This window comes from Heptranchias perlo, unplaced genomic scaffold (assembly GCF_035084215.1).
Source record: "Heptranchias perlo isolate sHepPer1 unplaced genomic scaffold, sHepPer1.hap1 HAP1_SCAFFOLD_288, whole genome shotgun sequence".
Classification (NCBI taxonomy): Eukaryota; Metazoa; Chordata; class Chondrichthyes; order Hexanchiformes; family Hexanchidae; genus Heptranchias; species Heptranchias perlo.
The window spans coordinates 85,677-157,765 of record NW_027139300.1 but is presented as its reverse complement, the minus strand read 5'-3'; positions in this window follow the sequence as shown (position 1 = coordinate 157,765).

The following is a 72,089-nucleotide window of genomic DNA, read 5'->3' as shown; positions in this document are numbered from 1 at the left end:
GTGCCCATTTCAATCCATTTCACAGCAGATGGCAGTGTGTCCATTTCACTCCATTTCACAGCTGATGGCAGTGTGTCCATTTCAATCCATTTCACAGCTGATGGCAGTGTGTCCATTTCAATCCATTTCACAGCTGAAGGCAGTGTGTCCATTTCAATCCATTTCACAGCTGATGGCAGTGTGTCCATTTCAATCCATTTCACAGCTGATGGCAGTGTGTCCATTTCAATCCATTTCACAGCAGATGGCAGTGTGTCCATTTCAATCCATTTCACAGCTGATGGCAGTGTGTCCATTTCAATCATTTTCACAGCTGATGGCAGTGTGTCCATTTCAATCCATTTCACAGCTGATGGCAGTGTGTCCATTTCAATCCATTTCACAGCTGATGGCAGTGTGTCCATTTCAATCCATTTCACAGCTGATGGCAGTGTGTCCATTTCAATCCATTTCACAGCTGATGGCAGTGTGCCCATTTCAATCCATTTCACAGCTGATGGCAGTGTGTCCATTTCAATCCATTTCACAGCTGATGGCAGTGTGTCCATTTCAATCCATTTCACAGCTGATGGCAGTGTGTCCATTTCAATCCATTTCACAGCTGATGGCAGTGTGTCCATTTCAATCCATTTCACAGCTGATGGCAGTGTGTCCATTTCAATCCATTTCACAGCAGATGGCAGTGTGTCCATTTCAATCCATTTCACTGCTGATGGCAGTGTGTCCATTTCAATCCATTTCACAGCTGATGGCAGTGTGTCCATTTCAATCCATTTCACAGCAAATGGCAGTGTGTCCATTTCAATCCATTTCACAGCTGAAGGCAGTGTGTCCATTTCAATCCATTTCACAGCAGATGGCAGTGTGTCCATTTCACTCCATTTCACAGCTGATGGCAGTGTGTCCATTTCAATCCATTTCACAGCTGATGGCAGTGTGTCCATTTCAATCCATTTCACAGCAGATGGCAGTGTGTCCATTTCAATCCATTTCACAGCTGATGGCAGTGTGTCCATTTCAATCCATTTCACAGCTGAAGGCAGTGTGTCCATTTCAATCCATTTCACAGCAGATGGCAGTGTTTCCATTTCACTCCATTTCACAGCTGATGGCAGTGTGTCCATTTCAATCCATTTCACAGCTGATGGCAGTGTGTCCATTTCAATCCATTTCACAGCAGATGGCAGTGTGTCCATTTCACTCCATTTCACAGCTGATGGCAGTGTGTCCATTTCACTCCATTTCACAGCTGATGGCAGTGTGTCCATTTCACTCCATTTCACAGCTGATGGCAGTGTGTCCATTTCAATCCATTTCACAGCTGATGGCAGTGTGTCCATTTCAATCCATTTCACAGCAGATGGCAGTGTGTCCATTTCAATCCATTTCACAGCAGATGGCAGTGTGTCCATTTCAATCCATTTCACAGCAGATGGCAGTGTGTCCATTTCAATCCATTTCACTGCTGATGGCAGTGTGTCCATTTCAATCCATTTCACAGCTGATGGCAGTGTGTCCATTTCAATCCATTTCACAGCAAATGGCAGTGTGTCCATTTCAATCCATTTCACAGCTGAAGGCAGTGTGTCCATTTCAATCCATTTCACAGCAGATGGCAGTGTGTCCATTTCACTCCATTTCACAGCTGATGGCAGTGTGTCCATTTCAATCCATTTCACAGCTGATGGCAGTGTGTCCATTTCAATCCATTTCACAGCTGATGGCAGTGTGTCCATTTCAATCCATTTCACAGCTGATGGCAGTATGTCCATTTCAATCCATTTCACAGCTGATGGCAGTGTGTCCATTTCAATCCATTTCACAGCTGATGGCAGTGTGTCCATTTCAATCCATTTCACAGCTGATGGCAGTGTGTCCATTTCAATCCATTTCACAGCTGAAGGCAGTGTGTCCATTTCAATCCATTTCACAGCTGATGGCAGTGTGTCCATTTCAATCCATTTCACAGCTGATGGCAGTGTGTCCATTTCAATCCATTTCACAGCGGATGGCAGTGTGTCCATTTCAATCCATTTCACAGCTGATGGCAGTGTGTCCATTTCAATCCATTTCACAGCTGATGGCAGTGTGTCCATTTCAATCCATTTCACAGCTGATGGCAGTGTGTCCATTTCAATCCATTTCACAGCTGATGGCAGTGTGTCCATTTCAATCCATTTCACAGCTGATGGCAGTGTGTCCATTTCAATCCATTTCACAGCTGAAGGCAGTGTGTCCATTTCAATCCATTTCACAGCTGATGGCAGTGTGTCCATTTCAATCCATTTCACAGCAAATGGCAGTGTGTCCATTTCAATCCATTTCACAGCAGATGGCAGTGTGTCCATTTCAATCCATTTCACAGCTGATGGCAGTGTGTCCATTTCAATCCATTTCACAGCAGATGGCAGTGTGTCCATTTCACTCCATTTCACAGCTGATGGCAGTGTGTCCATTTCAATCCATTTCACAGCTGATGGCAGTGTGTCCATTTCAATCCATTTCACAGCAGATGGCAGATTATCCATTTCAATCCATTTCACAGCAGATGGCAGTGTGTCCATTTCAATCCATTTCACAACAAATGGCAGTGTGTCCATTTCAATCCATTTCACAGCAGATGGCAGTGTGTCCATTTCAATCCATTTCACAGCAGATGGCAGTGTGTCCATTTCAATCCATTTCACAGCTGATGGCAGTGTGTCCATTTCAATCCATTTCACAGCTGATGGCAGTGTGTCCATTTCAATCCATTTCACAGCAAATGGCAGTGTGTCCATTTCAATCCATTTCACAGCAGATGGCAGTGTGTCCATTTCAATCCATTTCACAGCTGATGGCAGTTTGTCCATTTCAATCCATTTCACAGCAGATGGCAGTGTGTCCATTTCAATCCATTTCACAGCTGATGGCAGTGTGTCCATTTCAATCCATTTCACAGCTGATGGCAGTGTGTCCATTTCAATCCATTTCATAGCTGAAGGCAGTGTGTCCATTTCAATCCATTTCACAGCTGATGGCAGTGTGTCCATTTCAATCCATTTCACAGCTGATGGCAGTGTGTCCATTTCAATCCATTTCACAGCAGATGGCAGTGTGTCCATTTCAATCCATTTCACAGCTGATGGCAGTGTGTCCATTTCAATCCATTTCACAGCTGATGGCAGTGTGTCCATTTCAATCCATTTCACAGCTGATGGCAGTGTGTCCATTTCAATCCATTTCACAGCTGATGGCAGTGTGTCCATTTCAATCCATTTCACAGCTGATGGCAGTGTGTCCATTTCAATCCATTTCACAGCTGATGGCAGTGTGTCCATTTCAATCCATTTCACAGCTGAAGGCAGTGTGTCCATTTCAATCCATTTCACAGCAGATGGCAGTGTGTCCATTTCAATCCATTTCACAGCAAATGGCAGTGTGTCCATTTCAATCCATTTCACAGCAAATGGCAGTGTGTCCATTTCAATCCATTTCACACCTGATGGCAGTGTGTCCATTTCAATCCATTTCACAGCAGATGGCAGTGTGTCCATTTCAATCCATTTCACAGCAGATGGCAGTGTGTCCATTTCAATCCATTTCACAGCAGATGGCAGTGTGTCCATTTCAATCCATTTCACAGCTGATGGCAGTGTGTCCATTTCAATCCATTTCACAGCTGATGGCAGTGTGTCCATTTCAATCCATTTCACAGCTGATGGCAGTTTGTCCATTTCAATCCATTTCACAGCTGATGGCAGTGTGTCCATTTCAATCCATTTCACAGCTGATGGCAGTGTGTCCATTTCAATCCATTTCACAGCTGATGGCAGTGTGTCCATTTCAATCCATTTCACAGCTGAAGGCAGTGTGTCCATTTCAATCCATTTCACAGCAGATGGCAGTGTGTCCATTTCAATCCATTTCACAGCAGATGGCAGTGTGTCCATTTCAATCCATTTCACAGCAGATGGCAGTGTGTCCATTTCAATCCATTTCACAGCAGATGGCAGTGTGTCCATTTCACTCCATTACACAGCAGATGGCATATTATCCATTTCGCTCCATGACACAGCAGATGGCAGTGTGTCCATTTCACTCCATTACACAGCAGATGGCATATTATCCATTTAACACCATTACACAGAAGATGGCAGAGTGTCCATTTCAGCCCATTACACAGCAGAGTGCAGTGTGTCCATTTCAGTGCATTACACAGCTGATGGCAGTGTGTCCATTTCACTCCATTTCACAGCTGATGGAAGTGTGTCCATTTCAATCCATTTCACAGCTGATGGAAGTGTGTCCATTTCACTCCATTTCACAGCAGATGGAAGTGTGTCCATTTCACTCCATTTCACAGCTGATGGCAGTGTGTCCATTTCAATCCATTTCACAGCTGATGGCAGTGTGTCCATTTCAATCCATTTCACAGCTGATGGCAGAGTGTCCATTTCAATCCATTTCACAGCTGATGGCAGTGTGTCCATTTCACTCCATTTCACAGCAGATGGCAGAGTGTCCATTTCACCCCATTGCACAGCAGATTGCAGTGTGCACATTTAACTCCACATCAGATCAGAATGCAGTGTCTCCATTTCACTCCATTACACAGCTGATGGCAGTGCGTACATTTCACTACATTACACAGCGTAAGGCCATTTGTCCATTTCAATCCATTTCACAGCTGAAGGCAGTGTGTCCATTTCAATCCATTTCACAGCTGATGGCAGTGTGTCCATTTCAATCCATTTCACAGCTGATGGCAGTGTGTCCATTTCAATCCATTTCACAGCTGATGGCAGTGTGTCCATTTCAATCCATTTCACAGCTGAAGGCAGTGTGTCCATTTCAATCCATTTCACAGCTGATGGCAGTGTGTCCATTTCAATCCATTTCACAGCAAATGGCAGTGTGTCCATTTCAATCCATTTCACAGCAGATGGCAGTGTGTCCATTTCACTCCATTTCACAGCTGATGGCAGTGTGTCCATTTCAATCCATTTCACAGCTGATGGCAGTGTGTCCATTTCAATCCATTTCACAGCTGATGGCAGTGTGTCCATTTCAATCCATTTCACAGCTGATGGCAGTGTGTCCATTTCAATCCATTTCACAGCTGATGGCAGTGTGTCCATTTCAATCCATTTCACAGCTGATGGCAGTGTGTCCATTTCAATCCATTTCACAGCTGATGGCAGTGTGTCCATTTCAATCCATTTCACAGCAAATGGCAGTGTGTCCATTTCAATCCATTTCACAGCAGATGGCAGTTTGTCCATTTCAATCCATTTCACAGCTGATGGCAGTGTGTCCATTTCAATCCATTTCACAGCAGATGGCAGTGTGTCCATTTCAATCCATTTCACAGCTGATGGCAGTGTGTCCATTTCAATCCATTTCACAGCTGATGGCAGTGTGTCCATTTCAATCCATTTCACAGCTGATGGCAGTGTGTCCATTTCAATCCATTTCACAGCTGATGGCAGTGTGTCCATTTCACTCAAATTCACAGCTGATGGCAGTGTGTCCATTTCAATCCATTTCACAGCTGATGGCAGTGTGTCCATTTCAATCCATTTCACAGCTGATGGCAGTGTGTCCATTTCAATCCATTTCACAGCAAATGGCAGTGTGTCCATTTCAATCCATTTCACAGCAGATGGCAGTTTGTCCATTTCAATCCATTTCACAGCTGATGGCAGTGTGTCCATTTCAATCCATTTCACAGCAGATGGCAGTGTGTCCATTTCAATCCATTTCACAGCTGATGGCAGTGTGTCCATTTCAATCCATTTCACAGCTGATGGCAGTGTGTCCATTTCACTCAAATTCACAGCTGATGGCAGTGTGTCCATTTCAATCCATTTCACAGCTGATGGCAGTGTGTCCATTTCAATCCATTTCACAGCTGATGGCAGTGTGTCCATTTCAATCCATTTCACAGCTGATGGCAGTGTGTCCATTTCAATCCATTTCACAGCTGATGGCAGTGTGTCCATTTCAATCCATTTCACAGCTGATGGCAGTGTGTCCATTTCAATCCATTTCACAGCTGATGGCAGTGTGTCCATTTCAATCCATTTCACAGCAAATGGCAGTGTGTCCATTTCAATCCATTTCACAGCAGATGGCAGTTTGTCCATTTCAATCCATTTCACAGCTGATGGCAGTGTGTCCATTTCAATCCATTTCACAGCAGATGGCAGTGTGTCCATTTCAATCCATTTCACAGCTGATGGCAGTGTGTCCATTTCAATCCATTTCACAGCTGATGGCAGTGTGTCCATTTCACTCAAATTCACAGCTGATGGCAGTGTGTCCATTTCAATCCATTTCACAGCTGATGGCAGTGTGTCCATTTCAATCCATTTCACAGCTGATGGCAGTGTGTCCATTTCAATCCATTTCACAGCTGATGGCAGTGTGTCCATTTCAATCCATTTCACAGCTGATGGCAGTGTGTCCATTTCAATCCATTTCACAGCTGATGGCAGTGTGTCCATTTCAATCCATTTCACAGCTGAAGGCAGTGTGTCCATTTCAATCCATTTCACAGCTGATGGCAGTGTGTCCATTTCAATCCATTTCACAGCAAATGGCAGTGTGTCCATTTCAATCCATTTCACAGCAGATGGCAGTGTGTCCATTTCACTCCATTTCACAGCTGATGGCAGTGTGTCCATTTCACTCCATTTCACAGCTGATGGCAGTGTGTCCATTTCAATCCATTTCACAGCTGATGGCAGTGTGTCCGTTTCAATCCATTTCACAGCAGATGGCAGTGTGTCCATTTCAATCCATTTCACAGCTGATGGCAGTGTGTCCATTTCAATCCATTTCACAGCAGATGGCAGTGTGTCCATTTCAATCCATTTCACAGCAAATGGCAGTGTGTCCATTTCAATCCATTTCACAGCAGATGGCAGTGTGTCCATTTCAATCCATTTCACAGCAAATGGCAGTGTGTCCATTTCAATCCATTTCACAGCTGATGGCAGTGTGTCCATTTCAATCCATTTCACAGCTGATGGCAGTGTGTCCATTTCAATCCATTTCACAGCTGATGGCAGTGTGTCCATTTCAATCCATTTCACAGCAAATGGCAGTGTGTCCATTTCAATCCAATTCACAGCTGATGGCAGTGTGTCCATTTCAATCCATTTCACAGCTGATGGCAGTGTGTCCATTTCAATCCATTTCACAGCAAATGGCAGTGTGTCCATTTCAATCCATTTCACAGCAAATGGCAGTGTGTCCATTTCAATCCATTTCACAGCAGATGGCAGTTTGTCCATTTCAATCCATTTCACAGCTGATGGCAGTGTGTCCATTTCACTCCATTTCACAGCAGATGGCAGTGTGTCCATTTCAATCCATTTCACAGCTGATGGCAGTGTGTCCATTTCAATCCATTTCACAGCTGAAGGCAGTGTGTCCATTTCAATCCATTTCACAGCAGATGGCAGTTTGTCCATTTCAATCCATTTCACAGCTGATGGCAGTGTGTCCATTTCAATCCATTTCACAGCTGAAGGCAGTGTGTCCATTTCAATCCATTTCACAGCTGAAGGCAGTGTGTCCATTTCAATCCATTTCACAGCAGATGGCAGTGTGTCCATTTCAATCCATTTCACAGCTGATGGCAGTGTGTCCATTTCAATCCATTTCACAGCTGATGGCAGTGTGTCCATTTCACTCAAATTCACAGCTGATGGCAGTGTGTCCATTTCAATCCATTTCACAGCTGATGGCAGTGTGTCCATTTCAATCCATTTCACAGCTGATGGCAGTGTGTCCATTTCAATCCATTTCACAGCTGATGGCAGTGTGTCCATTTCAATCCATTTCACAGCTGATGGCAGTGTGTCCATTTCAATCCATTTCACAGCTGATGGCAGTGTGTCCATTTCAATCCATTTCACAGCTGATGGCAGTGTGTCCATTTCAATCCATTTCACAGCTGATGGCAGTGTGTCAATTTCAATCCATTTCACAGCTGATGGCAGTGTGTCCATTTCAATCCATTTCACAGCTGATGGCAGTGTGTCCATTTCAATCCATTTCACAGCAGATGGCAGTGTGTCCATTTCAATCCATTTCACAGCTGAAGGCAGTGTGTCCATTTCAATCCATTTCACAGCAGATGGCAGTGTGTCCATTTCAATCCATTTCACAGCAGATGGCAGTGTGTCCATTTCAACCCATTTCACAGCAGATGGCAGTGTGTCTATTTCAATCCATTTCACAGCTGATGGCAGTGTGTCCATTTCAATCCATTTCACAGCAGATGGCAGTGTGTCCATTTCAATCCATTTCACAGCTGATGGCAGTGTGTCCATTTCAATCCATTTCACAGCTGATGGCAGTGTGTCCATTTCACTCAAATTCACAGCTGATGGCAGTGTGTCCATTTCAATCCATTTCACAGCTGATGGCAGTGTGTCCATTTCAATCCATTTCACAGCAGATGGCAGTGTGTCCATTTCAATCCATTTCACAGCTGATGGCAGTGTGTCCATTTCAATCCATTTCACAGCTGATGGCAGTGTGTCCATTTCAATCCATTTCACAGCTGATGGCAGTGTGTCCATTTCAATCCATTTCACAGCTGATGGCAGTGTGTCCATTTCAATCCATTTCACAGCAAATGGCAGTGTGTCCATTTCAATCCATTTCACAGCAGATGGCAGTTTGTCCATTTCAATCCATTTCACAGCTGATGGCAGTGTGTCCATTTCAATCCATTTCACAGCAGATGGCAGTGTGTCCATTTCAATCCATTTCACAGCTGATGGCAGTGTGTCCATTTCAATCCATTTCACAGCTGATCGCAGTGTGTCCATTTCACTCAAATTCACAGCTGATGGCAGTGTGTCCATTTCAATCCATTTCACAGCTGATGGCAGTGTGTCCATTTCAATCCATTTCACAGCTGATGGCAGTGTGTCCATTTCAATCCATTTCACAGCTGATGGCAGTGTGTCCATTTCAATCCATTTCACAGCTGATGGCAGTGTGTCCATTTCAATCCATTTCACAGCTGATGGCAGTGTGTCCATTTCAATCCATTTCACAGCTGATGGCAGTGTGACCATTTCAATCCATTTCACAGCTGATGGCAGTGTGTCCATTTCAATCCATTTCACAGCTGATGGCAGTGTGTCCATTTCAATCCATTTCACAGCTGATGGCAGTGTGTCCATTTCAATCCATTTCACAGCTGAAGGCAGTGTGTCCATTTCAATCCATTTCACAGCTGATGGCAGTGTGTCCATTTCAATCCATTTCACAGCAAATGGCAGTGTGTCCATTTCAATCCATTTCACAGCAGATGGCAGTGTGTCCATTTCACTCCATTTCACAGCTGATGGCAGTGTGTCCATTTCACTCCATTTCACAGCTGATGGCAGTGTGTCCATTTCAATCCATTTCACAGCTGATGGCAGTGTGTCCATTTCAATCCATTTCACAGCAGATGGCAGTGTGTCCATTTCAATCCATTTCACAGCTGATGGCAGTGTGTCCATTTCAATCCATTTCACAGCAGATGGCAGTGTGTCCATTTCAATCCATTTCACAGCAAATGGCAGTGTGTCCATTTCAATCCATTTCACAGCAGATGGCAGTGTGTCCATTTCAATCCATTTCACAGCAAATGGCAGTGTGTCCATTTCAATCCATTTCACAGCTGATGGCAGTGTGTCCATTTCAATCCATTTCACAGCTGATGGCAGTGTGTCCATTTCAATCCATTTCACAGCTGATGGCAGTGTGTCCATTTCAATCCATTTCACAGCAAATGGCAGTGTGTCCATTTCAATCCAATTCACAGCTGATGGCAGTGTGTCCATTTCAATCCATTTCACAGCTGATGGCAGTGTGTCCATTTCAATCCATTTCACAGCAAATGGCAGTGTGTCCATTTCAATCCATTTCACAGCAAATGGCAGTGTGTCCATTTCAATCCATTTCACAGCAGATGGCAGTTTGTCCATTTCAATCCATTTCACAGCTGATGGCAGTGTGTCCATTTCACTCCATTTCACAGCAGATGGCAGTGTGTCCATTTCAATCCATTTCACAGCTGATGGCAGTGTGTCCATTTCAATCCATTTCACAGCTGAAGGCAGTGTGTCCATTTCAATCCATTTCACAGCAGATGGCAGTTTGTCCATTTCAATCCATTTCACAGCTGATGGCAGTGTGTCCATTTCAATCCATTTCACAGCTGAAGGCAGTGTGTCCATTTCAATCCATTTCACAGCTGAAGGCAGTGTGTCCATTTCAATCCATTTCACAGCAGATGGCAGTGTGTCCATTTCAATCCATTTCACAGCTGATGGCAGTGTGTCCATTTCAATCCATTTCACAGCTGATGGCAGTGTGTCCATTTCAATCCATTTCACAGCTGATGGCAGTGTGTCCATTTCAATCCATTTCACAGCTGATGGCAGTGTGTCCATTTCAATCCATTTCACAGCTGATGGCAGTGTGTCCATTTCAATCCATTTCACAGCTGATGGCAGTGTGTCCATTTCAATCCATTTCACAGCTGATGGCAGTGTGTCCATTTCAATCCATTTCACAGCTGATGGCAGTGTGTCCATTTCACTCCATTTCACAGCAGATGGCAGTGTGTCCATTTCAATCCATTTCACAGCTGATGGCAGTGTGTCCATTTCAATCCATTTCACAGCTGAAGGCAGTGTGTCCATTTCAATCCATTTCACAGCTGAAGGCAGTGTGTCCATTTCAATCCATTTCACAGCAGATGGCAGTGTGTCCATTTCAATCCATTTCACAGCAGATGGCAGTGTGTCCATTTCAACCCATTTCACAGCAGATGGCAGTGTGTCCATTTCAATCCATTTCACAGCTGATGGCAGTGTGTCCATTTAAATCCATTTCACAGCAAATGGCAGTGTGTCCATTTCAATCCATTTCACAGCAGATGGCAGTGTGTCCATTTCAATCCATTTCACAGCTGATGGCAGTGTGTCCATTTCAATCCATTTCACAGCAGATGGCAGTGTGTCCATTTCAATCCATTTCACAGCAGATGGCAGTGTGTCCATTTCAATCCATTTCACAGCTGAAGGCAGTGTGTCCATTTCAATCCATTTCACAGCAGATGGCAGTGTGTCCATTTCAATCCATTTCACAGCAGATGGCAGTGTGTCCATTTCAATCCATTTCACAGCAGATGGCAGTGTGTCCATTTCACTCAAATTCACAGCTGATGGCAGTGTGTCCATTTCAATCCATTTCACAGCTGATGGCAGTGTGTCCATTTCAATCCATTTCACAGCAGATGGCAGTGTGTCCATTTCAATCCATTTCACAGCTGATGGCAGTGTGTCCATTTCAATCCATTTCACAGCTGATGGCAGTGTGTCCATTTCAATCCATTTCACAGCTGATGGCAGTGTGTCCATTTCAATCCATTTCACAGCTGATGGCAGTGTGTCCATTTCAATCCATTTCACAGCAAATGGCAGTGTGTCCATTTCAATCCATTTCACAGCAGATGGCAGTTTGTCCATTTCAATCCATTTCACAGCTGATGGCAGTGTGTCCATTTCAATCCATTTCACAGCAGATGGCAGTGTGTCCATTTCAATCCATTTCACAGCTGATGGCAGTGTGTCCATTTCAATCCATTTCACAGCTGATGGCAGTGTGTCCATTTCACTCAAATTCACAGCTGATGGCAGTGTGTCCATTTCAATCCATTTCACAGCTGATGGCAGTGTGTCCATTTCAATCCATTTCACAGCTGATGGCAGTGTGTCCATTTCAATCCATTTCACAGCTGATGGCAGTGTGTCCATTTCAATCCATTTCACAGCTGATGGCAGTGTGTCCATTTCAATCCATTTCACAGCTGATGGCAGTGTGTCCATTTCAATCCATTTCACAGCTGATGGCAGTGTGTCCATTTCAATCCATTTCACAGCTGATGGCAGTGTGTCCATTTCAATCCATTTCACAGCGGATGGCAGTGTGTCCATTTCAATCCATTTCACAGCTGATGGCAGTGTGTCCATTTCAATCCATTTCACAGCAGATGGCAGTTTGTCCATTTCAATCCATTTCACAGCTGATGGCAGTGTGTCCATTTCAATCCATTTCACAGCAGATGGCAGTGTGTCCATTTCAATCCATTTCACAGCTGATGGCAGTGTGTCCATTTCAATCCATTTCACAGCTGATGGCAGTGTGTCCATTTCACTCAAATTCACAGCTGATGGCAGTGTGTCCATTTCAATCCATTTCACAGCTGATGGCAGTGTGTCCATTTCAATCCATTTCACAGCTGATGGCAGTGTGTCCATTTCAATCCATTTCACAGCTGATGGCAGTGTGTCCATTTCAATCCATTTCACAGCTGATGGCAGTGTGTCCATTTCAATCCATTTCACAGCTGATGGCAGTGTGTCCATTTCAATCCATTTCACAGCTGAAGGCAGTGTGTCCATTTCAATCCATTTCACAGCTGATGGCAGTGTGTCCATTTCAATCCATTTCACAGCAAATGGCAGTGTGTCCATTTCAATCCATTTCACAGCAGATGGCAGTGTGTCCATTTCACTCCATTTCACAGCTGATGGCAGTGTGTCCATTTCACTCCATTTCACAGCTGATGGCAGTGTGTCCATTTCAATCCATTTCACAGCTGATGGCAGTGTGTCCATTTCAATCCATTTCACAGCAGATGGCAGTGTGTCCATTTCAATCCATTTCACAGCTGATGGCAGTGTGTCCATTTCAATCCATTTCACAGCAGATGGCAGTGTGTCCATTTCAATCCATTTCACAGCAAATGGCAGTGTGTCCATTTCAATCCATTTCACAGCAGATGGCAGTGTGTCCATTTCAATCCATTTCACAGCAAATGGCAGTGTGTCCATTTCAATCCATTTCACAGCTGATGGCAGTGTGTCCATTTCAATCCATTTCACAGCTGATGGCAGTGTGTCCATTTCAATCCATTTCACAGCTGATGGCAGTGTGTCCATTTCAATCCATTTCACAGCAAATGGCAGTGTGTCCATTTCAATCCAATTCACAGCTGATGGCAGTGTGTCCATTTCAATCCATTTCACAGCTGATGGCAGTGTGTCCATTTCAATCCATTTCACAGCAAATGGCAGTGTGTCCATTTCAATCCATTTCACAGCTGATGGCAGTGTGTCCATTTCAATCCATTTCACAGCTGATGGCAGTGTGTCCATTTCAATCCATTTCACAGCTGAAGGCAGTGTGTCCATTTCAATCCATTTCACAGCTGATGGCAGTGTGTCCATTTCAATCCATTTCACAGCAAATGGCAGTGTGTCCATTTCAATCCACTTCACAGCAGATGGCAGTTTGTCCATTTCAATCCATTTCACAGCTGATGGCAGTGTGTCCATTTCAATCCATTTCACAGCTGAAGGCAGTGTGTCCATTTCAATCCATTTCACAGCTGATGGCAGTGTGTCCATTTCAATCCATTTCACAGCTGAAGGCAGTGTGTCCATTTCAATCCATTTCACAGCTGATGGCAGTGTGTCCATTTCAATCCATTTCACAGCAAATGGCAGTGTGTCCATTTCAATCCATTTCACAGCAGATGGCAGTTTGTCCATTTCAATCCATTTCACAGCTGATGGCAGTGTGTCCATTTCACTCCATTTCACAGCAGATGGCAGTGTGTCCATTTCAATCCATTTCACAGCTGATGGCAGTGTGTCCATTTCAATCCATTTCACAGCTGAAGGCAGTGTGTCCATTTCAATCCATTTCACAGCAGATGGCAGTTTGTCCATTTCAATCCATTTCACAGCTGATGGCAGTGTGTCCATTTCAATCCATTTCACAGCTGAAGGCAGTGTGTCCATTTCAATCCATTTCACAGCTGAAGGCAGTGTGTCCATTTCAATCCATTTCACAGCAGATGGCAGTGTGTCCATTTCAATCCATTTCACAGCTGATGGCAGTGTGTCCATTTCAATCCATTTCACAGCTGATGGCAGTGTGTCCATTTCACTCAAATTCACAGCTGATGGCAGTGTGTCCATTTCAATCCATTTCACAGCTGATGGCAGTGTGTCCATTTCAATCCATTTCACAGCTGATGGCAGTGTGTCCATTTCAATCCATTTCACAGCTGATGGCAGTGTGTCCATTTCAATCCATTTCACAGCTGATGGCAGTGTGTCAATTTCACTCCATTTCACAGCTGATGGCAGTGTGTCCATTTCAATCCATTTCACAGCTGATGGCAGTGTGTCCATTTCAATCCATTTCACAGCTGAAGGCAGTGTGTCCATTTCAATCCATTTCACAGCTGAAGGCAGTGTGTCCATTTCAATCCATTTCACAGCAGATGGCAGTGTGTCCATTTCAATCCATTTCACAGCAGATGGCAGTGTGTCCATTTCAATCCATTTCACAGCAGATGGCAGTGTGTCCATTTCAATCCATTTCACAGCTGATGGCAGTGTGTCCATTTCAATCCATTTCACAGCAAATGGCAGTGTGTCCATTTCAATCCATTTCACAGCAGATGGCAGTGTGTCCATTTCAATCCATTTCACAGCTGATGGCAGTGTGTCCATTTCAATCCATTTCACAGCAGATGGCAGTGTGTCCATTTCAATCCATTTCACAGCTGATGGCAGTGTGTCCATTTCAATCCATTTCACAGCTGATGGCAGTGTGTCCATTTCACTCAAATTCACAGCTGATGGCAGTGTGTCCATTTCAATCCATTTCACAGCTGATGGCAGTGTGTCCATTTCAATCCATTTCACAGCTGATGGCAGTGTGTCCATTTCAATCCATTTCACAGCTGATGGCAGTGTGTCCATTTCAATCCATTTCACAGCTGATGGCAGTGTGTCCATTTCAATCCATTTCACAGCTGATGGCAGTGTGTCCATTTCAATCCATTTCACAGCTGATGGCAGTGTGTCCATTTCAATCCATTTCACAGCTGATGGCAGTGTGTCCATTTCAATCCATTTCACAGCTGATGGCAGTGTGTCCATTTCAATCCATTTCACAGCTGATGGCAGTGTGTCCATTTCAATCCATTTCACAGCTGATGGCAGTGTGTCCATTTCAATCCATTTCACAGCTGATGGCAGTATGTCCATTTCAATCCATTTCACAGCTGATGGCAGTGTGTCCATTTCAATCCATTTCACAGCTGATGGCAGTGTGTCCATTTCAATCCATTTCACAGCTGATGGCAGTGTGTCCATTTCAATCCATTTCAAAGCTGAAGGCAGTGTGTCCATTTCAATCCATTTCACAGCTGAAGGCAGTGTGTCCATTTCAATCCATTTCACAGCAGATGGCAGTGTGTCCATTTCAATCCATTTCACAGCAGATGGCAGTGTGTCCATTTCAATCCATTTCACAGCAGATGGCAGTGTGTCCATTTCAATCCATTTCACAGCTGATGGCAGTGTGTCCATTTCAATCCATTTCACAGCAAATGGCAGTGTGTCCATTTCAATCCATTTCACAGCAGATGGCAGTGTGTCCATTTCACTCCATTTCACAGCTGATGGCAGTGTGTCCATTTCAATCCATTTCACAGCTGATGGCAGTGTGTCCATTTCAATCCATTTCACAGCTGATGGCAGTGTGTCCATTTCAATCCATTTCACAGCTGATGGCAGTGTGTCCATTTCAATCCATTTCACAGCTGATGGCAGTGTGTCAATTTCAATCCATTTCACAGCTGATGGCAGTGTGTCCATTTCAATCCATTTCACAGCTGATGGCAGTGTGTCCATTTCAATCCATTTCACAGCTGAAGGCAGTGTGTCCATTTCAATCCATTTCACAGCTGAAGGCAGTGTGTCCATTTCAATCCATTTCACAGCAGATGGCAGTGTGTCCATTTCAATCCATTTCACAGCAGATGGCAGTGTGTCCATTTCAATCCATTTCACAGCAGATGGCAGTGTGTCCATTTCAATCCATTTCACAGCTGATGGCAGTGTGTCCATTTCAATCCATTTCACAGCAAATGGCAGTGTGTCCATTTCAATCCATTTCACAGCAGATGGCAGTGTGTCCATTTCAATCCATTTCACAGCTGATGGCAGTGTGTCCATTTCAATCCATTTCACAGCAGATGGCAGTGTGTCCATTTCAATCCATTTCACAGCTGATGGCAGTGTGTCCATTTCAATCCATTTCACAGCTGATGGCAGTGTGTCCATTTCACTCAAATTCACAGCTGATGGCAGTGTGTCCATTTCAATCCATTTCACAGCTGATGGCAGTGTGTCCATTTCAATCCATTTCACAGCTGATGGCAGTGTGTCCATTTCAATCCATTTCACAGCTGATGGCAGTGTGTCCATTTCAATCCATTTCACAGCTGATGGCAGTGTGTCCATTTCAATCCATTTCACAGCTGATGGCAGTGTGTCCATTTCAATCCATTTCACAGCTGAAGGCAGTGTGTCCATTTCAATCCATTTCACAGCAGATGGCAGTGTGTCCATTTCAATCCATTTCACAGCAGATGGCAGTGTGTCCATTTCAATCCATTTCACAGCAGATGGCAGTGTGTCCATTTCAATCCATTTCACAGCTGATGGCAGTGTGTCCATTTCAATCCATTTCACAGCAAATGGCAGTGTGTCCATTTCAATCCATTTCACAGCAGATGGCAGTGTGTCCATTTCAATCCATTTCACATCTGATGGCAGTGTGTCCATTTCAATCCATTTCACAGCAGATGGCAGTGTGTCCATTTCAATCCATTTCACAGCTGATGGCAGTGTGTCCATTTCAATCCATTTCACAGCTGATGGCAGTGTGTCCATTTCACTCAAATTCACAGCTGATGGCAGTGTGTCCATTTCAATCCATTTCACAGCTGATGGCAGTGTGTCCATTTCAATCCATTTCACAGCTGATGGCAGTGTGTCCATTTCAATCCATTTCACAGCTGATGGCAGTGTGTCCATTTCAATCCATTTCACAGCTGATGGCAGTGTGTCCATTTCAATCCATTTCACAGCTGATGGCAGTGTGTCCATTTCAATCCATTTCACAGCTGATGGCAGTGTGTCCATTTCAATCCATTTCACAGCTGATGGCAGTGTGTCCATTTCAATCCATTTCACAGCTGATGGCAGTGTGTCCATTTCAATCCATTTCACAGCTGATGGCAGTATGTCCATTTCAATCCATTTCACAGCTGATGGCAGTGTGTCCATTTCAATCCATTTCACAGCTGATGGCAGTGTGTCCATTTCAATCCATTTCACAGCTGATGGCAGTGTGTCCATTTCAATCCATTTCACAGCTGATGGCAGTGTGTCCATTTCAATCCATTTCAAAGCTGAAGGCAGTGTGTCCATTTCAATCCATTTCACAGCTGAAGGCAGTGTGTCCATTTCAATCCATTTCACAGCAGATGGCAGTGTGTCCATTTCAATCCATTTCACAGCAGATGGCAGTGTGTCCATTTCAATCCATTTCACAGCAGATGGCAGTGTGTCCATTTCAATCCATTTCACAGCTGATGGCAGTGTGTCCATTTCAATCCATTTCACAGCAAATGGCAGTGTGTCCATTTCAATCCATTTCACAGCAGATGGCAGTGTGTCCATTTCACTCCATTTCACAGCTGATGGCAGTGTGTCCATTTCAATCCATTTCACAGCTGATGGCAGTGTGTCCATTTCAATCCATTTCACAGCAAATGGAAGATTATCCATTTCAATCCATTTCACAGCAAATGGCAGTGTGTCCATTTCAATCCATTTCACAGCAGATGGCAGTGTGTCCATTTCAATCCATTTCACAGCTGATGGCAGTGTGTCCATTTCAATCCATTTCACAGCAGATGGCAGTGTGACCATTTCAATCCATTTCACAGCAAATGGCAGTGTGTCCATTTCAATCCATTTCACAGCACATGGCAGTGTGTCCATTTCAATCCATTTCACAGCAAATGGCAGTGTGTCCATTTCAATCCATTTCACAGCTGATGGCAGTGTGTCCATTTCAATCCATTTCACAGCTGATGGCAGTGTGTCCATTTCAATCCATTTCACAGCAAATGGCAGTGTGTCCATTTCAATCCATTTCACAGCTGATGGCAGTGTGTCCATTTCAATCCATTTCACAGCTGATGGCAGTGTGTCCATTTCAATCCATTTCACAGCAAATGGCAGTGTGTCCATTTCAATCCATTTCACAGCAAATGGCAGTGTGTCCATTTCAATCCATTTCACAGCAGATGGCAGTTTGTCCATTTCAATCCATTTCACAGCTGATGGCAGTGTGTCCATTTCACTCCATTTCACAGCAGATGGCAGTGTGTCCATTTCAATCCATTTCACAGCTGATGGCAGTGTGTCCATTTCAATCCATTTCACAGCTGAAGGCAGTGTGTCCATTTCAATCCATTTCACAGCAGATGGCAGTGTGTCCATTTCAATCCATTTCACAGCAAATGGCAGTGTGTCCATTTCAATCCATTTCACAGCTGATGGCAGTGTGTCCATTTCAATCCATTTCACAGCAGATGGCAGTGTGTCCATTTCAATCCATTTCACAGCAGATGGCAGTTTGTCCATTTCAATCCATTTCACAGCTGATGGCAGTGTGTCCATTTCAATCCATTTCACAGCTGAAGGCAGTGTGTCCATTTCAATCCATTTCACAGCTGAAGGCAGTGTGTCCATTTCAATCCATTTCACAGCAGATGGCAGTGTGTCCATTTCAATCCATTTCACAGCTGATGGAAGTGTGTCCATTTCAATCCATTTCACAGCTGATGGAAGTGTGTCCATTTCAATCCATTACACAGCTGATGGCAGTGTGTCCATTTCAATCCATTTCACAGCTGATGGCAGTGTGTCCAATTCAATCCATTTCACAGCTGATGGCAGTGTGTCCATTTCAATCCATTTCACAGCTGATGGCAGTGTGTCCATTTCAATCCATTTCACAGCTGATGGCAGTGTGTCCATTTCAATCCATTTCACAGCTGATGGCAGTGTGTCCATTTCAATCCATTTCACAGCTGATGGCAGTGTGTCCATTTCACTCAAATTCACAGCTGATGGCAGTGTGTCCATTTCAATCCATTTCACAGCTGATGGCAGTGTGTCCATTTCTATCCATTTCACAGCTGATGGCAGTGTGTCCATTTCAATCCATTTCACAGCTGATGGCAGTGTGTCCATTTCAATCCATTTCACAGCTGATGGCAGTGTGTCCATTTCAATCCATTTCACAGCTGATGGCAGTGTGTCCATTTCAATCCATTTCACAGCTGATGGCAGTGTGTCCATTTCAATCCATTTCACAGCTGATGGCAGTGTGTCCATTTCAATCCATTTCACAGCTGATGGCAGTGTGTCCATTTCAATCCATTTCACAGCTGATGGCAGTGTGTCCATTTCAATCCATTTCACAGCTGATGGCAGTGTGTCCATTTCAATCCATTTCACAGCAGATGGCAGTGTGTCCATTTCAATCCATTTCACAGCTGATGGCAGTGTGTCCATTTCAATCCATTTCACAGCTGATGGCAGTGTGTCCATTTCAATCCATTTCACAGCAAATGGCAGTGTGTCCATTTCAATCCATTTCACAGCAGATGGCAGTGTGTCCATTTCAATCCATTTCACAGCTGATGGCAGTGTGTCCATTTCAATCCATTTCACAGCTGATGGCAGTGTGTCCATTTCAATCCATTTCACAGCTGATGGCAGTCTGTCCATTTCAATCCATTTCACAGCTGATGGCAGTGTGTCCATTTCAATCCATTTCACAGCTGATGGCAGTGTGTCCATTTCAATCCATTTCACAGCTGATGGCAGTGTGTCCATTTCAATCCATTTCACAGCTGATGGCAGTGTGTCCATTTCAATCCATTTCACAGCTGATGGCAGTGTGTCCATTTCAATCCATTTCACAGCTGATGGCAGTGTGTCCATTTCAATCCATTTCACAGCAGATGGCAGTGTGTCCATTTCACTCCATTACACAGCAGATGGCAGATTATCCATTTCACTCCATGACACAGCAGATGGCAGTGTGTCCATTTCACTCCATCACACAGCAGATGGCAGTGTGTCCATTTCAATCCATTTCACAGCAGATGACAGTGTCTCCATTTAACACCATTGCACAGAAGATGGCAGTGTGTCCATTTCAATCCATTACACAGCTGATGGCAGTGTGTCCATTTCAATCCATTGCACAGCAGATGGCAGTGTGTCCATTTCACTCCATTACACAGCAGATGGCAATGTGTCCATTTCACTCCATTACACAGCTGATGGCAGTGTGTACATTTCACTCCATTACACAGCTGATGGCAGTGTGTCCATTTCACTTCATTGCACAGCAGATGGCAGTGTGTCCATTTCAATCCATTACACAGCTGATGGCAGTGTGTCCTTTTCAATCCATAACACAGCAGATGGCAGTGTGTCCATTTCACTCCATTACACAGCAGATGGCAGTGTGTCCATTTCAATCCATTACACAGCTGATGGCAGTGTGTCCATTTCAATCCATTTCACAGCAGATGGCAGTGTGTCCATTTCACTCCATTACACAGCAGATGGCAATGTGTCCATTTCACTCCATTACACAGCAGATGGCAATGTGTCCATTTCACTCCATTACACAGCTGATGGCAGTGTGTACATTTCACTCCATTACACAGCAGAACGCAGCGTGTCCATTTCACCCCATTGCACAGCAGATGGCAGATTGTCCATTTCACTCCATTACAGTTCTGGTCACCCTAATATAGAAAGGATATTATTAAACGAGAAAGAGTGCAGAAAAGATTTACGAGGATGCTGCCAGGACTTGATGGTTTGACTTATAGGGAGAGGTTAGATAGACTGGGACTTTTTTCCCTGGAGAGTAGGAGGTTAAGGGGTGATCTTATACAAGTCTATAAAATAATGAGGGGCATAGATAAGGTAGATGGTCAAAATCTTTTCCCAAAGGTAGGGGAGTCTATAACGAGGGGACATAGATTTAAAGTGAGAGGGGAGAGATACAAAAGGGTCCAGAGGGGCAATTTTTTCACTCAAAGGGTGGTGAGTGTCTGGAACGAGCTGCCAGAGGCAGTAGTAGAGGCGGGTACAATTTTGTCTTTTAAAAAGCATTTGGACAGTTACATGGGTAAGATGGGTATGGAGAGATATGGGCCAAGTGCAGGCAATTGGGACTAGCTTAGTGGTATAAACTGGGCGACATGGACATGTTGGGCCGAAGGGCCTATTTCCATGTTGCAAACTTCTTCTACACAGCTGATGGCAGTGTGTCCATTTCACTCAAATTCACAGCAGATGGCAGTGTGTCCATTTCAATCCATTTCACAGCTGATGGCAGTGTGTCCATTTCAATCCATTTCACAGCTGATGGCAGTGTGTCCATTTCAATCCATTTCACAACTGATGGCAGTGTGTCCATTTCAATCCATTTCACAGCTGATGGCAGTGTGTCCATTTCAATCCATTTCACAGCTGATGGCAGTGTGTCCATTTCAATCCATTTCACAGCTGATGGCAGTGTGTCCATTTCAATCCATTTCACAGCTGATGGCTGTGTGTCCATTTCAATCCATTTCACAGCTGATGGCAGTGTTTCCATTTCAATCCATTTCACAGCTGAAGGCAGTGTGTCCATTTCAATCCATTTCACAGCTGATGGCAGTGTGTCCATTTCAATCCATTTCACCGCAAATGGCAGTGTGTCCATTTCAATCCATTTCACAGCAGATGGCAGTGTGTCCATTTCAATCCATTTCACAGCTGATGGCAGTGTGTCCATTTCAATCCATTTCACAGCAAATGGCAGTGTGTCCATTTCAATCCATTTCACAGCAGATGGCAGTGTGTCCATTTCACTCCATTTCACAGCTGATGGCAGTGTGTCCATTTCAATCCATTTCACAGCTGATGGCAGTGTGTCCATTTCAATCCATTTCACAGCAGATGGCAGATTATCCATTTCAATCCATTTCACAGCAGATGGCAGTGTGTCCATTTCAATCCATTTCACAGCAAATGGCAGTGTGTCCATTTCAATCCATTTCACAGCTGATGGCAGTGTGTCCATTTCAATCCATTTCACAGCTGATGGCAGTGTGTCCATTTCAATCCATTTCACAGCTGATGGCAGTGTGTCCATTTCAATCCATTTCACAGCAGATGGCAGTTTGTCCATTTCAATCCATTTCACAGCTGATGACAGTGTGTCCATTTCAATCCATTTCACAGCTGATGGCAGTGTGTCCATTTCAATCCATTTCACAGCAAATGGCAGTGTGTCCATTTCAATCCATTTCACAGCAGATGGCAGTGTGTCCATTTCAATCCATTTCACAGCTGATGGCAGTGTGTCCATTTCAATCCATTTCACAGCAGATGGCAGTGTGTCCATTTCAATCCATTTCACAGCTGATGGCAGTGTGTCCATTTCAATCCATTTCACAGCTGATGGCAGTGTGTCCATTTCAATCCATTTCACAGCTGAAGGCAGTGTGTCCATTTCAATCCATTTCACAGCTGATGGCAGTGTGTCCATTTCAATCCATTTCACAGCTGATGGCAGTGTGTCCATTTCAATCCATTTCACAGCAGATGGCAGTGTGTCCATTTCAATCCATTTCACAGCTGATGGCAGTGTGTCCATTTCAATCCATTTCACAGCTGATGGCAGTGTGTCCATTTCAATCCATTTCACAGCAGATGGCAGTGTGTCCATTTCAATCCATTTCACAGCTGATGGCAGTGTGTCCATTTCAATCCATTTCACAGCTGATGGCAGTGTGTCCATTTCAATCCATTTCACAGCTGATGGCAGTGTGTCCATTTCAATCCATTTCACAGCTGATGGCAGTGTGTCCATTTCAATCCATTTCACAGCTGATGGCAGTGTGTCCATTTCAATCCATTTCACAGCTGATGGCAGTGTGTCCATTTCAATCCATTTCACAGCTGAAGGCAGTGTGTCCATTTCAATCCATTTCACAGCTGATGGCAGTGTGTCCATTTCAATCCATTTCACAGCAAATGGCAGTGTGTCCATTTCAATCCATTTCACAGCAGATGGCAGTGTGTCCATTTCAATCCATTTCACAGCTGATGGCAGTGTGTCCATTTCAATCCATTTCACAGCAAATGGCAGTGTGTCCATTTCAATCCATTTCACAGCAGATGGCAGTGTGTCCATTTCAATCCATTTCACAGCTGATGGCAGTGTGTCCATTTCAATCCATTTCACAGCAGATGGCAGATTATCCATTTCAATCCATTTCACAGCAGATGGCAGTGTGTCCATTTCAATCCATTTCACAGCAAATGGCAGTGTGTCCATTTCAATCCATTTCACAGCAGATGGCAGTGTGTCCATTTCACTCCATTTCACAGCTGATGGCAGTGTGTCCATTTCACTCCATTTCACAGCTGATGGCAGTGTGTCCATTTCAATCCATTTCACAGCTGATGGCAGTGTGTCCATTTCAATCCATTTCACAGCAGATGGCAGTGTGTCCATTTCAATCCATTTCACAGCTGATGGCAGTGTGTCCATTTCAATCCATTTCACAGCTGATGGCAGTGTGTCCATTTCAATCCATTTCACAGCTGATGGCAGTGTGTCCATTTCAATCCATTTCACAGCTGATGGCAGTGTGTCCATTTCAATCCATTTCACAGCTGATGGCAGTTTGTCCATTTCAATCCATTTCACAGCTGATGGCAGTGTGTCCATTTCAATCCATTTCACAGCTGATGGCAGTGTGTCCATTTCAATCCATTTCACAGCTGATGGCAGTGTGTCCATTTCAATCCATTTCACAGCTGATGGCAGTGTGTCCATTTCAATCCATTTCACAGCTGAAGGCAGTGTGTCCATTTCAATCCATTTCACAGCAGATGGCAGTGTGTCCATTTCACTCCATTTCACAGCAGATGGCAGTGTGTCCATTTCACTCCATGACACAGCAGATGGCAGTGTGTCCATTTCAATCCATTTCACAGCTGATGGCAGTGTGTCCATTTCACTCCATTTCACAGCTGATGGCATTGTGTCCATTTCAATCCATTTTACAGCTGATGGCAGTGTGTCCATTTCAATCCATTTCACAGCTGAAGGCAGTGTGTCCATTTCAATCCATTTCACAGCTGAAGGCAGTGTGTCCATTTCAATCCATTTCACAGCAGATGGCAGTGTGTCCATTTCACTCCATTTCACAGCAGATGGCAGTGTGTCCATTTCACTCCATGACACAGCAGATGGCAGTGTGTCCATTTCAATCCATTTCACAGCTGATGGCAGTGTGTCCATTTCACTCCATCACACAGCTGATGGCAGTGTGTCCATTTCAATCCATTTCACAGCTGATGGCAGTGTGTCCATTTCACTCCATTTCACAGCAGATGGCAGAGTGTCCATTTCACCCCATTACACAGCAGATTGCAGTGTGCACATTTAACTCCACATCAGATCAGAATGCAGTGTCTCCATTTCACTCCATTACACAGCTGATGGCAGTGCGTACATTTCACTACATTACACAGCGTACGGCCATTTGTCCATTTCAATCCATTACACAGCAAATGTCAGTGTGTCCATTTCACTCTATTTCACAGCAGATGGCACTGTGTCCATTTCACTCCATGACACAGCAGATGACAGTGTGTCCATTTCACTCCATTTCACAGCAGATGGCAGTGTGTCCATTTCAATCCATTACACAGCTGATGGCAGTGTGTCCATTTCAATCCATTACACAGCAGATGGCAGTGTGTCCATTTCACTCCATTGCACAGCAGATGGCAATGTGTCCATTTCAATCCATTACACAGCTGATGGCAGTGTGTACATTTCACTCCATTACACAGCAGATGGCATTGTCTCCATTTCACTCCATTACACAGCTGATGGCAGTGTGTACATTTCACTCCATTACACAGCAGAACGCAGCGTGTCCATTTCACCCCATTGCACAGCAGATGGCAGATTGTCCATTTCACTCCATTACAGTTCTGGTCACCCTAATATAGAAAGGATATTATTAAACGAGAAAGAGTGCAGAAAAGATTTACGAGGATGCTGCCAGGACTTGATGGTTTGACTTATAGGGAGAGGTTAGATAGACTGGGACTTTTTTCCCTGGAGAGTAGGAGGTTAAGGGGTGATCTTATACAAGTCTATAAAATAATGAGGGGCATAGATAAGGTAGATGGTCAAAATCTTTTCCCAAAGGTAGGGGAGTCTATAACGAGGGGACATAGATTTAAGGAGAGGGGAGAGATACAAAAGGGTCCAGAGGGGCAATTTTTTCACTCAAAGGGTGGTGAGTGTCTGGAACGAGCTGCCAGAGGCAGTAGTAGAGGCGGGTACAATTTTGTCTTTTAAAAAGCATTTGGACAGTTACATGGGTAAGATGGGTATGGAGGGATATGGGCCAAGTGCAGGCAATTGGGACTAGCTTAGTGGTATAAACTGGGCGACATGGACATGTTGGGCCGAAGGGCCTATTTCCATGTTGCAAACTTCTTCTACACAGCTGATGGCAGTGTGTCCATTTCACTCAAATTCACAGCTGATGGCAGTGTGTCCATTTCACTCAAATTCACAGCAGATGGCAGTGTGTCCATTTCAATCCATTTCACAGCTGATGGCAGTGTGTCCATTTCAATCCATTTCACAGCTGATGGCAGTGTGTCCATTTCAATCCATTTCACAGCTGATGGCAGTGTGTCCATTTCAATCCATTTCACAGCTGATGGCAGTGTGTCCATTTCAATCCATTACAGAGCAGATGACAGTGTGTCCATTTCACTCAAATTCACAGCTGATGGCAGTGTGTCCATTTCACTCAAATTCACAGCTGATGGCAGTGTGTCCATTTCACTCAAATTCACAGCTGATGACAGTGTGTCCATTTCACTCAAATTCACAGCTGATGGCAGTGTGTCCATTTCACTCAAATTCACAGCAGATGGCAGTGTGTCCATTTCACTCAAATTCAAAGCTGATGGCAGTGTGTCCATTTCACTCAAATTCATAGCTGATGGCAGTGTGTCCATTTCACTCAAATTCACAGCTGATGGCAGTGTGTCCATTTCACTCAAATTCATAGCTGATGGCAGTGTGTCCATTTCACTCAAATTCACAGCTGATGGCATTGTGTCCATTTCACTCAAATTCACAGCTGATGGCAGTGTGTCCATTTCACTCAAATTCACAGCTGATGGCAGTGTGTCCATTTCACTCAAATTCACAGCTGATGACAGTGTGTCCATTTCACTCAAATTCACAGCTGATGGCAGTGTGTCCATTTCACTCAAATTCACAGCTGATGGCAGTGTGTCCATTTCACTCAAATTCACAGCTGATGGCAGTGTGTCCATTTCACTCAAATTCATAGCTGATGGCAGTGTGTCCATTTCACTCAAATTCACAGCTGATGGCAGTGTGTCCATTTCACTCAAATTCACAGCTGATGGCAGTGTGTCCATTTCACTCAAATTCATAGCTGATGGCAGTGTGTCCATTTCACTCAAATTCACAGCTGATGGCAGTGTGTCCATTTCACTCAAATTCACAGCTGATGGCAGTGTGTCCATTTCACTCAAATTCACAGCTGATGGCAGTGTGTCCATTTCAATCCATTTCACAGCTGATGGCAGTGTGTCCATTTCACTCAAATTCACAGCTGATGTCAGTGTGTCCATTTCAATCCATTTCACAGCTGATGGCAGTGTGTCCATTTCAATCCATTTCACAGCTGATGGCAGTGTGTCCATTTCAATCCATTTCACAGCTGAAGGCAGTGTGTCCATTTCAATCCATTTCACAGCTGATGGCAGTGTGTCCATTTCAATCCATTTCACATCAAATGGCAGTGTGTCCATTTCACTCAAATTCACAGCTGATGGCAGTGTGTCCATTTCACTCAAATTCACAGCTGATGGCAGTGTGTCCATTTCAATCCATTTCACAGCTGATGGCAGTGTGTCCAATTCAATCCATTTCACAGCTGATGGCAGTGTGTCCATTTCAATCCATTTCACAGCTGATGGCAGTGTGTCCATTTCAATCCATTTCACAGCTGATGGCAGTGTGTCCATTTCAATCCATTTCACAGCTGATGGCAGTGTGTCCATTTCAATCCATTTCACAGCTGATGGCAGTGTGTCCATTTCACTCAAATTCACAGCTGATGGCAGTGTGTCCATTTCAATCCATTTCACAGCTGATGGCAGTGTGTCCATTTCTATCCATTTCACAGCTGATGGCAGTGTGTCCATTTCAATCCATTTCACAGCTGATGGCAGTGTGTCCATTTCAATCCATTTCACAGCTGATGGCAGTGTGTCCATTTCAATCCATTTCACAGCTGATGGCAGTGTGTCCATTTCAATCCATTTCACAGCAGATGGCAGTGTGTCCATTTCAATCCATTTCACAGCTGATGGCAGTGTGTCCATTTCAATCCATTTCACAGCTGATGGCAGTGTGTCCATTTCAATCCATTTCACAGCAAATGGCAGTGTGTCCATTTCAATCCATTTCACAGCAGATGGCAGTGTGTCCATTTCAATCCATTTCACAGCTGATGGCAGTGTGTCCATTTCAATCCATTTCACAGCAGATGGCAGTGTGTCCATTTCAATCCATTTCACAGCAAATGGCAGTGTGTCCATTTCAATCCATTTCACAGCTGATGGCAGTGTGTCCATTTCAATCCATTTCACAGCTGATGGCAGTGTGTCCATTTCAATCCATTTCACAGCTGATGGCAGTGTGTCCATTTCAATCCATTTCACAGCTGATGGCAGTGTGTCCATTTCAATCCATTTCACAGCTGATGGCAGTCTGTCCATTTCAATCCATTTCACAGCTGATGGCAGTGTGTCCATTTCAATCCATTTCACAGCTGATGGCAGTGTGTCCATTTCAATCCATTTCACAGCTGAAGGCAGTGTGTCCATTTCAATCCATTTCACAGCTGATGGCAGTGTGTCCATTTCAATCCATTTCACAGCAAATGGCAGTGTGTCCATTTCAATCCATTTCACAGCAGATGGCAGTGTGTCCATTTCAATCCATTTCACAGCTGATGGCAGTGTGTCCATTTCAATCCATTTCACAGCAAATGGCAGTGTGTCCATTTCAATCCATCTCACAGCAGATGGCAGTGTGTCCATTTCACTCCATTTCACAGCTGATGGCAGTGTGTCCATTTCAATCCATTTCACAGCTGATGGCAGTGTGTCCATTTCAATCCATTTCACAGCAGATGGCAGATTATCCATTTCAATCCATTTCACAGCAGATGGCAGTGTGTCCATTTCAATCCATTTCACAGCAAATGGCAGTGTGTCCATTTCAATCCATTTCACAGCAGATGGCAGTGTGTCCATTTCACTCCATTTCACAGCTGATGGCAGTGTGTCCATTTCAATCCATTTCACAGCTGATGGCAGTCTGTCCATTTCAATCCATTTCACAGCTGATGGCAGTGTGTCCATTTCAATCCATTTCACAGCTGATGGCAGTGTGTCCATTTCAATCCATTTCACAGCTGAAGGCAGTGTGTCCATTTCAATCCATTTCACAGCTGATGGCAGTGTGTCCATTTCAATCCATTTCACAGCAAATGGCAGTGTGTCCATTTCAATCCATTTCACAGCAGATGGCAGTGTGTCCATTTCAATCCATTTCACAGCTGATGGCAGTGTGTCCATTTCAATCCATTTCACAGCAAATGGCAGTGTGTCCATTTCAATCCATCTCACAGCAGATGGCAGTGTGTCCATTTCACTCCATTTCACAGCTGATGGCAGTGTGTCCATTTCAATCCATTTCACAGCTGATGGCAGTGTGTCCATTTCAATCCATTTCACAGCAGATGGCAGATTATCCATTTCAATCCATTTCACAGCAGATGGCAGTGTGTCCATTTCAATCCATTTCACAGCAAATGGCAGTGTGTCCATTTCAATCCATTTCACAGCAGATGGCAGTGTGTCCATTTCACTCCATTTCACAGCTGATGGCAGTGTGTCCATTTCACTCCATTTCACAGCTGATGGCAGTGTGTCCATTTCAATCCATTTCACAGCTGATGGCAGTGTGTCCATTTCAATCCATTTCACAGCAGATGGCAGTGTGTCCATTTCAATCCATTTCACAGCTGATGGCAGTGTGTCCATTTCAATCCATTTCACAGCTGATGGCAGTGTGTCCATTTCAATCCATTTCACAGCAAATGGCAGTGTGTCCATTTCAATCCATTTCACAACTGATGGCAGTGTGTCCATTTCAATCCATTTCACAGCTGATGGCAGTGTGTCCATTTCAATCCATTTCACAGCTGATGGCAGTGTGTCCATTTCAATCCATTTCACAGCAGATGGCAGTGTGTCCATTTCAATCCATTTCACAGCAGATGGCAGTGTGTCCATTTCAATCCATTTCACAGCAGATGGCAGTGTGTCCATTTCAATCCATTTCACAGCTGATGGCAGTGTGTCCATTTCAATCCATTTCACAGCTGATGGCAGTGTGTCCATTTCAATCCATTTCACAGCTGATGGCAGTGTGTCCATTTCAATCCATTTCACAGCTGATGGCAGTGTGTCCATTTCAATCCATTTCACAGCTGATGGCAGTGTGTCCATTTCAATCCATTTCACAGCTGATGGCAGTGTGTCCATTTCAATCCATTTCACAGCTGATGGCAGTGTGTCCATTTCAATCCATTTCACAGCTGATGGCAGTGTGTCCATTTCAATCCATTTCACAGCTGATGGCAGTGTGTCCATTTCAATCCATTTCACAGCTGATGGCAGTGTGTCCATTTCAATCCATTTCACAGCTGATGGCAGTGTGTCCATTTCAATCCATTTCACAGCTGATGGCAGTGTGTCCATTTCAATCCATTTCACAGCTGAAGGCAGTGTGTCCATTTCAATCCATTTCACAGCAGATGGCAGTGTGTCCATTTCAATCCATTTCACAGCTGAAGGCAGTGTGTCCATTTCAATCCATTTCACAGCTGATGGCAGTGTGTCCATTTCAATCCATTTCACAGCAGATGGCAGTGTGTCCATTTCAATCCATTTCACAGCTGATGGCAGTGTGTCCATTTCAATCCATTTCACAGCTGAAGGCAGTGTGTCCATTTCAATCCATTTCACAGCAGATGGCAGAGTGTCCATTTCAGCCCATTACACAGCTGATGGAAGTGTGTCCATTTCACTCCATTTCACAGCAGATGGCAGAGTGTCCATTTCACCCCATTACACAGCAGATTGCAGTGTGCGCATTTAACTCCACATCAGATCAGAATGCAGTGTCTCCATTTCACTCCATTACACAGCTGATGGCAGTGCGTACATTTCACTACATTACACAGCGTAAGGCCATTTGTCCATTTCAATCCATTACACAGCAAATGTCAGTGTGTCCATTTCACTCTATTTCACAGCAGATGACAGTGTGTCCATTTCACTCCATGACACAGCAGATGGCAGTGTGTCCATTTCACTCCATTACACAGCTGATGGCAGTGTGTACATTTCACTCCATTACACAGCTGATGGCAGTGTGTACATTTCACTCCATTACACAGCAGAACGCAGCGTGTCCATTTCACCCCATTGCACAGCAGATGGCAGATTGTCCATTTCACTCCATTACAGTTCTGGTCACCCTAATATAGAAAGGATATTATTAAACTAGAAAGAGTGCAGAAAAGATTTACTGGGATGCTACCGGGACTTGATGGTTTGACTTATAGGGAGAGGTTAGATAGACTGGGACTTTTTTCCCTGGAGAGTAGGAGGTTAAGGGGTGATCTTATACAAGTCTATAAAATAATGAGGGGCATAGATAAGGTTGATCGTCAAAATCTTTTCCCAAAGGTAGGGGAGTCTATAACGAGGGGACATAGATTTAAGGAGAGGGGAGAGATACAAAAGGGTCCAGAGGGGCAATTTTTTCACTCAAAGGGTGGTGAGTGTCTGGAACGAGCTGCCAGAGGCAGTAGTAGAGGCGGGTACAATTTTGTCTTTTAAAAAGCATTTGGACAGTTACATGGGTAAGATGGGTATGGAGGGATATGGGCCAAGTGCAGGCAATTGGGACGAGCTTAGTGGTATAAACTGGGCGACATGGACATGTTGGGCCGAAGGGCCTATTTCCATGTTGCAAACTTCTTCTACACAGCTGATGGCAGTGTGTCCATTTCACTCAAATTCACAGCTGATGGCAGTGTGTCCATTTCACTCAAATTCACAGCAGATGGCAGTGTGTCCATTTCAATCCATTTCACAGCTGATGGCAGTGTGTCCATTTCAATCCATTTCACAGCTGATGGCAGTGTGTCCATTTCACTCAAATTCACAGCTGATGGCAGTGTGTCCATTTCACTCAAATTCACAGCTGATGGCAGTGTGTCCATTTCACTCAAATTCACAGCTGATGGCAGTGTGTCCATTTCAATCCATTTCACAGCAGATGGCAGTGTGTCCATTTCAATCCATTTCACAGCAGATGGCAGTGTGTCCATTTCAATCCATTTCACAGCAGATGGCAGTGTGTCCATTTCAATCCATTTCACAGCTGATGGCAGTGTGTCCATTTCAATCCATTTCACAGCTGATGGCAGTGTGTCCATTTCAATCCATTTCACAGCTGATGGCAGTGTGTCCATTTCAATCCATTTCACAGCTGATGGCAGTGTGTCCATTTCAATCCATTTCACAGCTGATGGCAGTGTGTCCATTTCAATCCATTTCACAGCTGATGGCAGTGTGTCCATTTCAATCCATTTCACAGCTGATGGCAGTGTGTCCATTTCAATCCATTTCACAGCTGATGGCAGTGTGTCCATTTCAATCCATTTCACAGCTGATGGCAGTGTGTCCATTTCAATCCATTTCACAGCTGATGGCAGTGTGTCCATTTCAATCCATTTCACAGCTGATGGCAGTGTGTCCATTTCAATCCATTTCACAGCTGATGGCAGTGTGTCCATTTCAATCCATTTCACAGCTGAAGGCAGTGTGTCCATTTCAATCCATTTCACAGCAGATGGCAGTGTGTCCATTTCAATCCATTTCACAGCTGAAGGCAGTGTGTCCATTTCAATCCATTTCACAGCAGATGGCAGTGTGTCCATTTCAATCCATTTCACAGCTGATGGCAGTGTGTCCATTTCAATCCATTTCACAGCTGAAGGCAGTGTGTCCATTTCAATCCATTTCACAGCAGATGGCAGAGTGTCCATTTCAGCCCATTACACAGCTGATGGAAGTGTGTCCATTTCACTCCATTTCACAGCAGATGGCAGAGTGTCCATTTCACCCCATTACACAGCAGATTGCAGTGTGCGCATTTAACTCCACATCAGATCAGAATGCAGTGTCTCCATTTCACTCCATTACACAGCTGATGGCAGTGCGTACATTTCACTACATTACACAGCGTAAGGCCATTTGTCCATTTCAATCCATTACACAGCAAATGTCAGTGTGTCCATTTCACTCTATTTCACAGCAGATGGCACTGTGTCCATTTCACTCCATGACACAGCAGATGACAGTGTGTCCATTTCACTCCATTACACAGCAGATGGCAGTGTGTCCATTTCACTCCATTACACAGCAGATGGCAATGTGTCCATTTCACTCCATTACACAGCTGATTGCAGTGTGTACATTTCACTCCATTACACAGCTGATGGCAGTGTGTACATTTCACTCCATTACACAGCAGAACGCAGCGTGTCCATTTCACCCCATTGCACAGCAGATGGCAGATTGTCCATTTCACTCCATTACAGTTCTGGTCACCCTAATATAGAAAGGATATTATTAAACTAGAAAGAGTGCAGAAAAGATTTACTGGGATGCTACCGGGACTTGATGGTTTGACTTATAGGGAGAGGTTAGATAGACTGGGACTTTTTTCCCTGGAGAGTAGGAGGTTAAGGGGTGATCTTATACAAGTCTATAAAATAATGAGGGGCATAGATAAGGTTGATCGTCAAAATCTTTTCCCAAAGGTAGGGGAGTCTATAACGAGGGGACATAGATTTAAGGAGAGGGGAGAGATACAAAAGGGTCCAGAGGGGCAATTTTTTCACTCAAAGGGTGGTGAGTGTCTGGAACGAGCTGCCAGAGGCAGTAGTAGAGGCGGGTACAATTTTGTCTTTTAAAAAGCATTTGGACAGTTACATGGGTAAGATGGGTATGGAGGGATATGGGCCAAGTGCAGGCAATTGGGACTAGCTTAGTGGTATAAACTGGGCGACATGGACATGTTGGGCCGAAGGGCCTATTTCCATGTTGCAAACTTCTTCTACACAGCTGATGGCAGTGTGTCCATTTCACTCAAATTCACAGCTGATGGCAGTGTGTCCATTTCACTCAAATTCACAGCAGATGGCAGTGTGTCCATTTCAATCCATTTCACAGCTGATGGCAGTGTGTCCATTTCAATCCATTTCACAGCTGATGGCAGTGTGTCCATTTCAATCCATTTCACAGCTGATGGCAGTGTGTCCATTTCAATCCATTACAGAGCAGATGGCAGTGTGTCCATTTCACTCAAATTCACAGCTGATGGCAGTGTGTCCATTTCACTCAAATTCACAGCTGATGGCAGTGTGTCCATTTCACTCAAATTCACAGCTGATGGCAGTGTGTCCATTTCACTCAAATTCACAGCTGATGGCAGTGTGTCCATTTCACTCAAATTCACAGCTGATGGCAGTGTGTCCATTTCACTCAAATTCACAGCTGATGGCAGTGTGTCCATTTCACTCAAATTCACAGCTGATGGCAGTGTGTCCATTTCACTCAAATTCACAGCTGATGGCAGTGTGTCCATTTCACTCAAATTCACAGCTGATGGCAGTGTGTCCATTTCACTCAAATTCACAGCTGATGGCAGTGTGTCCATTTCACTCAAATTCACAGCTGATGGCAGTGTGTCCATTTCACTCAAATTCACAGCTGATGGCAGTGTGTCCATTTCACTCAAATTCACAGCTGATGGCAGTGTGTCCATTTCACTCAAATTCACAGCTGATGGCAGTGTGTCCATTTCACTCAAATTCACAGCTGATGGCAGTGTGTCCATTTCACTCAAATTCACAGCTGATGGCAGTGTGTCCATTTCACTCAAATTCACAGCTGATGGCAGTGTGTCCATTTCACTCAAATTCACAGCTGATGGCAGTGTGCCCATTTCACTCAAATTCACAGCTGATGGCAGTGTGTCCATTTCACTCAAATTCACAGCTGATGGCAGTGTGTCCATTTCACTCAAATTCACAGCTGATGGCAGTGTGTCCATTTCACTCAAGTTCACAGCTGATGGCAGTGTGTCCATTTCACTCAAATTCACAGCTGATGGCAGTGTGTCCATTTCACTCAAATTCACAGCTGATGGCAGTGTGTCCATTTCACTCAAATTCACAGCTGATGGCAGTGTGTCCATTTCACTCAAATTCACAGCTGATGACAGTGTGTCCATTTCACTCAAATTCACAGCTGATGGCAGTGTGTCCATTTCACTCAAATTCACAGCTGATGGCAGTGTGTCCATTTCACTCAAATTCACAGCTGATGGCAGTGTGTCCATTTCACTCAAATTCACAGCTGATGGCAGTGTGTCCATTTCACTCAAATTCACAGCTGATGGCAGTGTGTCCATTTCACTCAAATTCACAGCTGATGGCAGTGTGTCCATTTCACTCAAGTTCACAGCTGATGGCAGTGTGTCCATTTCACTCAAATTCACAGCTGATGGCAGTGTGTCCATTTCACTCAAATTCACAGCTGATGGCAGTGTGTCCATTTCACTCAAATTCACAGCTGATGGCAGTGTGTCCATTTCACTCAAATTCACAGCTGATGGCAGTGTGTCCATTTCACTCAAATTCACAGCTGATGGCAGTGTGTCCATTTCACTCAAATTCACAGCTGATGGCAGTGTGTCCATTTCAATCAAATTCACAGCTGATGGCAGTGTGTCCATTTCACTCAAATTCACAGCTGATGGCAGTGTGTCCATTTCACTCAAATTCACAGCTGATGGCAGTGTGTCCATTTCACTCAAATTCACAGCTGATGGCAGTGTGTCCATTTCACTCAAATTCACAGCTGATGGCAGTGTGTCCATTTCACTCAAATTCACAGCTGATGGCAGTGTGTCCATTTCACTCAAATTCACAGCTGATGGCAGTGTGTCCATTTCACTCAAATTCACAGCTGATGGCAGTGTGCCCATTTCACTCAAATTCACAGCTGATGGCAGTGTGTCCATTTCACTCAAATTCACAGCTGATGGCAGTGTGTCCATTTCACTCAAATTCACAGCTGATGGCAGTGTGTCCATTTCACTCAAATTCACAGCTGATGGCAGTGTGTCCATTTCACTCAAATTCACAGCTGATGGCAGTGTGTCCATTTCACTCAAATTCACAGCTGATGGCAGTGTGTCCATTTCACTCAAATTCACAGCTGATGGCAGTGTGTCCATTTCACTCAAATTCACAGCTGATGGCAGTGTGTCCATTTCACTCAAATTCACAGCTGATGGCAGTGTGTCCATTTCACTCAAATTCACAGCTGATGGCAGTGTGTCCATTTCACTCAAATTCACAGCTGATGGCAGTGTGTCCATTTCACTCAAATTCACAGCTGATGACAGTGTGTCCATTTCAATCCATTTCACAGCTGATGGCAGTGTGTCCATTTCACTCAAATTCACAGCTGATGGCAGTGTGTCCATTTCACTCAAATTCACAGCTGATGACAGTGTGCCCATTTCACTCCATTTCACAGCTGATGGCAGTGTGTCCATTTCACTCAAATTCACAGCTGATGGCAGTGTGTCCATTTCACTCAAATTCACAGCTGATGGCAGTGTGTCCATTTCACTCAAATTCACAGCTGATGGCAGTGTGTCCATTTCACTCAAATTCACAGCTGATGGCAGTGTGTCCATTTCACTCAAATTCACAGCTGATGGCAGTGTGTCCATTTCACTCAAATTCACAGCTGATGGCAGTGTGTCCATTTCACTCAAATTCACAGCTGATGGCAGTGTGTCCATTTCACTCAAATTCACAGCTGATGGCAGTGTGTCCATTTCACTCAAATTCACAGCTGATGGCAGTGTGTCCATTTCACTCAAATTCACAGCTGATGGCAGTGTGTCCATTTCACTCAAATTCACAGCTGATGGCAGTGTGTCCATTTCACTCAAATTCACAGCTGATGGCAGTGTGTCCATTTCACTCAAATTCACAGCAGATGGCAGTGTGTCCATTTCACTCAAATTCACAGCTGATGGCAGTGTGCCCATTTCACTCAAATTCACAGCTGATGGCAGTGTGTCCATTTCCCTCCATTACAGAGCAGATGGCAGTGTGTCCATTTCACTCCATTACACAGCTGAAGGCAGTGTGTCCATTTTCGTCCATTACACAGCAGATGGCAGTGTGTCCATTTCACTCCATTACACAGCTGATGGCAGTGTGTCCATTTCACTCCATTACACAGCAAATGGCAGTGTGTCCATTTCACTCCATGACACAGCAGGAGGCACTGTGTCCATTTCACCCCATTACACAGCAGATGGCAGTGTGTCCATTTCACTCCATTACACAGCAGATGGCAGTGTGTCCATTTCACTCCATTACACAGCAAATGGCAGTGTGTCCATTTCAATCCATTACACAGCTGATGGCAGTGTGTCCATTTCAATCCATTACACAGCTGATGGCAGTGTGTCCATTTCAATCCATTACACAGCAGATGGCAGTGTGTCCATTTCACTCCATTACACAGCAGATGGCAATGTGTCCATTTCACTCCATTACACAGCTGATGGCAGTGTGTACATTTCACTCCATTACACAGCAGAACGCAGCGTGTCCATTTCACCCCATTGCACAGCAGATGGCAGATTGTCCATTTCACTCCATTACAGTTCTGGTCACCCTAATATAGAAAGGATATTATTAAACTAGAAAGAGTGCAGAAAAGATTTACTAGGATGCTGCCAGGACTTGATGGTTTGACTAAAAGGGAGAGGTTAGATAGACTGGGACTTTTTTCCCTGGAGAGTAGGAGGTTAAGGGGTGATCTTATACAAGTCTATAAAATAATGAGGGGCATAGATAAGGTAGATGGTCAAAATCTTTTCCCAAAGGTAGGGGAGTCTATAACGAGGGGACATAGATTTAAAGTGAGAGGGGAGAGATACAAAAGGGTCCAGAGGGGCAATTTTTTCACTCAAAGGGTGGTGAGTGTCTGGAACGAGCTGCCAGAGGCAGTAGTAGAGGCGGGTACAATTTTGTCTTTTAAAAAGCATTTGGACAGTTACATGGGTAAGATGGGTATGGAGGGATATGGGCCAAGTGCAGGCAATTGGGACGAGCTTAGTGGTATAAACTGGGCGACATGGACATGTTGGGCCGAAGGGCCTATTTCCATGTTGCAAACTTCTTCTACACAGCTGATGGCAGTGTGTCCATTTCACTCAAATTCACAGCAGATGGCAGTGTGTCCATTTCAATCCATTTCACAGCTGATGGCAGTGTGTCCATTTCAATCCATTTCACAGCTGATGGCAGTGTGTCCATTTCAATCCATTTCACAGCTGATGGCAGTGTGTCCATTTCAATCCATTACAGAGCAGATGGCAGTGTGTCCATTTCACTCAAATTCACAGCTGATGGCAGTGTGTCCATTTCACTCAAATTCACAGCTGATGGCAGTGTGTCCATTTCACTCAAATTCACAGCTGATGGCAGTGTGTCCATTTCACTCAAATTCACAGCTGATGGCAGTGTGTCCATTTCACTCAAATTCACAGCTGATGGCAGTGTGTCCATTTCACTCAAATTCACAGCTGATGGCAGTGTGTCCATTTCACTCAAATTCACAGCTGATGGCAGTGTGTCCATTTCACTCAAATTCACAGCTGATGGCAGTGTGTCCATTTCACTCAAATTCACAGCTGATGGCAGTGTGTCCATTTCACTCAAATTCACAGCTGATGGCAGTGTGTCCATTTCACTCAAATTCACAGCTGATGACAGTGTGTCCATTTCACTCAAATTCACAGCTGATGGCAGTGTGTCCATTTCACTCAAATTCACAGCTGATGGCAGTGTGTCCATTTCACTCAAATTCACAGCTGATGGCAGTGTGCCCATTTCACTCAAATTCACAGCTGATGGCAGTGTGTCCATTTCACTCAAATTCACAGCTGATGGCAGTGTGTCCATTTCACTCAAATTCACAGCTGATGGCAGTGTGTCCATTTCAATCCATTTCACAGCTGATGGCAGTGTGTCCATTTCAATCAAATTCACAGCTGATGGCAGTGTGTCCATTTCACTCAAATTCACAGCTGATGGCAGTGTGTCCATTTCACTCAAATTCACAGCTGATGGCAGTGTGTCCATTTCACTCAAATTCACAGCTGATGGCAGTGTGTCCATTTCACTCAAATTCACAGCTGATGGCAGTGTGTCCATTTCACTCAAGTTCACAGCTGATGGCAGTGTGTCCATTTCACTCAAATTCACAGCTGATGGCAGTGTGTCCATTTCACTCAAATTCACAGCTGATGGCAGTGTGTCCATTTCACTCAAATTCACAGCTGATGGCAGTGTGTCCATTTCACTCAAATTCACAGCTGATGACAGTGTGTCCATTTCACTCAAATTCACAGCTGATGGCAGTGTGTCCATTTCACTCAAATTCACAGCTGATGGCAGTGTGTCCATTTCACTCAAATTCACAGCTGATGGCAGTGTGTCCATTTCACTCAAATTCACAGCTGATGGCAGTGTGTCCATTTCACTCAAATTCACAGCTGATGGCAGTGTTTCCATTTCACTCAAATTCACAGCTGATGGCAGTGTGTCCATTTCACTCAAATTCACAGCTGATGGCAGTGTGTCCATTTCACTCAAATTCACAGCTGATGGCAGTGTGTCCATTTCACTCAAATTCACAGCAGATGGCAGTGTGTCCATTTCACTCAAATTCACAGCTGATGGCAGTGTTTCCATTTCACTCAAATTCACAGCTGATGGCAGTGTGTCCATTTCACTCAAATTCACAGCTGATGGCAGTGTGTCCATTTCACTCAAATTCACAGCTGATGGCAGTGTGTCCATTTCACTCAAATTCACAGCTGATGGCAGTGTGTCCATTTCACTCAAGTTCACAGCTGATGGCAGTGTGTCCATTTCACTCAAATTCACAGCTGATGGCAGTGTGTCCATTTCACTCAAATTCACAGCTGATGGCAGTGTGTCCATTTCACTCAAATTCACAGCTGATGACAGTGTGTCCATTTCAATCCATTTCACAGCTGATGGCAGTGTGTCCATTTCACTCAAATTCACAGCTGATGGCAGTGTGTCCATTTCACTCAAATTCACAGCTGATGACAGTGTGCCCATTTCACTCCATTTCACAGCTGATGGCAGTGTGTCCATTTCACTCAAATTCACAGCTGATGGCAGTGTGTCCATTTCACTCAAATTCACAGCTGATGGCAGTGTGTCCATTTCACTCAAATTCACAGCTGATGGCAGTGTGCCCATTTCACTCAAATTCACAGCTGATGGCAGTGTGCCCATTTCACTCAAATTCACAGCTGATGGCAGTGTGCCCATTTCACTCAAATTCACAGCTGATGGCAGTGTGTCCATTTCACTCAAATTCACAGCTGATGGCAGTGTGTCCATTTCACTCAAATTCACAGCTGATGGCAGTGTGTCCATTTCACTCAAATTCACAGCTGATGGCAGTGTGTCCATTTCACTCAAATTCACAGCTGATGGCAGTGTGTCCATTTCACTCAAATTCACAGCTGATGGCAGTGTGTCCATTTCACTCAAATTCACAGCTGATGGCAGTGTGTCCATTTCACTCAAATTCACAGCTGATGGCAGTGTGTCCATTTCACTCAAATTCACAGCTGATGGCAGTGTGTCCATTTCACTCAAATTCACAGCTGATGGCAGTGTGTCCATTTCACTCAAATTCACAGCTGATGACAGTGTGTCCATTTCAATCCATTTCACAGCTGATGGCAGTGTGTCCATTTCACTCAAATTCACAGCTGATGGCAGTGTGTCCATTTCACTCAAATTCACAGCTGATGGCAGTGTGTCCATTTCACTCAAATTCACAGCTGATGACAGTGTGTCCATTTCACTCAAGTTCACAGCTGATGGCAGTGTGTCCATTTCACTCAAATTCACAGCTGATGACAGTGTGCCCATTTCACTCCATTTCACAGCTGATGGCAGTGTGTCCATTTCACTCAAATTCACAGCTGATGGCAGTGTGTCCATTTCACTCAAATTCACAGCTGATGGCAGTGTGTCCATTTCACTTAAATTCACAGCTGATGGCAGTGTGCCCATTTCACTCAAATTCACAGCTGATGGCAGTGTGCCCATTTCACTCAAATTCACAGCTGATGGCAGTGTGCCCATTTCACTCAAATTCACAGCTGATGGCAGTGTGTCCATTTCACTCAAATTCACAGCTGATGGCAGTGTGTCCATTTCACTCAAATTCACAGCTGATGGCAGTGTGTCCATTTCACTCAAATTCACAGCTGATGGCAGTGTGTCCATTTCACTCAAATTCACAGCTGATGGCAGTGTGTCCATTTCACTCAAATTCACAGCTGATGGCAGTGTGTCCATTTCACTCAAATTCACAGCTGATGGCAGTGTGTCCATTTCACTCAAATTCACAGCTGATGGCAGTGTGTCCATTTCACTCAAATTCACAGCTGATGGCAGTGTGTCCATTTCACTCAAATTCACAGCTGATGGCAGTGTGTCCATTTCACTCAAATTCACAGCTGAAGGCAGTGTGTCCATTTCACTCAAATTCACAGCTGATGGCAGTGTGTCCATTTCACTCAAATTCACAGCTGATGGCAGTGTGTCCATTTCACTCAAATTCACAGCTGATGGCAGTGTGTCCATTTCACTCAAATTCACAGCTGATGGCAGTGTGTCCATTTCACTCAAATTCACAGCTGATGACAGTCTGTCCATTTCAATCCATTTCACAGCTGATGGCAGTGTGTCCATTTCACTCAAATTCACAGCTGATGGCAGTGTGTCCATTTCACTCAAATTCACAGCTGATGACAGTGTGTCCATTTCACTCAAATTCACAGCTGATGGCAGTGTGTCCATTTCACTCAAATTCACAGCTGATGGCAGTGTGTCCATTTCACTCAAATTCACAGCTGATGGCAGTGTGTCCATTTCACTCAAATTCACAGCTGATGGCAGTGTGCCCATTTCACTCCATTTCACAGCTGATGGCAGTGTGTCCATTTCACTCAAATTCACAGCTGATGGCAGTGTGTCCATTTCACTCAAATTCACAGCTGATGGCAGTGTGTCCATTTCACTCAAATTCACAGCTGATGGCAGTGTGCCCATTTCACTCAAATTCACAGCTGATGGCAGTGTGCCCATTTCACTCAAATTCACAGCTGATGGCAGTGTGTCCATTTCACTCCATTTCACAGCTGATGGCAGTGTGTCCATTTCACTCAAATTCACAGCTGATGGCAGTGTGTCCATTTCACTCCATTTCACAGCTGATGGCAGTGTGTCCATTTCACTCAAATTCACAGCTGATGGCAGTGTGTCCATTTCACTCCATTTCACAGCTGATGGCAGTGTGTCCATTTCACTCAAATTCACAGCTGATGGCAGTGTGTCCATTTCACTCAAATTCACAGCTGATGGCAGTGTGTCCATTTCACTCAAATTCACAGCTGATGGCAGTGTGCCCATTTCACTCAAATTCACAGCTGATGGCAGTGTGCCCATTTCACTCAAATTCACAGCTGATGGCAGTGTGCCCATTTCACTCAAATTCACAGCTGATGGCAGTGTGTCCATTTCACTCAAATTCACAGCTGATGGCAGTGTGTCCATTTCACTCAAATTCACAGCTGATGGCAGTGTGTCCATTTCACTCAAATTCACAGCTGATGGCAGTGTGTCCATTTCACTCAAATTCACAGCTGATGGCAGTGTGTCCATTTCACTCAAATTCACAGCTGATGGCAGTGTGTCCATTTCACTCAAATTCACAGCTGATGGCAGTGTGTCCATTTCACTCAAATTCACAGCTGATGGCAGTGTGTCCATTTCACTCAAATTCACAGCTGATGGCAGTGTGTCCATTTCACTCAAATTCACAGCTGATGGCAGTGTGTCCATTTCACTCAAATTCACAGCTGATGGCAGTGTGTCCATTTCACTCAAATTCACAGCTGATGGCAGTGTGTCCATTTCACTCAAATTCACAGCTGATGGCAGTGTGTCCATTTCACTCAAATTCACAGCTGATGGCAGTGTGTCCATTTCACTCAAATTCACAGCTGATGGCAGTGTGTCCATTTCACTCAAATTCACAGCTGATGGCAGTGTGTCCATTTCACTCAAATTCACAGCTGATGGCAGTGTGTCCATTTCACTCAAATTCACAGCTGATGGCAGTGTGTCCATTTCACTCAAATTCACAGCAGATGGCAGTGTGTCCATTTCACTCAAATTCACAGCTGATGGCAGTGTGTCCATTTCACTCAAATTCACAGCTGATGGCAGTGTGTCCATTTCCCTCCATTACAGAGCAGATGGCAGTGTGTCCATTTCACTCCATTACACAGCTGAAGGCAGTGTGTCCATTTTCGTCCATTACACAGCAGATGGCAGTGTGTCCATTTCACTCCATTACACAGCTGATGGCAGTGTGTCCATTTCACTCCATTACACAGCAAATGGCAGTGTGTCCATTTCACTCCATGACACAGCAGAAGGCAGTGTGTCCATTTCACTCCATGACATAGCAGGAGGCAGTGTGTCCATTTCACCCCATTACACAGCAGATGGCAGTGTGTCCATTTCACTCCATTACACAGCAGATGGCAGTGTGTCCATTTCACTCCATTTCACAGCAAATGGCAGTGTGTACATTTCACTCCATGACACATCAGAAGGCAGTGTGTCCATTTCATTCCATGACATAGCAGAAGGCAGTGTGTCCATTTCAACCCATTACACAGCAGATGGCAGTGTGTCCATTTCACTCCATTAGACAGCAAATGGCAGTGTGTCCATTTCACTCCATGACACAGCAGAAGGCAGTGTGTCCATTTCACTCCATTTCACAGCTGATGGCAGTGTGTCCATTTCACTCCATTTCACAGCTGATGGCAGTGTGTCCATTTCACTCCATTACACAGCAGTTGGCAGTGTGTCCATTTCCCTCCATTACAGAGCAGATGGCAGTGTGTCCATTTCACTCCATTACACAGCTGAAGGCAGTGTGTCCATTTTCGTCCATTACACAGCAGAAGGCACTGTGTCCATTTCTCCCAATTACACAGCCGATGTCAGTGTCCATTTCACTCCATTACACAGCAAATGGCAGTGTGTCCATTTCACTCCATGACACAGCAGATGGCACTGTGTCCATTTCACCCCATTACACAGCAGATGGCAGTTTGTCCATTTCACTCCATTACACAGCAGATGGCAGTGTGTCCAATTTTGTCCATTACACAGCAGATGGCAGTGTGTCCATTTCACTCCATTGCACAGCAGATGGCAGTGTGTCCATTTCACTCCATTGCAAAGTCGATGGCAGTGTGTCCAATTTAGTCCATTGCACAGCAGATGGCAGTGTGTCCATTTCACTCCATGACACAGCAGATGGCAGTATGTCCATTTCACTCCATTGCACAGCAGATGGCAGTGTGTCCATTTCACTCCATTGCACAGCAGATGGCATTGTGTCCATTTCACTCCATTGCACAGCAGATGGCAGTGTGTCCATTTCAATCCATTTCACAGCTGATGGCAGTGTGTCCATTTCACTCCATTACACAGCAGATGGCAGTGTGTCCATTTCACTCCATTTCACAGCAGATGGCAGTGTGTCCATTTCACTCCATTACACAGCAGATGGCAGTGTGTCCATTTCACTCCATTACACAGCTGATGGCAGTGTGTAAATTTCACTCCATTGCACAGCAGAAGGCAGCGTGTCCATTTCACCCCATTGCACAGCAGATGGCAGATTGTCCATTTCACTCCATTACAGTTCTTGTCACCCTATTATAGAAAGGATATTATTAAACTAGAAAGAGTGCAGAAAAGATTTACTCGGATGCTGCCGGGACTTGATGGTTTGACTTATAGGGAGAGGTTTGATAGACTGGGACTTTTTTCCCTGGAGAGTAGGAGGTTGAGGGGTGATCTTTCCAAGTCTATAAAATAATGAGGGGTATAGATAAGGTAGATAGTCAAAATCTTTTCCCAAATGTAGGGGAGTCTATAACGAGGGGACATAGATTTAAGGAGAGAGGAGAGATACAAAAGGGTCCAGAGGGGCAATTTTTTCACTCAAAGGGTGGTGAGTGTCTGGAACGAGCTGCCAGAGGCAGTAGTAGAGGCGGGTACAATTTTGTCTTTTAAAAAGCATTTGGACAGTTACATGGGTAAGATGGGTATGGAGGGATATGGGCCAAGTGCAGGCAATTGGGACTAGCTTAGTGGTATAAACTGGGCGACATGGACATGTTGGGCCGAAGGGCCTATTTCCATGTTGCAAACTTCTTCTACACAGCTGATGGCAGTGTGTCCATTTCACTCAAATTCACAGCTGATGGCAGTGTTTCCATTTCACTCAAATTCACAGCTGATGGCAGTGTGTCCATTTCACTCAAATTCACAGCTGATGGCAGTGTGTCCATTTCACTCAAATTCACAGCTGATGGCAGTGTGTCCATTTCACTCAAATTCACAGCTGATGGCAGTGTGTCCATTTCACTCAAATTCACAGCTGATGGCAGTGTGTCCATTTCACTCAAATTCACAGCTGATGGCAGTGTGTCCATTTCACTCAAATTCACAGCTGATGGCAGTGTGTCCATTTCACTCAAATTCACAGCTGATGGCAGTGTGTCCATTTCACTCAAATTCACAGCTGATGGCAGTGTGTCCATTTCACTCAAATTCACAGCTGATGGCAGTGTGTCCATTTCACTCAAATTCACAGCTGATGGCAGTGTGTCCATTTCACTCAAGTTCACAGCTGATGGCAGTGTGTCCATTTCACTCAAATTCACAGCTGATGGCATTGTGTCCATTTCACTCAAATTCACAGCTGATGGCAGTGTGTCCATTTCACTCAAATTCACAGCTGATGGCAGTGTGTCCATTTCACTCAAATTCACAGCTGATGGCAGTGTGTCCATTTCACTCAAATTCACAGCTGATGGCAGTGTGTCCATTTCACTCAAATTCACAGCTGATGGCAGTGTGTCCATTTCACTCAAATTCACAGCTGATGGCAGTGTGTCCATTTCACTCAAATTCACAGCTGATGGCAGTGTGTCCATTTCACTCAAATTCACAGCTGATGACAGTGTGTCCATTTCACTCAAATTCACAGCTGATGGCAGTGTGTCCATTTCACTCAAATTCACAGCTGATGGCAGTGTTTCCATTTCACTCAAATTCACAGCTGATGGCAGTGTGTCCATTTCACTCAAATTCACAGCTGAAGGCAGTGTGTCCATTTCACTCAAATTCACAGCTGATGGCAGTGTGTCCATTTCACTCAAATTCACAGCTGATGGCAGTGTGTCCATTTCACTCAAGTTCACAGCTGATGGCAGTGTGTCCATTTCACTCAAATTCACAGCTGATGGCAGTGTGCCCATTTCACTCAAATTCACAGCTGATGGCAGTGTGTCCATTTCACTCAAATTCACAGCTGATGGCAGTGTGTCCATTTCACTCAAATTCACAGCTGATGGCAGTGTGTCCATTTCACTCAAATTCACAGCTGATGGCAGTGTGTCCATTTCACTCAAATTCACAGCTGATGGCAGTGTGTCCATTTCACTCAAATTCACAGCTGATGGCAGTGTGTCCATTTCACTCAAATTCACAGCTGATGGCAGTGTGTCCATTTCACTCAAATTCACAGCTGATGGCAGTGTGTCCATTTCACTCAAATTCACAGCTGATGGCAGTGTGTCCATTTCACTCAAATTCACAGCTGATGACAGTGTGTCCATTTCACTCAAATTCACAGCTGATGGCAGTGTGTCCATTTCACTCAAATTCACAGCTGATGGCAGTGTTTCCATTTCACTCAAATTCACAGCTGATGGCAGTGTGTCCATTTCACTCAAATTCACAGCTGAAGGCAGTGTGTCCATTTCACTCAAATTCACAGCTGATGGCAGTGTGTCCATTTCACTCAAATTCACAGCTGATGGCAGTGTGTCCATTTCACTCAAGTTCACAGCTGATGGCAGTGTGTCCATTTCACTCAAATTCACAGCTGATGGCAGTGTGCCCATTTCACTCAAATTCACAGCTGATGGCAGTGTGTCCATTTCACTCAAATTCACAGCTGATGGCAGTGTGTCCATTTCACTCAAATTCACAGCTGATGGCAGTGTGTCCATTTCACTCAAATTCACAGCTGATGGCAGTGTGTCCATTTCACTCAAATTCACAGCTGATGGCAGTGTGTCCATTTCACTCAAATTCACAGCTGATGACAGTGTGTCCATTTCACTCAAATTCACAGCTGATGGCATTGTGTCCATTTCACTCAAATTCACAGCTGATGACAGTGTGTCCATTTCACTCAAATTCACAGCTGATGGCAGTGTGTCCATTTCACTCAAATTCACAGCTGAAGGCAGTGTGTCCATTTCACTCAAATTCACAGCTGATGGCAGTGTGTCCATTTCACTCAAATTCACAGCTGATGACAGTGTGTCCATTTCACTCAAATTCACAGCTGATGGCAGTGTGTCCATTTCCCTCCATTACAGAGCAGATGGCAGTGTGTCCATTTCACTCTATTTCACAGCTGAAGGCAGTGTGTCCATTTTCGTCCATCACACAGCAGATGGCAGTGTGTCCATTTCACTCCATTACACAGCAGATGGCAGTGTGTCCATTTCACTCCATTTCACAGCTGATGGCAGTGTGTCCATTTCACTCCATGACACAGCAGAAGGCAGTGTGTCCATTTCACTCCATGACATAGCAGGAGGCAGTGTGTCCATTTCACCCCATTACACAGCAGATGGCAGTGTGTCCATTTCACTCCATGACACAGCAGATGGCAGTGTGTCCATTTCACTCCATTACACAGCAAATGGCAGTGTGTCCGTTTCACTCCATTAGACAGCAAATGGCAGTGTGTCCATTTCAATCCATGACACAGCAGAAGGCAGTGTGTCCAATTCACCCCATTGCACAGCAGATGGCGGTTTGTCCATTTCAAACCATTCCACAGCTGATGGCGGTGTGTCCATTTCACTCCATGACATAGCAGAAGGCAGTGTGTCCATTTCACCCCATTACACAGCAGATGGCAGTGTGTCCATTTCACTCCATTACACAGCAAATGGCAGTGTGTCCATTTCACTCCATGACACAGCAGAAGGCAGTGTGTCCAATTCACCCCATTGCACAGCAGATGGCGGTTTGTCCATTTCACTCGATTGCACAGCTGATGGCACTGTGTCCATTTCAATCCATTTCACAGCAGATGGCAGTGTGTCCATTTCACTCGATTGCACAGCAGATGGCAGTGTGTCCATTTCACTCCATTTCACAGCAGATGGCAGTGTGTCCATTTCACTCCATTGCACAGCAGATGGCTGTGTGTCCATTTCACCCCATTACACAGCAAATGGCAGTGTGTCCATTTCACTCGATTGCACAGCAGATGGCAGTGTGTCCATTTCACTCGATTGCACAGCAGATGGCAGTGTGTCCATTTCACTCGATTGCACAGCAGATGGCAGTGTGTCCATTTCAATCCATTTCACAGCTGATGGCAGTGTGTCCATTTCAATCCATTTCACAGCTGATGGCAGTGTGTCCATTTCACTCGATTGCACAGCAGATGGCAGTGTGTCCATTTCACTCCATTACACAGCTGATGGCAGTGTGTCCATTTCACTCCATTGCACAGCAGATGGCAGTGTGTCCATTTCAATCCATTTCACAGCTGATGGCAGTGTGTCCATTTCAATCCATTTCACAGCTGATGGCAGTGTGTCCATTTCACCCCAAGACACAGCAGATGGCAGTGTGTCCATTTCACCCCAATACACAGCAGATGGCAGTGTGTCCATTTCACCCCATTACACAGCCGATGGCAGTGTGTCCATTTCACTCCATGACACAGCAGATGGCAGTGTGTCCATTTCACTCCATTACACTGCAGATGACAGTTTGTCCATTTCACTCCATCACACAGCAGATGGCAGTGTGTCCATTTCACTCCATGACACAGCAGATGGCAGTGTGTCCATTTCACTCCATGACACAGCAGATGGCAGTGTGTCCATTTCAATCCATTACACTGCAGATGACAGTTTGTCCATTTCACTCCATCACACAGCAGATGGCAGTGTGTCCATTTCAGTCTGTTGCACAGCAGATGGCAGTGTGTCCATTTCACTCCATTTCACAGCAGTTGGCAGTTTGTCCATTTCAATCCATTACACTGCAGATGACAGTTTGTCCATTTCACTCCATCACACAGCAGATGGCAGTGTGTCCATTTCAGTCTGTTGCACAGCAGATGGCAGTGTGCCCATTTCACTCCATTTCACAGCAGTTGGCAGTTTGTCCATTTCACTCCATCACACAGCAGATGGCAGTGTGTCCATTTCACTCCATTTCACAGCAGATGGCAGTGTGTCCATTTTAGTCCATTACACAGCAGATGGCAGTGTGTCCATTTCACTCCATTTCACAGCAGTTGGCAGTGTGCCCATTTCACTCCATTTCACAGCAGTTGGCAGTGTGCCCATTTCACTCCATTTCACAGCAGTTGGCAGTGTGCCCATTTCACTCCATTTCACAGCAGTTGGCAGTGTGTCCATTTCACTCCATTACACAGCAGATGGCAGTGTGTCCATTTTAGTCCATTACACAGCAGATGGCAGTGTGTCCATTTCACTCCATTGCACAGCAGATGGCAGTTTGCCCATTTCACTCCATTTCACAGCAGTTGGCAGTGTGTCCATTTCACTCCATTACACAGCAGATGGCAGTGTGTCCATTTTAGTCCATTACACAGCAGATGGCAGTGTGTCCATTTCACTCCATCACACAGCAGATGGCAGTGTGTCCATTTCACCCCATTTCACAGCTGATGGCAGTGTGTCCATTTCACCCCATTACACAGCAGATGGCAGTGTGTCCATTTCAATCCATTTCACAGCTGATGGCAGTGTGTCCATTTCAATCCATTTCACAGCTGATGGCAGTGTGTCCATTTCACCCCATTACACAGCAGATGGCAGTGTGTCCATTTCACTCCATTGCACAGCAGATGGCAGTGTGCCCATTTCACTCCATTTCACAGCAGATGGCAGTGTGTCCATTTCACTCCATCACACAGCAGATGGCAGTGTGTCCATTTCACTCCATTGCACAGCAGATGGCAGTGTGTCCATTTCACTCCATTGCACAGCTGATGGCAGTGTGTCCATTTCAATCCATTTCACAGCTGATGGCAGTGTGCCCATTTCACTCCATTTCACAGCAGATGGCAGTGTGTCCATTTTAGTCCATTACACAGCAGATGGCAGTGTGTCCAATTCACCCCATTGCACAGCAGATGGCGGTTTGTCCATTTCAAACCATTCCACAGCTGATGGCGGTGTGTCCATTTCACTCCATGACATAGCAGAGTGCAGTGTGTCCATTTCACCCCATTACACAACAGATGGCAGTGTGTCCATTTCACTCCATTACACAGCAAATGGCAGTGTGTCCATTTCACTCCATGACACAGCAGAAGGCAGTGTGTCCAATTCACCCCATTGCACAGCAGATGGCGGTTTGTCCATTTCACCCCATCACACAGCAGATGGCAGTGTGTCCATTTCACTCCATTGCACAGCAGATGGCAGTGTGTCCATTTCACTCCATTACACAGCTGATGGCAGTGTGTCCATTTCACTCGATTGCACAGCTGATGGCAGTGTGTCCATTTCACTCCATTACACAGCTGATGGCAGTGTGTCCATTTCACTCGATTGCACAGCAGATGGCAGTGTGTCCATTTCACTCCATTGCACAGCAGATGGCAGTGTGTCCATTTCACCCCAATACACAGCCGATGGCAGTGTGTCCATTTCACTCCATTACACAGCAAATGGCAGTGTGTCCATTTCACTCCATGACACAGCAGATGGCAGTGTGTCCATTTCAATCCATTTCACAGCTGATGGCAGTGTGTCCATTTCACTCCATTGCACTGCAGATGGCAGTTTGTCCATTTCACTCCATCACACAGCAGATGGCAGTGTGTCCATTTCAGTCTGTTGCACAGCAGATGGCAGTGTGTCCATTTCACTCCATTGCACTGCAGATGGCAGTGTGCCCATTTCACTCCATTTCACAGCAGTTGGCAGTGTGTCCATTTCACTCCATTACACAGCAGATGGCAGTGTGCCCATTTCACTCCATTTCACAGCAGTTGGCAGTGTGTCCATTTCAATCCATTTCACAGCAGATGGCAGTGTGTCCATTTCACTCCATTTCACAGCAGTTGGCAGTGTGTCCATTTCACTCCATTACACAGCAGATGGCAGTGTGTCCATTTTAGTCCATTACACAGCAGATGGCAGTGTGTCCATTTCACTCCATTGCACAGCAGATGGCAGTGTGCCCATTTCACTCCATTTCACAGCAGTTGGCAGTGTGTCCATTTCACTCCATCACACAGCAGATGGCAGTGTGTCCATTTCAATCCATTACACAGCAGATGGCAGTGTGCCCATTTCACTCCATTTCACAGCAGTTGGCAGTGTGCCCATTTCACTCCATTTCACAGCAGTTGGCAGTGTGTCCATTTCACTCCATTACACAGCAGATGGCAGTGTGTCCATTTTAGTCCATGACACAGCAGATGGCAGTGTGTCCATTTCACTCCATTGCACAGCAGATGGCAGTGTGCCCATTTCACTCCATCACACAGCAGTTGGCAGTGTGTCCATTTCACTCCATCACACAGCAGATGGCAGTGTGTCCATTTCAGTCTGTTGCACAGCAGATGGCAGTGTGTCCATTTCACTCCATTGCACTGCAGATGGCAGTGTGTCCATTTCAATCCATTTCACAGCTGATGGCAGTGTGTCCATTTCAATCCATTTCACAGCAAATGGCAGTGTGTCCATTTCAATCCATTTCACAGCAGTTGGCAGTGTGCCCATTTCACTCCATTTCACAGCAGTTGGCAGTTTGTCCATTTCACTCCATCACACAGCAGATGGCAGTGTGTCCATTTCAATCCATTTCACAGCAGATGGCAGTGTGTCCATTTCAATCCATTTCACAGCTGATGGCAGTGTGTCCATTTCAATCCATTTCACAGCTGATGGCAGTGTGTCCATTTCAATCCATTTCACAGCTGATGGCAGTGTGCCCATTTCACTCCATTTCACAGCAGTTGGCAGTGTGCCCATTTCACTCCATTTCACAGCAGTTGGCAGTGTGTCCATTTCACTCCATTACACAGCAGATGGCAGTGTGTCCATTTTAGTCCATTACACAGCAGATGGCAGTGTGTCCATTTCACTCCATTGCACAGCAGATGGCAGTGTGCCCATTTCACTCCATTTCACAGCAGTTGGCAGTGTGTCCATTTCACTCCATTACACAGCAGATGGCAGTGTGTCCATTTTAGTCCATTACACAGCAGATGGCAGTGTGTCCATTTCACTCCATCACACAGCAGATGGCAGTGTGTCCATTTCACTCCATTGCACAGCTGATGGCAGTGTGTCCATTTTAGTCCATTACACAGCAGATGGCAGTGTGTCCATTTCACTCCATGACACAGCAGTTGGCAGTATGTCCATTTCACTCGATTACACAGCAGATGGCAGTGTGTCCATTTCACTCCATCACACAGCAGATGGCAGTGTGTCCATTTCAATCCATTTCACAGCAGATGGCAGTGTGTCCATTTCACCCCATTACACAGCAGATGGCAGTGTGTCCATTTCACTCCATTACACAGCAGATGGCAGTGTGTCCATTTCACTCCATTACACAGTAGATGGCAGATTGTCCATTTCACTCCATTATACAGCCGATGGCAGTGTGTCCATTTTACACCATGACACAGCAGATGACAGTTCGTCCATTTCACTCCATTTCACAGCAGATGGCAGTGTGTCCATTTCACTCCATTTCACAGCAGATGGCAGTGTGTCCATTTCATTCCATTACACAGTAGATGGCAGATTGTCCATTTCACTCCATTACACAGCAGATGGCAGTGTGTCCATTTCAATCCATTATACAGCAGATGGCAGTGTGTCCATTTCACACCATTACACAGCAGATGGCAGTGTGTCCATTTCACACCATTACACAGCAGATGGCAGTCTGTCAATTTCACTCCATTTCAGAGCAGATTGCAGTGTGCACATTTCACTCCATTACAGAGCAGAATGCAGTGTGTCCATTTCACGCCATCACACAGCAGATGGCAGTGTGTCCATTTCACTCCATTGCACAGCAGAAGGCAGTCTGTTCATTTCAGTGCATTACACGGTGGATGGCAGTGTGTCCATTTCACTCCATCACACAGCAGATGTCAGTGTGTCCATTTCAATCCATTACACACCAATGGCAGTGTGTCTATTTCACTCCATTACAGAGCAGAATGCAGTGTGTCTATTTCACTCCATTACAGAGCAGAATGCAGTGTGTCCATTTCACTCCATCACACAGCAGATGGCAGTGTGTTCATTTCAGTCCATTGCACACCAATGGCAGTGTGTTCATTTCAATCCATTGCACACCAATGGCAGTGTGCACATTTAACTCCATTCCACAGCAGAATGCAGTCTGTCCATTTCACTCCATTGCACAGCAGATGGCAGTGTGTCCATTTCACTCCATTAAACAGTAGATTGCATTGTGTTCATTTCAATCCATTACACATCAGATCACAGTGTGTCCATTTCACTCCATTTCACAGCAGATGGCAGTGTGTCCATTTCACTCCATTACACAGCAGATGGCGATGTGTCAATTTCACCCCATTACACACCAATGGCAGTGTGTCCATTTCACTCCATTACACAGTCGATGGCAGGATGACCATTTGACTCCATCACACAGCAGATGGCAGTGTGTCCATTTCACTCCATGACACAGCAGCTGGCGGTGTGTCCATTTCAGCCCATTACACAGCTGATGGCAGTGTGTCCATTTTCGTCCATTACACAGCTGATGGCAGTGTGTCCATTTCACTCCATTGCACAGCTGAAAGCAGTGTGTCCATTTCACGCCATTACACAGCTGATGGCAGTGTGTCCATTTTCGTCCATTTCACAGCTGATGGCAGTGTGTCCATTTCACTCCCTTTCACAGCAGATGGCATTTTGTCCATTTCAATCCATTTCACAGCTGATGACAGTGTGTCCATTTCACTCCATTACACAGCAGATGACAGTGTGTCCATTTCACTCCATTACACAGCAGATGACAGTGTGTCCATTTCACTCCATTTCACAGCAGATGGCAGTGTGTCCATTTCAATCCATTTCAGAGCAGATTGCAGTGTGTACATTTCACTCCATTACAGAGCAGAATGCAGTGTGTCCATTTCACTCCATTACACAGTAGATGGCAGTGTGTCCATTTCACTCCATTACACAGCAATTTGCAGTGTGTACATTTCACTTCATTACAGAGCAGAATGCAGTATGACCATCTCACTCCATTCCACAGCAGAAGGCAGTCTGTTCATTTCAGTGCATTACACGGTGGATGGCACTGTGTCCATTTCACTCCATCACAGAGCAGATGGCAATGTGTTCATTTCAATCCATTACACACCAATGGCAGTGTGTCCATTTCACTCCATTGCACAGAAGATGGCAGTATGACCATTTCACTCCATTGCACAGCAGAAGGCAGTCTGGACATTTCAGTGCATTAAACAGTGAATGGCAGTGTGTCCATTTCACTCCATTACACATTCGATGGCAGGATGACCTTTTGACTCCCTCACACAGCAGATGGCAGTGTGTCCATTTCACTCGATGACACAGCAGCTGGCAGTGTGTCCATTTCACTCCATTACACAGCTGAAGGCAGTGTGTCCATTTCACGCCATTACACAGCTGATGGCAGTGTGTCCATTTCAATCCATTTCACAGCTGATGGCAGTGTGCCCATTTCAATCCATTTCACAGCTGATGGCAGTGTGTCCATTTTCGTCCATTTCACAGCTGATGGCAGTGTGTCCATTTCACTCCCTTTCACAGCAGATGGCAGTGTGTCCATTTCAATCCATTTCACAGCTGATGGCAGTGTGTCCATTTCAATCCATTTCACAGCTGATGGCAATGTGTCCATTTCACTCAATTACACAGCAGATGACAGCATGTTCATTTCACTCCATTTCACAGCTGATGGCAGTGTGTCCATTTCACCCCATTACACAGCTGATGGCAGTGTGTCCATTTCAATCCATTACACAGCAGATGGCAGTGTGTCCGTTTCACTCCATTCCACAGCAGATGGCGGTGTGTCCATTTAACTCCATGACACAGCAGATGGCACTGTGTCCATTTCACCCCATTACACAGCTGATGGCAGTGTGTCCATTTCAATCCATTACACAGCAGATGGCAGTGTGTCCGTTTCACTCCATTCCACAGCAGATGGCAGTGTGTCCATTTCAATCCATTTCACAGCTGATGGCAGTGTGTCCATTTCAATCCATTACACAGCAGATGGCAGTGTGTCCGTTTCACTCCATTCCACAGCAGATGGCAAATTGTCCATTTCACTCCATTACACAGCAGATGGCAGTGTGTCCATTTCACTCCATTTCACAGCTGATGGCAGTGTGTCCATTTCAATCCATTTCACAGCTGATGGCAATGTGTCCATTTCACTCAATTACACAGCAGATGACAGTGTGTCCATTTCACTCCATTACACAGCAGAAGGCAGTGTGTCCATTTCACTCCATTTCACAGCAGATGACAGTATGTCCATTTCACTCCATTACACAGCTGATGGCACTGTGTCCATTTCACCCCATTACACAGCTGATGGCAGTGTGTCCATTTCACCCCATTACACAGCTGATGGCAGTGTGTCCATTTCAATCCATTACACAGCAGATGGCAGTGTGTCCGTTTCACTCCATTCCACAGCAGATGGCGGTGTGTCCATTTAACTCCATGACACAGCAGATGGCACTGTGTCCATTTCACCCCATTACACAGCTGATGGCAGTGTGTCCATTTCAATCCATTACACAGCAGATGGCAGTGTGTCCGTTTCACTCCATTCCACAGCAGATGGCAGTGTGTCCATTTCAATCCATTTCACAGCTGATGGCAGTGTGTCCATTTCAATCCATTACACAGCAGATGGCAGTGTGTCCGTTTCACTCCATTCCACAGCAGATGGCGGTGTGTCCATTTCACTCCATTTCACAGCAGATGGCAGATTGTGCATTTCACTCCATTATACAGCAGATGGCAGTGTGTCCATTTCACACCATTACACAGCAGATGGCAGTATGTCCATTTCACTCCGTTACACAGCAGATGGCAGTCTGTCAATTTCACTCCATTTCAGAGCAGATTGCAGTGAGTACATTTCACTCCATTACAGAGCAGAATGCAGTGTGTCCATTTCACTCCATTGCACAGAAGATGGCAGTGTGTCCATTTCACTCCATCACACAGCAGATGGCAGTGTGTTCATTTCAATCCATTGCACACCAATGGCAGTGTGCACATTTAACTCCATTCCACAGCAGAATGCAGTCTGTCCATTTCACTCCATTGCACAGCAGATGGCAGTGTGTCCATTTCACTCCATTACACAGCAGAAGGCAGTGTGTTCATTTCAATCCATTAAACAGTAGATTGCATTGTGTTCATTTCAATCCATTACACATCAGATCACAGTGTGTCCATTTCACTCCATTTCACAGCAGATGGCAGTGTGTCCATTTCACTCCATTACACAGCAGATGGCGATGTGTCAATTTCACCCCATTACACAGCAGATGGCAGTATGTCCATTTCACCCCATTGCACAGTAGATGTCAGATTGTCCATTTCACTCCATTACAGAGCAGATGGCAGTGTTTCCATTTCACACCATTACACAGAAGATGGCAGTGTGTCCATTTCACCCCATTACACAGCAGATGGCAGTGTGTCCGTTTTAGTCCATTGCATTGCAGATTGCAGTGTGTACATTTCACTCCATTGCAGAGCAGAATGCGGTGTGTCCATTTCACCCCATCACACAGCAGATGGCAGTGTGTCCATTTCACTCCATTGCACAGCAGTTTGCAGTGTGTCCATTTCACTCCATTACACAGCAGATTGCAGTGTGTACATTTCACTCCATTACAGAGCAGAATGCAGTGTGTCCATTTCACTCGATTACACAGAAGATGGCAGTATGACCATTTCACTCCATTGCACAGCAGATGGCAGTGGGTCCATTTCACTCCATTGCACAGCAGAAGGCAGTCTGGACATTTCAGTGCATTAAACAGTGAATGGCAGTGAGTCCATTTCACTCCATTACACAGTCGATGGCAGGATGACGATTTGACTCCATCACACAGCAGATGGCAGTGTGTCCATTTCAGCCCATTACACAGCTGATGGCAGTGTGTCCATTTTCGTCCATTACACAGCTGATGGCAGTGTGTCCATTTCACTCCATTACACAGCTGAAGGCAGTGTGTCCATTTCACGCCATTACACAGCTGATGGCAGTGTGTCCATTTTCGTCCATTTCACAGCTGATGGCAGTGTGTCCATTTCACTCCATTTCACAGCAGATGGCAGTGTGTCCATTTTCGTCCATTTCACAGCTGATGGCAGTGTGTCCATTTCACTCCCTTTCACAGCAGATGGCAGTGTGTCCATTTCACCCCATTACACAGCTGATGGCAGTGTGTCCATTTCACCCCATTACACAGCTGATGGCAGTGTGTCCATTTCACTCAATTGCACAGCAGATCACAGTGTGTTCATTTCACTCCATTTCACAGCAGATGACAGTGTGTCCATTTCACTCCATTTCACAGCTGATGGCACTGTGTCCATTTCACCCCATTACACAGCTGATGGCAGTGTGTCCATTTCACCCCATTACACAGCTGATGGCAGTGTGTCCATTTCAATCCATTACACAGCAGATGGCAGTGTGTCCGTTTCACTCCGTTCCACAGCAGATGGCGGTGTGTCCATTTCACTCCATGACATAGCAGATGGCAGTGTGTCCATTTCACTCCATGACATAGCAGATGGCAGTGTGTCCATTTCAATCCATGACATAGCAGATGGCAGTGTGTCCATTTCACTCCATGACATAGCAGATGGCAGTGTGTCCATTTCACTCCATGACATAGCAGATGGCAGTGTGTCCATTTCAATCCATTTCACAGCTGATGGCAGTGTGTCCATTTCACTCCATTGCACAGCAGATGGCAGTGTGTCCATTTCACTCCATTTCACAGCAGATGGCAGTGTGTCCATTTCAATCCATTTCACAGCAGCTGGCAGTGTGTCCATTTCACTCCATTACACAGCAGATGGCAGTGTGTCCATTTCACCCCATTTCACAGCTGATGGCAGTGTGTCCATTTCACACCATCACACAGCAGATGGCAGTCTGTCAATTTCACTCCATTTCAGAGCAGATTGCAGTGTGCACATTTCACTCCATTACAAAGCAGAATTCAGTGTGTCCATTTCACTCCATTACACAGTAGATGGCAGTGTGTCCATTTCACTCCATTACACAGCAATTTGCAGTGTGTCCATTTCACTTCATTACAGAGCAGAATGCAGTGTGTCCATTTCACGCCATCACACAGCAGATGGCAGTGTGTCCATTTCACTCTATTTCACAGCAGATGGCAGAGTGTGCATTTCACTCCATTACAGAGCAGAATGCAGTGTGTCCATTTCACTCCATTACACAGAAGATGGCAGTATGACCATTTCACTCCATGACACAGCAGATGGCAGTTTTTCCATTTCACTCCATTGCACAGCAGAAGGCAGTCTGTTCATTCAGTGCATTACACGGTGGATGGCAGTGTGTCCATTTCACTCCATCACAAAGCAGGTGGCAGTGTGTCCATTTCAATCCATTATACAACAATGGCAGTGTGTCTATTTCACTCCATTACAGAGCAGAATGCAGTATGACCATTTCACTCCATTACACAGCTGATGGCAGTGTGTCCATTTCACTCCATCACAAAGCAGGTGGCAGTGTGTCCATTTCAATCCATTATACAACAATGGCAGTGTGTCTATTTCACTCCATTACAGAGCAGAATGCAGTATGACCATTTCACTCCATTACACAGCAGATGGCAGTGTGTCCATTTCACGACATTGCACAGCAGAAGGCAGTGTGTTCATTTCAATCCATTGCACACCAATGGCAGTGTGCACATTTAACTCCATTCCACAGCAGAATGCAGTCTGTCCATTTCACTCCATTGCACAGCAGATGGCAGTGTGTCCATTTCACTCCATTAAACAGTAGATTGCATTGTGTTCATTTCAATCCATTACACATCAGATCACAGTGTGTCCATTTCTCCCCATTGCACAGCAGATGTCAGATTGTCCATTTCACTCCATTACAGAGCAGATGGCAGTGTTTCCATTTCACACCATTACACAGAAGATGGCAGTGTGTCCATTTCACTCCATTACACAGCAGAAGGCAGTGTGTCCATTTCACTCCATGACACAGTGGATGGCAGTGTGTCCATTTCACCCCATTACACAGCAGATGGCAGTGTGTCCGTTTTAGTCCATTGCATTGCAGGTTGCAGTGTGTACATTTCACTCCATTACAGAGCAGAATGCGGTGTGTCCATTTCACCCCATCACACAGCAGATGGCAGTGTGTCCATTTCACTCCATTGCACAGCAGATGGCAATGTGTTCATTTCAATCCATTACACACCAATGGCAGTGTGTCCATTTCACTCCTTTGCAGAGCAGAATGCAGTGTGTCCATTTCACTCCATTGCACAGCAGATGGCAGTGGGTCCATTTCACTCCATTGCACAGCAGAAGGCAGTCTGGACATTTCAGTGCATTAAACAGTGAATGGCAGTGTGTCCATTTCACTCCATTACACAGTCGATGGCAGGATGACCATTTGACTCCATCACACAGCAGATGGCAGTGTGTTCATTTCACTCCATCACACAGCAGATGGCAGTGTGTCCATTTCAATCCATTTCACAGCTGATGGCAGTGTGTCCATTTCAATCCATTTCACAGCTGATGGCAGTGTGTCCATTTCACTCCATTACACAGCAAATGGCAGTGTGTCCATTTCAATCCATTTCACAGCAGATGGCAGTGTGTCCATTTCACTCCATCACACAGCAGATGGCAGTGTGTCCATTTCACTCCATTACACAGCTGATGGCAGTGTGTACATTTCACTCCATTACACAGCAAATGGCAGTGTCTATATTTCACTCCATTGCACAGCAGATGGCAGTGTGTCCATTTCACTCCATTGCACAGCAGATGGCAATGTGTCAATTTCACTCCATTACACAGCTGATGGCACTGAGTCCATTTCACCCCATTACACAGCTGATGGCAGTGTGTCCATTTCACTCCATTACACAGCTGATGGCAGTGTGTCCATTTCACTCCATTTCACAGCTGATGGCAGTGTGTCCATTTTCGTCCATGACACAGCTGATGGCAGTGTGTCCATTTCACACCATTACACAGTGGATGGCAGTGTGTCCATTTCACTCCATTACACAGTTGATGGCAGTATGTCCATTTCACCCCATTGCACATGAGATTGCAGTGCATTCATTTCACTTCATTACACAGCAGATGGCAGTGTGTCCATTTCACTCCATGACACAGCAGATGGCAGGATGTCCATTTCACTCCATTTCACAGCAGATGTCAGTGGGCCCATTTCACCCCATTACACAACAGATGGCAGTGTGTCCGTTTTAGTCCAGGACACAGCCGATCGCCGTATGTCCATTTCACACCATTGCACAGCAGATGGCAGTGTGTCCATTTCACTCCATGACACAGCAGATGGCAGTCTGTCAATTTCACTCCATTTCAGAGCAGATTGCAATGTGCACATTTCACTTCATTACAGAGCAGAATGCAGTGTGTCCATTTCACTCCATTACACAGCAGATGGCAGTGTGTCCATTTCACGCCATTACACAGGAGATGGCAGTGTGTCCATTTCACTCCATTACACAGCAGATGGCAGTGTGTCCATTTCACGCCATTACACAGCAGATGGCAGTGTGTCCATTTCACGCCATTACACAGGAGATGGCAGTGTGTCCATTTCACTCCATTACACAGCAGATGGCAGTGTGTCCATTTCACTCTATTTCACAGCAGATGGCAGAGTGTACATTTCACTCCATTGCAGAGCAGAATGCAGTCTGCACATTTCAGTGCATAACACGGTGGATGGCAGTGTGTCCAATTCACAGTGCCAGTCCTTTGGTGAGGTAATGGCAGTTAGTTCCAGCCCTGGGGTGGGGTAATGGCACTCAGTGCCAGTCCTGGGATGGGGTAATGGCACTCAGTACCAGTCCTGGGATGGGGTAATGGCACTCAGTGCCAGTCCTGGGATGGGGTAATGGCACTCAGTGCCAGTCCTGGGGTGGGGTAATTGCACTCAGTGCCAGTCCTGGGGTGAGGTAATGGCACTCAGTGCCAGTCCTGGGGTGGGGTAATGGCACTCAGTGCCAGTCCTGGGGTGGGGTAATTGCACTCAGTGCCAGTCCTGGGGTGGGGTAATTGCACTCAGTGCCAGTCCTGGGGTGAGGTAATGGCACTCAGTGCCAGTCCTGGGGTGAGGTAATGGCACTCAGTGCCAGTCCTGAGATGGGGTAATGGCACTCAGTGCCAGTCCTGGGGTGGGGTAATGGCACTCAGTGCCAGTCCTGGGGTGGGGTAATTGCACTCAGTGCCAGTCCTGGGATGGGGTAATTGCACTCAGTGCCAGTCCTGGGATGGGGTAATGGCACTCAGTGCCAGTCCTGGGATGGGGTAATGGCACTCAGTACCAGTCCTGGGGTGAGGTAATGGCACTCAGTGCCAGTCCTGGGATGAGGTAATGGCACTCAGTGCCAGTCCTGGGATGGGGTAATTGCACTCAGTGCCAGTCCTGGGGTGGGGTAATTGCACTCAGTGCCAGTCCTGGGATGGGGTAATGGCACTCAGTGCCAGTCCTGGGGTGGGGTAATTGCACTCAGTACCAGTCCTGGGGTGGGGTAATTGCACTCAGTGCCAGTCCTGGGGTGAGGTAATTGCACTCAGTGCCAGTCCTGGGGTGGGGTAATTGCACTCAGTGCCAGTCCTGGGATGGGGTAATTGCACTCAGTGCCAGTCCTGGGGTGGGGTAATTGCACTCAGTGCCATTCCTGGGGTGGGGTAATTGCACTCAGTGCCAGTCCTGGGATGGGGTAATTGCAGTCAGTGCCAGTCCTGGGGTGGGGTAATGGCACTCAGTGCCAGTCCTGGGGTGAGGTAATGGCACTTAGTGCCAGTCCTGGGATGGGGTAATGGCACTCAGTGCCAGTCCTGGGGTGGGGTAATGGCACTCAGTGCCAGTCCTGGGGTGGGGTAATGGCACTCAGTGCCAGTCCTGGGATGCGGTAATTGCACTCAGTGCCAGTCCTGGGGTGGGGTAATTGCACTCAGTGCCAGTCCTGGGATGGGGTAATTGCACTCAGTGCCAGTCCTGGGATGGGGTAATTGCACTCAGTGCCAGTCCTGGGATGGGGTAATTGCACTCAGTGCCAGGCCTGGGATGGGGTAATTGCACTCAGTGCCAGTCCTGGGGTGAGGTAATTGAACTCAGTGCCAGTCCAGGGATGGGGTAATTGCACTCAGTGCCAGTCCTGGGGTGGGGTAATGGCACTCAGTGCCAGACCTGGGATGGGGTAATTGCACTCAGTGCCAGTCCTGGGGTGGGGTAATGGCACTCAGTGCCAGTCCTGGGGTGGGGTAATGGCACTCAGTGCCAGTCCTGGGGTGGGGTAATGGCACTCAGTGCCAGTCCTGGGGTGGGGTAATGGCACTCAGTGCCAGTCCTGGGATGGGGTAATGGCACTCAGTGCCAGTCCTGGGATGGGGTAATGGCACTCAGTACCAGTCCTGGGATGAGGTAATTGCACTCAGTGCCAGTCCTGGGGTGGGGTAATTGCACTCAGTACCAGTCCTGGGATGGGGTAATGGCACTCAGTGCCAGTCCTGGGATGGGGTAATGACACTCAGTACCAGTCCTGGGATGGGGTAATGGCACTCAGTGCCAGTCCTGGGGTGGGGTAATTGCACTCAGTGCCAGTCCTGTGATGGGGTAATGGCACTCAGTGCCTGTCCTGGGGTGAGGTAATTGCACTCAGTGCCAGTCCTGGGATGGGGTAATTGCACTCAGTGCCAGTCCTGGGGTGGGGTAATTGCACTCAGTGCCAGTCCTGGGATGGGGTAATGGCACTCAGTGCCAGTCCTGGGATGGGGTAATGGCACTCAGTGCCAGTCCTGGGATGGGGTAATTGCACTCAGTGCCAGTCCTGGGGTGAGGTAATTGCACTCAGTGCCAGTCCTGGGGTGGGGTAATTGCACTCAGGGCAAGTCCTGGGATGGTGTAATGGAACTCAGTGCCAGTCCTGCGATGGGGTAATGGCACTCAGTGCCAGTCCTGGGGTGGGGTAATGGCACTCAGTGCCAGTCCTGGGGTGGGGTAATGGCACTCAGTGCCAGTCCTGGGATGGGGTAATGGCACTCAGTGCCAGTCCTGGGGTGGGGTAATGGCACTCAGTGCCAGTCCTGGGGTGGGGTAATGGCACTCAGTGCCAGTCCTGGGATGGGGTAATGGCACTCAGTGCCAGTCCTGGGGTGGGGTAATGGCACTCATTGCCAGCCCTGGGGTGAGGTAATGGCACTCAGTGCCCGTCCTGGGTGAGGTAATTGCACTCAGTGCCAGTCCTGGGGTGGGGTAATGGCACTCAGTGCCAGTCCTGGGGTGGGGTACTGGCACTCAGTGCCAGTCCTGGGTGAGGTAATTGCACTCAGTGCCAGTCCTGGGGTGGGGTAATGGCACTCAGTGCCAGTCCTGGGGTGAGGTAATTGCACTCAGTGCCATTCCTGGGATGGGGTAATTGCACTCAGTGCCAGTCCTGGGGTGGGTTAATTGCACTCAGTGCCAGTCCTGGGGTAGGGTAATGGCACTCAGTGCCAGTCCTGGGGTGAGGTAATTGCACTCAGTGCCAGTCCTGGGATGAGGTAATGGCACTCAGTGCCAGTCCTGGGGTGAGGTAATTGCACTCAGTGCCAGTCCTGGGGTAGGGTAATTGCACTCAGTGCCAGTCCTGGGGTGGGGTAATGGCACTCAGTGCCAGTCCTGGGGTGGGGTAATGGCACTCAGTGCCAGTCCTGGGGTGAGGTAATGGCACTCAGTGCCAGTCCTGGGGTGAGGTAATTGCACTCAGTGCCAGTCCTGGGGTGGTGTAATGGCACTCAGTGCCAGTCCTGGGGTGGGGTAATGGCACTCAGTGCCAGTCCTGTGGTGAGGTAATGGCACTCAGTGCCAGTCCTGGGGTGAGGTAATGGCACTCAGTGCCAGTCCTGGGGTGAGGTAATTGCAGTCAGTGCCAGTCCTGGGATGGGGTAATGGCACTCAGTGCCAGTCCTGGGGTGAGGTAATGGCACTCAGTGCCAGTCCTGAGGTGAGGTAATTGCACTCAGTGCCAGTCCTGGGGTGAGGTAATGGCACTCAGTGCCAGTCCTGGGATGAGGTAATTGCACTCAGTGCCAGTCCTGGGGTGAGATAATGGCACTCAGTGCCAGTCCTGGGGTGGGGTAATGGCACTCAGTGCCAGTCCTGGGGTGGGGTAATTGCACTCAATGCCAGTCCTGGGGTGGGGTAATGACACTCAGTGCCAGTCCTGGGGTGAGATAATGGCACTCAGTGCCAGTCCTGGGGTGAGGTAATTGCACTCAGTGCCAGTCCTGGGGTGGGGTAATTGCACTCAGTGCCAGTCCTGGGGTGGGGTAATTGCACTCAGTGCCAGTCCTGGGGTAGGGTAATTGCACTCAGTGCCAGTCCTGGGGTGGGGTAATGGCACTCAGTGCCAGTCCTGGGGTGACGTAATTGCACTCAGTGCCAGTCCTGGGATGGGGTAATTGCACTCAGTGCCAGTCCTGGGGTGAGGTAATGGCACTCAGTGCCAGTCCTGGGATGGGGTAATTGCACTCAGTGCCAGTCCTGGGATGAGGTAATGGCACTCAGTGCCAGTCCTGGGGTGAGGTAATTGCACTCAGTGCCAGTCCTGGGGTGAGGTAATTGCACTCAGTGCCAGTCCTGGGGTGGGGTAATTGCACTCAGTGCCAGTCCTGGGGTGAGGTAATGGCACTCAGTGCCAGTACTGGGGTGGGGTAATTGCACTCAGTGCCAGTCCTGGGGTGGGGTAATTGCACTCAGTGCCAGTCCTGGGGTGGGGTAATTGCACTCAGTGCCAGTCCTGGGGTGAGGTAATGGCACTCAGTGCCAGTCCTGGGATGGGGTAATGGCACTCAGTGCCAGTCCTGGGGTGAGGTAATTGCACTCAGTGCCAGTCCTGGGATGGGGTAATTGCACTCAGTACCAGTCCTGGGGTGGGGTAATGGCACTCAGTGCCAGTCCTGGGGTGGGGTAATTGCACTCAGTGCCAGTCCTGGGATGGGGTAATGGCACTCAGTGTCACTCCTGGGGTGAGGTAATTGCACTCAGTGCCAGTCCTGGGATGGGGTAATTGCACTCAGTGCCAGTCCTGGGGTGGGGTAATGGCACTCAGTGCCAGTCCTGGGATGGGGTAATGGCACTCAGTGCCAGTCCTGGGGTGAGGTAATGGCACTCAGTGCCAGTCCTGGGGTGAGGTAATTGCACTCAGTGCCAGTCCTGGGGTGAGGTAATGGCACTCAGTGCCAGTCCTGGGGTGAGGTAATTGCACTCAGTGCCAGTCCTGGGGTGAGGTAATGGCACTCGGTGCCAGTCCTGGGGTGGGGTAATGGCACTCAGTGCCAGTCCTGGGGTGGGGTAATTGCACTCAGTGCCAGTCCTGGGGTGAGGTAATTGCACTCAGTGCCAGTCCTGGGATGCGGTAATTGCACTCAGTGCCAGTCCTGGGGTGGGGTAATGACACTCAGTGCCAGTCCTGGGGTGACGTAATGGCACTCAGTGCCAGTCCTGGGCTGAGGTAATTGCACTCAGTGCCAGTCCTGGGGTGGGTTAATTGCACTCAGTGCCAGTCCTGGGGTAGGGTAATTGCACTCAGTGCCAGTCCTGGGGTGGGGTAATGGCACTCAGTGCCAGTCCTGGGGTGAGGTAATGGCACGCAGTGCCAGTCCTGGGGTGAGGTAATGGCACTCAGTGCCAGTCCTGGGATGGGGTAATTGCACTCAGTGCCAGTCCTGGGATGAGGTAATGGCACTCAGTGCCAGTCCTGGGGTGAGGTAATGGCACTCAGTGCCAGTCCTGGGGTGGGGTAATTGCACTCAGTGCCAGTCCTGGGGTGAGGTAATGGCACTCAGTGCCAGTCCTGGGGTGGGGTAATTGCACTCAGTGCCAGTCCTGGGGTGGGGTAATTGCACTCAGTGCCAGTCCTGGGGTGGGGTAATTGCACTAAGTGCCAGTCCTGGGGTGAGGTAATGGCACTCAGTGCCAGTCCTGGGATGGGGTAATGGCACTCAGTGCCAGTCCTGGGGTGAGGTAATTGCACTCAGTGCCAGTCCTGGGATGGGGTAATTGCACTCAGTACCAGTCCTGGGGTGGGGTAATGGCACTCAGTGCCAGTCCTGGGGTGGGGTAATGGCACTCAGTGCCAGTCCTGGGATGGGGTAATGGCACTCAGTGCCAGTCCTGGGGTGAGGTAATTGCACTCAGTGCCAGTCCTGGGATGGGGTAATTGCACTCAGTGCCAGTCCTGGGGTGGGGTAATTGCACTCAGTGCCAGTCCTGGGATGGGGTAATGGCACTCAGTGCCAGTCCTGAGGTGAGGAAATTGCACTCAGTGCCAGTCCTGGGGTGAGGTAATTGCACTCAGTGCCAGTCCTGGGGTGAGGTAATTGCACTCAGTGCCACTCCTGGGGTGGGGTAATTGCACTCAATGCCAGTCCTGGGGTGGGGTAATTGCACTCAGTGCCAGTCCTGGGATGGGGTAATTGCACTCAGTGCCAGTCCTGGGGTGGGGTAATGGCACTCAGTGCCAGTCCTGGGGTGGGGTAATGGCACTCAGTGCCAGTCCTGGGGTGAGGTAATGGCACTCAGTGCCAGTCCTGAGGTGAGGTAATTGCACTCAGTGCCAGTCCTGGGGTGAGGTAATGGCACTCAGTGCCAGTCCTGGGATGAGGTAATTGCACTCAGTGCCAGTCCTGGGGTGAGATAATGGCACTCAGTGCCAGTCCTGGGGTGGGGTAATGGCACTCAGTGCCAGTCCTGGGGTGGGGTAATTGCACTCAATGCCAGTCCTGGGGTGGGGTAATGACACTCAGTGCCAGTCCTGGGGTGAGATAATGGCACTCAGTGCCAGTCCTGGGGTGAGGTAATTGCACTCAGTGCCAGTCCTGGGGTGGGGTAATTGCACTCAGTGCCAGTCCTGGGGTGGGGTAATTGCACTCAGTGCCAGTCCTGGGGTAGGGTAATTGCACTCAGTGCCAGTCCTGGGGTGGGGTAATGGCACTCAGTGCCAGTCCTGGGGTGACGTAATTGCACTCAGTGCCAGTCCTGGGATGGGGTAATTGCACTCAGTGCCAGTCCTGGGGTGAGGTAATGGCACTCAGTGCCAGTCCTGGGATGGGGTAATTGCACTCAGTGCCAGTCCTGGGATGAGGTAATGGCACTCAGTGCCAGTCCTGGGGTGAGGTAATTGCACTCAGTGCCAGTCCTGGGGTGAGGTAATTGCACTCAGTGCCAGTCCTGGGGTGGGGTAATTGCACTCAGTGCCAGTCCTGGGGTGAGGTAATGGCACTCAGTGCCAGTCCTGGGGTGGGGTAATTGCACTCAGTGCCAGTCCTGGGGTGGGGTAATTGCACTCAGTGCCAGTCCTGGGGTGGGGTAATTGCACTCAGTGCCAGTCCTGGGGTGAGGTAATGGCACTCAGTGCCAGTCCTGGGATGGGGTAATGGCACTCAGTGCCAGTCCTGGGGTGAGGTAATTGCACTCAGTGCCAGTCCTGGGATGGGGTAATTGCACTCAGTACCAGTCCTGGGGTGGGGTAATGGCACTCAGTGCCAGTCCTGGGGTGGGGTAATGGCACTCAGTGCCAGTCCTGGGATGGGGTAATGGCACTCAGTGCCAGTCCTGGGGTGAGGTAATTGCACTCAGTGCCAGTCCTGGGATGGGGTAATTGCACTCAGTGCCAGTCCTGGGGTGGGGTAATTGCACTCAGTGCCAGTCCTGGGATGGGGTAATGGCACTCAGTGCCAGTCCTGAGGTGAGGAAATTGCACTCAGTGCCAGTCCTGGGGTGAGGTAATTGCACTCAGTGCCAGTCCTGGGGTGAGGTAATTGCACTCAGTGCCACTCCTGGGGTGGGGTAATTGCACTCAATGCCAGTCCTGGGGTGGGGTAATTGCACTCAGTGCCAGTCCTGGGATGGGGTAATTGCACTCAGTGCCAGTCCTGGGGTGGGGTAATGGCACTCAGTGCCAGTCCTGGGGTGGGGTAATGGCACTCAGTGCCAGTCCTGGGGTGAGGTAATGGCACTCAGTGCCAGTCCTGAGGTGAGGTAATTGCACTCAGTGCCAGTCCTGGGGTGAGGTAATGGCACTCAGTGCCAGTCCTGGGATGAGGTAATTGCACTCAGTGCCAGTCCTGGGGTGAGATAATGGCACTCAGTGCCAGTCCTGGGGTGGGGTAATGGCACTCAGTGCCAGTCCTGGGGTGGGGTAATTGCACTCAATGCCAGTCCTGGGGTGGGGTAATGACACTCAGTGCCAGTCCTGGGGTGAGATAATGGCACTCAGTGCCAGTCCTGGGGTGAGGTAATTGCACTCAGTGCCAGTCCTGGGGTGGGGTAATTGCACTCAGTGCCAGTCCTGGGGTGGGGTAATTGCACTCAGTGCCAGTCCTGGGGTAGGGTAATTGCACTCAGTGCCAGTCCTGGGGTGGGGTAATGGCACTCAGTGCCAGTCCTGGGGTGACGTAATTGCACTCAGTGCCAGTCCTGGGATGGGGTAATTGCACTCAGTGCCAGTCCTGGGGTGAGGTAATGGCACTCAGTGCCAGTCCTGGGATGGGGTAATTGCACTCAGTGCCAGTCCTGGGATGAGGTAATGGCACTCAGTGCCAGTCCTGGGGTGAGGTAATTGCACTCAGTGCCAGTCCTGGGGTGAGGTAATTGCACTCAGTGCCAGTCCTGGGGTGGGGTAATTGCACTCAGTGCCAGTCCTGGGGTGAGGTAATGGCACTCAGTGCCAGTCCTGGGGTGGGGTAATTGCACTCAGTGCCAGTCCTGGGGTGGGGTAATTGCACTCAGTGCCAGTCCTGGGGTGGGGTAATTGCACTCAGTGCCAGTCCTGGGGTGAGGTAATGGCACTCAGTGCCAGTCCTGGGATGGGGTAATGGCACTCAGTGCCAGTCCTGGGGTGAGGTAATTGCACTCAGTGCCAGTCCTGGGATGGGGTAATTGCACTCAGTACCAGTCCTGGGGTGGGGTAATGGCACTCAGTGCCAGTCCTGGGGTGGGGTAATTGCACTCAGTGCCAGTCCTGGGATGGGGTAATGGCACTCAGTGTCACTCCTGGGGTGAGGTAATTGCACTCAGTGCCAGTCCTGGGATGGGGTAATTGCACTCAGTGCCAGTCCTGGGGTGGGGTAATGGCACTCAGTGCCAGTCCTGGGATGGGGTAATGGCACTCAGTGCCAGTCCTGGGGTGAGGTAATGGCACTCAGTGCCAGTCCTGGGGTGAGGTAATTGCACTCAGTGCCAGTCCTGGGGTGAGGTAATGGCACTCAGTGCCAGTCCTGGGGTGAGGTAATTGCACTCAGTGCCAGTCCTGGGGTGAGGTAATGGCACTCGGTGCCAGTCCTGGGGTGGGGTAATGGCACTCAGTGCCAGTCCTGGGGTGGGGTAATTGCACTCAGTGCCAGTCCTGGGGTGAGGTAATTGCACTCAGTGCCAGTCCTGGGATGCGGTAATTGCACTCAGTGCCAGTCCTGGGGTGGGGTAATGACACTCAGTGCCAGTCCTGGGGTGAGGTAATGGCACTCAGTGCCAGTCCTGGGCTGAGGTAATTGCACTCAGTGCCAGTCCTGGGGTGGGTTAATTGCACTCAGTGCCAGTCCTGGGGTAGGGTAATTGCACTCAGTGCCAGTCCTGGGGTGGGGTAATGGCACTCAGTGCCAGTCCTGGGGTGAGGTAATGGCACTCAGTGCCAGTCCTGGGGTGAGGTAATGGCACTCAGTGCCAGTCCTGGGATGGGGTAATTGCACTCAGTGCCAGTCCTGGGATGAGGTAATGGCACTCAGTGCCAGTCCTGGGGTGAGGTAATGGCACTCAGTGCCAGTCCTGGGGTGGGGTAATTGCACTCAGTGCCAGTCCTGGGGTGAGGTAATGGCACTCAGTGCCAGTCCTGGGGTGGGGTAATTGCACTCAGTGCCAGTCCTGGGGTGGGGTAATTGCACTCAGTGCCAGTCCTGGGGTGGGGTAATTGCACTAAGTGCCAGTCCTGGGGTGAGGTAATGGCACTCAGTGCCAGTCCTGGGGTGGGGTAATGGCACTCAGTGCCAGTCCTGGGATGGGGTAATGGCACTCAGTGCCAGTCCTGGGGTGAGGTAATTGCACTCAGTGCCAGTCCTGGGATGGGGTAATTGCACTCAGTGCCAGTCCTGGGGTGGGGTAATTGCACTCAGTGCCAGTCCTGGGATGGGGTAATGGCACTCAGTGCCAGTCCTGAGGTGAGGAAATTGCACTCAGTGCCAGTCCTGGGGTGAGGTAATTGCACTCAGTGCCAGTCCTGGGGTGAGGTAATTGCACTCAGTGCCACTCCTGGGGTGGGGTAATTGCACTCAATGCCAGTCCTGGGGTGGGGTAATTGCACTCAGTGCCAGTCCTGGGATGGGGTAATTGCACTCAGTGCCAGTCCTGGGGTGGGGTAATGGCACTCAGTGCCAGTCCTGGGGTGGGGTAATGGCACTCAGTGCCAGTCCTGGGATGAGGTAATGGCACTCAGTGCCAGTCCTGGGGTGAGGTAATGGCACTCAGTGCCAGTCCTGGGGTGAGGTAATTGCACTCAGTGCCAGTCCTGGGATGGGGTAATGGCACTCAGTGCCAGTCCTGGGATGGGGTAATTGCACTCAGTGCCAGTCCTGGGGTGGGGTAATGGCACTCATTGCCAGTCCTGGGGTGGGGTAATGGCACCCAGTGCCAGTCCTGGGGTGGGGTAATGGCACTCAGTGCCAGTCCTGGGGTGAGATAATTGCACTCAGTGCCAGTCCTGGGATGAGGTAATGGCACTCAGTGCCAGTCCTGGGGTGGGGTAATTGCACTCAGTGCCAGTCCTGGGGTGGGGTAATGGCACTCAGTGCCAGTCCTGGGGTGGGGTAATGGCACTCAGTGCCAATCCTGGGGTGGGGTAATGGCACTCAGTGCCAGTCCTGGGGTGGGGTAATGGCACTCAGTGCCAGTCCTGGGGTGGGGTAATGGCACTCAGTGCCAGTCCTGGGGTGAGGTAATTGCACTCAGTGCCAGTCCTGGGGTGGGGTAATGGCACTCAGTGCCAGTCCTGGGGTGGGGTAATGGCACTCAGTGCCAGTCCTGGGGTGAGGTAATGGCACTCAGTGCCAGTCCTGGGATGGGGTAATGGCACTCAGTGCCAGTCCTGGGGTGGGGTAATGGCACTCAGTGCCAGTCCTGGGGTGGGGAAATGGCACTCAGTGCCAGTCCTGCGATGGGGTAATGGCACTCAGTGCCAGTCCTGGGGTGAGGTAATGGCACTCAGTGCCAGTCCTGGGGTGAGGTAATTGCACTCAGTGCCAGTCCTGGGATGGGGTAATGGCACTCAGTGCCAGTCCTGGGGTGGGGTAATGGCACTCAGTGCCAGTCCTAGGATGGGGTAATGGCACTCAGTGCCAGTCCTGGGGTGAGGTAATTGCACTCAGTGCCAGTCCTGGGGTGAGGTAATTGCACTCAGTGCCAGTCCTGGGGTGAGGTAATTGCACTCAGTGCCAGTCCTGGGGTGAGGTAATTGCACTCAGTGCCAGTCCTGGGGTGAGGTAATTGCACTCAGTGCCAGTCCTGGGATGGGGTAATGGCACTCAGTGCCAGTCCTGGGGTGGGGTAATGGCACTCAGTGCCAGTCCTGGGGTGGGGTAATTGCACTCAGTGCCAGTCCTGGGGTGGGGTAATTGCACTTAGTGCCAGTCCTGGGGTGGGGTAATGGCACTCAGTGCCAGTCCTGGGGTGGGGTAATTGCACTCAGTGCCAGTCCTGGGGCGGGGTAATTGCACTCAGTGCCAGTCCTGGGGTCAGGTAATTGCACTCAGTGCCAGTCCTGGGGTGGGGTAATGGCACTCAGTGCCAGTCCTGGGATAGGGTAATGGCACTCAGTGGCAGTCCTGGGGTGTGGTAATTGCACTCAGTGCCAGTCCTGGGGTGGGCTAATTGCACTCAGTGCCAGTCCTGGGGTGGGGTAATGGCACTCAGTGCCAGTCCTGGGTGAGGTAATTGCACTCAGTGCCAGTCCTGGGGTGGGGTAATGGCACTCAGTGCCAGTCCTGGGGTGGGGTAATGGCACTCAGTGCCAGTCCTGGGGTGGGGTAATTGCACTCAGTGCCAGTCCTGGGGCGGGGTAATTGCACTCAGTGCCAGTTCTGGGGTGAGGTAATTGCACTCAGTGCCAGTCCTGGGGTGGGGTAAT